The sequence below is a fragment of the Bidens hawaiensis genome, unplaced genomic scaffold (genome assembly GCF_021521415.1).
Source record: "Bidens hawaiensis isolate Kalapana, Puna unplaced genomic scaffold, B.hawaiensis_p1.1 tig00021507_1, whole genome shotgun sequence".
Classification (NCBI taxonomy): domain Eukaryota; kingdom Viridiplantae; phylum Streptophyta; class Magnoliopsida; order Asterales; family Asteraceae; genus Bidens; species Bidens hawaiensis.
Genome location: NW_027493342.1, coordinates 166,107 through 238,195, shown reverse-complemented (window position 1 = coordinate 238,195; position 72,089 = coordinate 166,107). Strand labels below are relative to the sequence as shown.

General features: G+C 38.1%; 1 pseudogene across 1 annotated transcript; it reads right to left on the bottom strand.

The window, feature by feature from the left end:
• Nucleotides 1-23,644: 23,644 nt before the first annotated feature.
• Nucleotides 23,645-39,130, bottom strand: LOC143563677 (uncharacterized; annotated as a pseudogene). Its single transcript, XR_013140709.1, has 12 exons — nt 38,690-39,130; nt 34,751-35,840; nt 34,627-34,686; nt 27,478-27,727; nt 27,004-27,421; nt 26,337-26,913; nt 26,170-26,267; nt 25,856-25,981; nt 25,666-25,770; nt 25,338-25,427; nt 24,913-25,199; nt 23,645-24,524 (listed from the first exon to the last, which is right to left on the bottom strand). The product of XR_013140709.1 is annotated as an uncharacterized LOC143563677 (transcript).
• Between the last annotated feature and the right edge of the window lie 32,959 nt (nt 39,131-72,089).

The window sequence follows — 72,089 nt, the reverse complement described above, 5'->3', positions numbered from 1 at the left end:
TTGTTCTTATTTCAACGTGCAAGCATATCTTATATTCAACAAGCAAACATGCAATATAAAGAGATGAATGGGAATGCGCAAGATGCGAAGAAGGGAAAAACAAAATTTCATTCCAAAGCATTGAAATTTACAAGTTTACAAGATGATGAGATACAAACTACAAATAAAAATAAAAAACATGAAGGGCTTCTCAACTCTCCACGTCGACGTCAGCCTCTTCATAGTCCTCATCATCGCCCTCAGCATCTGGCGCAGCCCGCTCCTCGTCATCTCCAAACTGACCATAGTCAAGTTGTTCGTCCTGAATGGAGTCTTCTATCACAATAGTGTCAGGAGCGGATCCTTTGGCCACGCCAGAGCCGCTAGCAGGGGCAGCATTCCCCGCGCCATCATCGCCGTCACCAGCCCCTTCGCACTCGTCAAGTAATTTCTTTAGCGCGCCGAGATCGGGCTGGTCAGCAAGCGCGGATATCTGCAAATCATATGGAAAAATATGAGTGTAAAAAAAAAAAGACTTGGAAAATAAGTCAAGGTAATATCATTAAGGTTAAAATACCTGCCCAAGGATGGGAATGGGAGTATTCAAATACTTCTCCCCCATCGCGGCCATATCCTCGAAGACAACGTCGAGCTGGTAAGGGTAGTCGGATGGGTTCTTCTTTAGTGCGCTATATTCACAACCATCCTTGAACCCTTCAGCTCGACCCACCAAGCGCGAGGCAGCGTTGCAATCCATCACAAGGGCCTGAAACTCGTCTGAGTATTTCATCGCATAAGCGCAACGAGTCATACCCTGTGAGACTAGCCATTGGCGATCCTGCGCGAGAGAAGAAACAGTCGTCTCGAGGGCAGGAATCTGAGAGTTTAACAACTCAACAGTTTCCTTAGTCTGTTTCAGCTCCTCTTTGTCGGACGCTGCTGCCGCCAAGGCTTCTTCCTTTTCCGCCCGCGCAGCATCAAGTGCTTCCTGGCTAGACGCTGCCGTCGCCAAGGCTTCATCTTTCTCGGCCTGCGCGGCCGCCAACTCTTTCTTCAGGCGCGCAACCTCACTCTCCAGTGATGATTTGTCAGTTATAGACTGGACAAGAGCTTGGTCACGCGCCTCCGCGTCCAGCTCCAAGTCGCGCACTCTACGCGCGTACTTGGCCGCGTCCGCCTCGGCCGCCTGTAGCTTCTCCCGCGCAGCCTGTAGCTCATGCCTGCGCTTCACGAAGGCGGTGTTGGCACTTGCTCTGTTCTCACTGAGCTCTGCTTGGAGCTTCTCAGCTCTCTCTCGAGCATCAGAAAGATGCCAAGCAGACACTTTAGCCTCTTGCTTGGCTTCCGCAAGAGCATCACGTACCTTTACGTAATCATAGCGAAGCTCTTGGGAGGCAGCAAAGAAAGCCGACCCAGCAAACAGATGATCGTTGAGCAAGTCATCGCGGCGCGGCCCTCCTGAAACCTCCTTTCAGCTGGAGGCACAGAATGAGCCCAGAAGTCCTCACACACACCCATGGACTGAAATGAGCTGTCCTCAGTAATGTTCCATCTTGGGCGGTAAATGTGATCGGCTTTCTGCAAACACAAAGTAATGATCTAAGTCATCAAAACACTAATATGGAAGCCCGCGCAGCGGAGCAAAAACGAACCTATACCTGCGGGGATGAAGCAGAAAAGTCAGCGCCAGCCCCACGAGAAGACTGCGCCGGAAAATCTCGTGGCGCTGCAGGGCTGGCGCGACCGCCGTCGGAGTCTTCAACTTGAACCTCCTCATCCTCCTCTGAAACAGGCCTTTTCTCCTGCGACCTAGAACCAAAATCAGTCTCGCGAGGAGGGCTGCGCGCAGGAGGAGGTGAGGGAGGTCTCGACGCCGCCAGATCGGCGCGTAAAACGGCCTCCTGCTCCTTAGTAATCCCGATGAGGGGAGATTCAGCGCTTGCAGGAGCAGGAGCAGAACCAATGGCGCTGACACCGGCGCCAGGAGCGCCGCCAGCAGCTTGTACGCCAGCAATGACTCCTATGAAAAAATCAGCAAAAAGAAATGGTTCATGACTTGATCTAAAAGAAAAAGTCAGAAAATAAAAGCGCAATACATACCTTGGCGCAACTCCGTTCGCGAGTCAAACATCGCCATGAAGTCCATTCTTCCCTTTTTTGGGGGTAAAACAGGGGACTTCGAAGCGACCTCCGGCGCAGGCTTGGCACCTTGTTGCGCCTGAGGTTGGTCCACCAAGGTCGCCGGCTCTACAAACATTTGAGAGAGCAAAGATTCATTAGTAATTCTATCAGAATCGCGCACATAGAACCATAAAGGATAAGCAAAGTATACCTGTCGAAGAGGAAACGGCAGGCGCAACGCCGCTTCCCTTTTCCGCCGCGCGAAGGGAGGAAGTAGTGGCACCATGCCTCGTGTGGACAGGAGGTCTGCCCACTTTTTGAGGCAGGGAAGACAAGGAAAACTTTGTGGTAAACAACTGGGTTTTCTCAAGTCCCTTCGCCTGAGTAGGAGGATCCTGAACAACAGGGGCATCATCTTTCTTCTGTTTCTTACTGGCCCATGCGCCAGTTTTCCCCTTAGCTTTACGCTTTAGTTGGGGCACCTCAGCCTCCTCCTCCTCCTCCTCTTCCGCGAGCTCCAGCTTGTAGTTTTCGAGCGCATCTACAATACGTGCAATGGAAATGTTAGCCAAATTTGGTATTATAAAGGCATAAGCATAAATACAAAGACTTACCAGGCGCATCGCTGTCAAAGAGAAATCCCAGATCAATAGGGATGAACATGTCATCGAAGCGATCGGGAAAGTCAACCTCCCCAGCGCCCAGCGCGACGGAGCCACCCTCCATATGCTCATCATAGGCGGCGTGGACATACTCCTTGCTGACTGCACAAAACAAGTCAAATGATATCAGCAAAACGAATTATATTCGCGCAGAAGTAATGCAATGAGATTAACTTACACAAGCCGTCAACTTGGATAACGGGCTCAGTCGCGCTGTCGGCCCACCTCCTGCTCATACCAACCCCCACCAGCGCCTCCTCGCAAATGTTCTTGGCGGGGGATGGTTCGGCAGTCAACTTTTTAACCCAGGCGCCAGTTGGGTTCTTGAAGACACCCACATCCGCAGGCGCAGAAGAGATCGTGCGCATGGTCATGCGAATGGGGATCACACCAGCCCTGATATAGAAAAATCTCTCAGACCAGTCATGAAGGCTCTTGAATGAAACAGTGCAGCACTTGACCTTCTGACTGCGAGGAATAAATGAGAACCAAGAATCTTGGATCTTGGGCTTATAAAAAAATTGAAAGCGCCGAGGGGTGGGCTCCTCGCGCTGAGATTTGCACATGAACTCAAAGTGAGTCATGCGCACGAGTCCAAACGGATGGACTTGGGATATATGAATCCCATAAAACCTAAGCAGCGCACCCACAAACCTTGTCATCGGGAGACGAAGGTTGCAGTGGGTGAAAAAATGGCAGTAAAGGGATATATAGCCGGTGGGCGGGTCCGCCGCCGTTTGCCCGGCCGCCGGCAGCATGCAGCCATACTCAGGGAGAAAACCCTGAGAGGCGATAAGGCTGTCAAAGTCGGATTGCCTCAGTTTGCAGGGGATCTCATCCCACTTCTTCACTGCCTTGGTCTTCCCTACCTCCTCCGATGAGGCCTCAGCAGCCCTCTTCCCCTTGCCGGTCTTCTTCAATGTAGACATTACTAACGATTTCACACGGCGATGGATAGGGGGATTGTGTTGTCTAAGCTATCAGACATATAACTGTAAAAACGGACAAAGGATGCTTCTGAAGAACAGAGATCTGGAAGCAGAATACAGGTAATCGGAATAGAATGAAAGAAAGGAAAGCTTCGAATAAACAACAAAGAAGATGAAAAATAAAAACTCTAAGGGCTTGCTTTTATAGGCCCAGGAGAGAGAAAATTTGGTAATGATCGGACTTCACGCGCCTCCACTCGCAGGTGTAAGCCAACGCGAGCGCGACACGTGTCCCTGACACTGTGTGAGGGGACACGAAAAGAAACGACACAGGTGCTGCCAGAGTTCACGCGCCACCACTCTCAGGTACGGGCCAACGCGAGCGCGACAAGTGTTCCTGACACTATGTGAGGGGACATGAAAGGCAACTGTAGCACCTCGAGCACACGAAAGGTCTGACACGTCTCCATCACTGACGCATGTCAGCAACAACCAACCACGTACAAGGACGATTCGTTTTCAACCAAAAGGATAGAATTTCGCGCAACGATGAGTAACAAGAAGAAAAGACAAACCCTATTAAAAGAGCAACCTATTAAGTCTAATATCTATCTTACCTCGCTCGCGCGAGACAAGACACACATTAGACTGGGGGGCTTGAAGAGGTATGTACCCGCCTCAACACCGAGCGAGGCGGGTCAACCCACAAGATATAGACAAGAGGCTTGAAATCAAGACATTATGAAGGCACAAAGCCAAAACCTATGCGCATGGCGCATATCACATATGCTCACGCATATCACATATGCTCATGCATCACATGCTCAGGCATCACATGCTCAGGCATCACATATGCTCACGCATCACCTATGCTCACGCATATCACATCTGCGCGTGGCGCATATCACATGCTTGTGCATATCACATCTGCGCATGAAACATCTGCGCGTGAGAATAAAGAGAAGACCTCGCGCATCCTCAGGATAGGCGCGTATCACACATGCACATAATCAACCTTGTCCTTATCCAAATCAGGATTAGGGCAACCTTGATTGTGCACGTCAGACAACCTTCCAGAAGGTATCTTTTTAAGGAATAAGAATATGCTGATGTTGACAGCTGCCAATGAAAGGTGGACAACTCAACAAAACCCATGTGCTACCACGTGATTATAACCAATGAAAAAGCACCAGGTGTCCCAGAGGACACGTGGCGCAAAGCAATTGGAGGAGGCCAACAAGGCCCTAATTGGGTCTGAGCCCAATCATTGGAAACCCTAGCACTATAAATACCACATCAACTCCACAAGGAAGGACACATCCAATTACACAGTATTCAGCTATATTAAGCAATACACTCCAATTTCCTTACTCTCATATTATTATCTTCTCCTGCAAATTCTTATTCTCACACCGGAGGGTTACCCCAAAGAGGACCCCTCTGTCCCTTTCTGAGGGGTAAGTTTACGGTGCTGTTCATTTTGTAGGTGGAAGAATCCAGATTCCAGAGAACCATCGGTGAAATAGCATAATCACACCCGAGGAAAGTAGATCGTCTACTAGTGAGTCGATCCACGTTTCTTCAAATAACATCCAACAAATCTGATCAAAACTTTTAATTAATCAAAACCCAATAAACAATTCCCGAAAACCGTTTAAACCCATAATCAATCACAAAACATCAATCCAAGCCTAGATAACTAAAATGGTTTAGCCAAAAATCATACTCAAGAAAATAAAACAAATTAGTTCAACTAGCTTCATAATAAAAAAATTTAATCCGAAATCAATTGTGTTGAAGTTCTTATCATGCAAAACCCAACGAAAGCAAAGAAGAATAATTAATAAAGAAAGATGCCCCTTTTGTTTATGCTTTCAATCACCCACTGACACACTTTTTAGAAGAAAAATAATACCAATCAGACGATGGGTACTGCTCCTGTTCACCGCCAATAGTCTCTTGTGTCAGAACAAACTCCACCAAACAAGTAAATTAATAGTGATGACTTCTGTTTCAATACTTCGATGGCGGCCCTGTGCGTCTCTCCCAGCAATCTGACAAGATGGCGGCTCCTATTTTTTTTATGCAAGTTTCCCCACCGACACCAAGAAACCCTCGTGGGCCTGCCCAAAATATGACAAAAGGGATCCATGAAAACCCACGTGACTTTCATTATTATTATTATTATTATGATATACATTTGTTTATGTTATATTTTATTATTTTTTTTTCTTTTTAAGTACTTTATATAATTATAATAATACTTAGTATTATATATCAAATGCTCGACTCGTCATTCGTCGGTCTCAAGTTTATTAAAAGTGTTCTATTTTAGCCTATCGTCTCTTGAAACCATTAAACTCACCCATGAACCAAATAATAGTAATATTCATTAAAAACTTGCCTCAAAAGTATCCAAAACGTAGGAAATATTTATATATTTATATATATATTTTAGACCACATCATGTTTGCATCTAAGATGTATGCATTTTAAAATAAAATTATGAATCATTAATACAAAATTAAACGATTTAGATTTTTTTGTTCTTTTAATAACTTTGTGTTCTATAATAAACCTCACAATATATGTAATAAACCTCACAATTATATATATAACTACAATAGCATCTATAATTTTAAAGTGTTACCCGATCCTCTCAACCGGTCCATTTTCTACCTTTTATTATTATTTATTTTGTTACCAAATCTTTTTTCTTTTCATACACAAGGAGAAAGGCTTTAAAGTCGGTTTTTCCAATGAATAAGTATTTGCTATTTTCCTCCAAACATCTCCTATTTGATTTCATCATGTTATATTATAGGGTTCATTATGGATTACTAAGTTAACTTGTGAACAAAAAAACAAGTAGATCGTTTAATTTTAAATTACCGGTTTATATATATTTTTTAAATTTCTTACATCATACATGCAAATATGTATGTTATATGTATTTATCATTATACTAATTTGTTTTATACCATTTTTTCCCGAGTTAGTGTGATGATTTTTTTTGCGTATATAACATATATATGTCTGTATCTAAGATGTATAAATTTTTAAAAATTCTGATAAATCTTAATATATATATATATATATATGTATGTATAATAAGCCTCACAATTATATATATAAATACAACATCTATAATTTTATTTTAATTTTAGTTTTATCATTTTTATTATTATAACTTTTATATACTTTTTAGTAAAATATACTTAAGAAACAGTATAATATGAAGTTAAATTCATGTTTATCTTAACATAAAACAGAACTATTTTAACATTGAAAAAACAACATAAACTATGATTTTGTAAAAACAGTTTAGCAGCTAAGTTAGTGCAATTAATCAGCATACTTTATTGTATTGATACGATGTTACTCGAGTTTCTTTTTTACTTGCATATGGGTGAACACACCGCGCATGGAGGTCCAAATGTGAAAGATCTTTCATTTCAACACCAAATGTGGAAAGCCAGACGAAAACACAGACGAAACACAGATCAAAGTCAATTTCATGTTCTTGCTTCAAAAGGTAAATTTGTCTTTCGACTCTTTGTTCGCATGGTAGTTCTTTTGTGTGCATTCCATTAAACGTCTCATAACTCAAAACTAAGCTTATGACTGATATTTTCTGTGAATAGTTAAGATGTCATAAATATGTGATACTCTCATCTCGGGATTTAAGTGTAATACTTTTTTCTGTAAGCAGAGTAAGATAGGTGGATCATGTACATACACTATTTTATCATTGAATATAAAGTGCTGATTTTATGCTAGATCTCTTTTGTAAGCTATGCATAGACCTGGAGAACCAATCTCTTCTGTTATGCTATGCATAGAACTAGAGATTGTGCATATCCTTTCAATCCTCTATTTCTATTTAGTAAACAAGATAACTTGATCTCTTTTGTTATGCTTGCGCATAGACCTAGAGTATCTTGTGCATCTTTAAAAATAGTCGAAAAGACTGTGTATATTATATATTTATGCTTAATTAATAAGATAACCTGATCTCTTATGTTATGCTTGCGCATAGACCTAGAGTATCTTGTATATCTTTAAAAAAGTCAACAAGATAACCTGATCTCTTTTGTTATGCTTGCGCATAGACCTAGATCATCTTGTATATCTTTAAAAAAGTCAACAAGATAACCTGATCTCTTTTGTTATGCTTGCGCATAGACCTAGAGCATCTTGTATATCTTTAAAAAAGTCAACAAGATAACCTGATCTCTTCTGTTATGCTTGCGCATAGACCTAGAGTATCTTGTGTATCTTTAAAAATAGTCGAAAAGACTATGTATATTATCTATTTATGTTTAATTAATAAGATAACCTGATCTCTTCTGTTATGTTTGCGCATAGACCTAGAGTATCTTGAGTATCTTTAAAAAAGTCAACAAGATAACCTGATCTCTTTTGTTATGCTTGCGCATAGACCTAGAGTATCTTGTATATCTTTAAAAAAGTCAAAACAAGATAACCTGATCTCTTCTATTATGCTTGCACATAGACCTAGAGTATCTTGTATATCTTTAAAAAAAGTCAAAAAGATAACCTGATCTCTTCTGTTATGCTTGCGCATAGACCTAGAGTATCTTGTGTATCTTTAAAATAGTCGAAAAGACTGTGTATATTATCTACTTTATGTTTAATTAACAAGATAACATGATCTCTTTTGTTATGCTTGCGCATAGACCTAGAGTATCTTGTATATCTTTAAAAAAGTCAACAATATAACTTGATCTCTTCTGTTATGCTTGCGCATAGACCTAGAGTATCTTGTGCGTGCGTTTGCGTCTTACCAGAATACCAAGGACACTTAACAAACTAATATATTCAAGTAGTCTGTATGATGAAACTAATTAATACATTTTATTTATGTTATTATCAAGAAACAATTAAAACTGTATAACAACAACAACATATAACTGATTATATTAGTTTCATCAATTGTATTCAGCAACCATAATAATAATAATAATAATAATAATAATAATAATAATAATAATACCTTTAAGAACAGGTCTGTAATAGCTGATTGAAGCTTTCCATTTACCGTCTTTGACACCGTTAATGCTCTCCACACACTGTGCTACTTCTGCTAGTAACTGACTGTTCACCGTATGCCCAGCTGCAGGCTGCCAGTGCAATATCCTATATATGTATGAAACATACATTAGCAATTAGATCGATCATTCATGTGCAACGATAGATAGATAGATAGATAGATAGATAGATACATGATATGTAATTACCATTTAATTGCCATCGATTGATTGATTCAATTTACGATCACGGAAAAACCCTAATATTTGGGGCTTTTTCAACAAAAGCTAGTTTTTAATTATTAAAACTTAAAAGACAAAATTACAAATTTTGTCCTTTAAAATAAGACGAATTACGGTTCGTGTCCTTTTCTAAGTTTCCTTGCAGGCGGTGTACTTTAAACTTTTTTTTCCTACAAGTTTTGTCCTTTACGCTAACTGGGTTAGAAAAAGTCAGTTAAGTATGACATGTGCCAGACATGTGATGGGCATAATTGTAATTTTAATAGGGTAATGTATTATATATATTTTCTTTTCTTTCTCTCTTCTTTTTCACTAAGCCACCACCATCACCATAAATTCCGGCCACCATAAATTCCGGCCACCTCGTTGCAGATTCCATTCAACCCGGTTTTCCGGCAGCCTTTCCGGCAGCCTGTTTTCCGGCCATTAATCTTTTCCGGCAAACGCTGCTGTTACTATATCATTATTAGAGTGTTGCTGCTATTGTTTTATACCATCTCAGCCACACCACAACCGCACCACCGTCGCCGCCGCCCAATTTCGGCGGCGCCGCCACCTGCTGTTGTCGTCCTTTCCGCAGCCGCCGCCGCTGATTCACACCTCCGCAGCTCCAGCCACTGTTGCTGCAGCTGCTGGAGCTTGTTTGTTGCTCCCGTTCGTTGCCGCCGTCGTGAGTTGCAACCAACACCAGAAGTATTTGAGCTCATTGATTGTGTCGTTCATCTAGCTCCGATTCGTTAGATCTCGGTGTTTTTCCCGGTTTTGATAATCGAGGTATAAATCTAATCTATAATCTATGGTTGTTTGATTTTTTCCGGTGGCCTTTCTCCAGATCTGGTTCGAGTTCTAACTGTGGCCGTCGGGGTTCGTTGAACAATCGGTTTCGATCTGGGTTTTGTTCAAGCCATTTAGGATTTCGGTCCCGTCGAAACCCGTCTACCCGAGCCTCTGCTACGGCCGTGCTTCCTTTAATATTTTGCAATTCAGTATTATTATCTGAATTATTTGTAGATCTCATGTTACTGTTATTTTTATAACAGAAGTCGTATTAATATTTAGACAGAATTACAAATTTTGTCCTTTAAAATAAGACGAATTACGGTTCGTGTCCTTTTCTTAGTTTCCTTGCAGGCGGTGTACTTTAAACTTTTTTTTTCCTACAAGTTTTGTCCTTTACACTAACTGGGTTAGAAAAAGTCAGTTAAGTATGACATGTGCCAGACATGTGATGGGCATAATTGTAATTTTAATAGGGGAATGTATTATATATATTTTCTTTTCTTTCTCTCTTCTTTCTCACTAAGCCACCACCATCACCATAAATTCCGGCCACCATAAATTCCGGCCACCTCGTTGCAGATTCCATTCAACCCGGTTTTCCGGTGGCCTTTCCGGCAGCCTGTTTTCCGGCCATTAATCTTTTCTGGCAAACGCTGCTGTTACTATATCATTATTAGAGTGTTGCTGCTATTGTTTTATACCATCTCAGCCACACCACAACCGCACCACCGTCGCCGCCGCCCAATTTTGGCGCCGCCGCCACCTGCTGTTGTCGTCCTTTCCGCAGCCGCCGCCGCTGATTCACACCTCCGCAGCTCCAGCCACTGTTGCTGCAGCTGCTGGAGCTTGTTTGTTGCTCCCGTTCGTTGCCGCCGTCGTGAGTTGCAACCAACACCAGAAGTATTTGAGCTCATTGATTGTGTCGTTCATCTAGCTCCGATTCGTTAGATCTCGGTGTTTTTCCCGGTTTTGATAATCGAGGTATAAATCTAATCTATAATCTATGGTTGTTTGATTTTTTCCGGTGGCCTTTCTCCAGATCTGGTTCGAGTTCTAACTGTGGCCGTCGGGGTTCGTTGAACAATCGGTTTCGATCTGGGTTTTGTTCAAGCCATTTAGGATTTCGGTCCCGTCGAAACCCGTCTACCCGAGCCTCTGCTACGGCCGTGCTTCCTTTAATATTTTGCAATTCAGTATTATTATCTGAATTATTTGTAGATCTCATGTTACTGTTATTTTTATAACAGAAGTCGTATTAATATTTATGTAAACTTGTAATACTTTAGCTATATTAGAATAATGTTATAATAATCAAGTGCATAGTTATAATTAGATGGTTCTTGTGAGATGGAGAGGAGGTGGTGGTGGTGGGTTGAATGGAATCTGCAACGAGGTGGCCGGAATTTATGGTGGCCGGAATTTATGGTGATGGTGGTGGCTTAGAGAGAAAGAAGAGAGAAAGAAAAGAAAATATATATAATACATTCCCCTATTAAAATTACAATTATGCCCATCACATGTCTGGCACATGTCATACTTAACTGACTTTTTCTAACCCAGTTAGCATAAAGGACAAAACTTGTAGGAAAAAAAAGTTTAAAGTACACCGCCTGCAAGGAAACTTAGAAAAGGACACGAACCGTAATTCGTCTTATTTTAAAGAACAAAATTTGTAATTCTGTCTAATATTTATGTAAAATTGTAATACTTTAGCTATATTAGAATAATGTTATAATAATCAAGTGCATAGTTATAATTAGATGGTTCTTGTGAGATGGAGAGGAGGTGGTGGTGGTGGGTTGAATGGAATCTGCAACGAGGTGGCCGGAATTTATGGTGATGGTGGTGGCTTAGAGAGAAAGAAGAGAGAAAGAAAAGAAAATATATATAATACATTCCCCTATTAAAATTACAATTATGCCCATCACATGTCTGGCACATGTCATACTTAACTGACTTTTTCTAACCCAGTTAGCGTAAAGGACAAAACTTGTAGGAAAAAAAAGTTTAAAGTACACCGCCTGCAAGGAAACTTAGAAAAGGACACGAACCGTAATTCGTCTTATTTTAAAGGACAAAATTTGTAATTCTGTCAAATTAAAATAAAGAGTTTTTTTAATTATTGCGCATAGACCTAGAGTATCTTGTGTATCTTTAAAAATTGTGGAAAAGACTGCATATTATCTATTTATGTTTAATTAATACCATAACCTGATCTCTTCTGTTATGCTTGCGCATAGACCTAGAGTATCTTGAGTATCTTTAAAAATAGTCGAAAAGACTGTGTATATTATCTATTTATGTTTAATTAATAAGATAACATTATCTCTTTTGTTATGCTTGCGCATAGACCTAGAGTATCTTGTATATCTTTAAAAAAGTCAACAAGATAACCTGATCTCTTCTGTTATGCTTGCGCATAGACCTAGAATATCTTGTGTATCTTTAAAAAAGTCAACAAGATTACCTGATCTCTTCTGTTATGCTTGCGCATAGACCTAGAGTATCTTGTATATCTTTAAAAAAGTCAACAAGATAACCTGATCTCATCTGTTATGCTTGCGCATGGACCTAAAGTATCTTCTGTTATGCAAGCATAGACCTAGAGTATCTTGTGTATCTTTAAAAATTGTCAAAAAGACTGTGTATATCCTCTATTTATGATTAATTAAAAAGATAATCTGATATCATCTGTTATGCTTGCGCATGGACCTAAAGTTTCTTGTGTATCTTTATAAATAGTCGAAAAGACTATGTATATTCTCTATTTATGTTTAATAAAGAAGATAACCTGATCTCTTCTGTTATGCTTGCACATAGACCTATAGTTCTCGTGTATTTGTAAATTGGCCAAAAAAGTTTTGTTTTGAAAAAAATTTGGAAATAAAGAGAAAAAAGTTTAGCATTCTTTTAAATCTTTTTATTATGTTGTTCTCTCACGATCAAGTACTTTATATTCGTGATTAACTAGTTCAGGTGAATCCTTACCTTATCTTGAAAGTGAGTTACTTAAAATTACCAAAAATATGATAAATGACATAGAAAATTGAGATGAATAGATCTATGTTTAAAGTTTTAGATATGATGACAACTATGATTTGGGCTAACAATAATCTCCTTTTCATTAAATGTGAAAATCAGACGAAAAATAACACATTAACTTAGTTCAATGTCACTTTTATGTTAATGCTCCTAAAGATAAGTTTTAACCTGCATTGCCATATTTCTGAAACATGTATGGGGTTTGAACACATCGGAGTGGTGGAGGATGGCCATGTTCTTCACAGTTTACGGATTGTTTGCCTGCAAGGTTGGTAGATTTCCTCTTTTGAAAGTTGCATTATTAGCTCTTTTGTTTTGTTGAAATTGAATGAAAGTTGTAGTAGTGTTACAACAAAAACTTGGATCTTCACGCAATCAATCTGTTTGTTTTTGACAGATTAGCCAATGGAATTTTGAAATCATGAAAACAGGAGCATACAACACAAAACTGGTAAAGACAACATGGTGTTAAAGAGTGAGATGAGCAACCCTCGAGAATAACACAACTTAATTTTAGTCGTTTGGTCCCAAACAGAGGGTTGATTTGGTTTTAACCTGCAGGTACTCTATAATTGCCTTTTTTTTTCAGTTAATTCGCGTCTGGGTGAGTTAATATTCTTTGCCTTGTTTATGTTCTTCAGAATCAGAGAAAGAAAGTGCTGCTGGGATGTGGTAACAAAATCGAATCCGGGATCTCTCACTTCTATCGCCATTTGCCAGGTATCTCTCCAACGAGTTATATAAGTCGAATCTGTTTTCTTTGTCGTTGCTATTAATTACGGTGAAAATTGTTTTAGTATCTTGTAAGTTAGGTTAATGATGGTGTCTCCTCAATTTTCTTGCAGTGATAACTGAAAATAACCAATAAGATATTGATGCAAATAATTACTTATTAATCATTGCCTGCAGGGGAACTCAAAAGTAGTAGTCTGCTTGAGTGAGTTTTATGTGTGATTGGACTCAAATAAAATAGAACCTCTTGAAACTGTTGATTACATTATTGTTCGGTTTTCCCATTCTTGCAGGTTCAGGCAACTCATTACTGAGTGGGTCAATATGGGATCAGGTTATCAGGCGATCCAGTCAAAATGTGTTTGGGTCAATGGACACGGGTCGTCACGAGATCCGGTCAAAAGGGACTGGGTCAAGCGGTCAACAACTGCCATTTTTAAGCGACATGATATGACAGGTTAGTAAATTAAGCAATTTGTAAGCTCATATTGTTTTTGTACTTATTAAGGAAGTTTCACACATTTCTTTAGAGAGATTACATTATTGTTCGGTTTTCCCATTTTTGCAGGTTCTGGGCAATTCATTACTTCTCTATACGAAACGCCTTCCGGGAGACACAGTGATCAAACAGAACCACTCGGTTCATTATCTATGATTCAACCAATCTGGTAACAAAGTTAAATATTCTGTTAGCATGATTTTGTTCCATGTGAGATTACCAACAACTTACGCACTTGATACCCTGAATCCGATTTGATTGGTTTCAAACAAGGAGTTCTCAAACCGGTTACAAACTGACGGTTTTGTACGTTTTTGAAAACCGGTTTTCGGATCGGATCGGTTTTGGTTTATTCGGATCCCAAGCGAGTTCCGATGTGCACCTCTACCACAAATAATAATTATAAATTGAGGATAAAAGTGATTTACATAATTAGGATCTTTATGAATTTTAACAAATAGTTGCTTTATAATATTTCAAAATAAATTAGTTAGTATTTAGTTTAATTTTTAAGCAAAGAACTATTTTGGATATATGACTTGCATGGTTTTGTAATGTACTAAATTTAATTAGTATTTTCACCCAATCATTTTGATGTGTTATCCGACCCGCTCAATCAGCTCATTTGCTACCTTTATTATGCTTTATTCTATTCATCTTTTATATCTATACAAAAGGAGGAAGGCTTTTAAGTAGATTTTCTTTATCATTCTTGCAGGCTCAGGGCAATTTGTTACTGCTCTAAAATACCTTCCCAACATGTACTCTACGTGAAATACCTCCCTGTGACACAATGAAGCCGCCGATTAAACAGTAGCACTCGGTTCATCATCTCCAATTGTCTAATCAGGTAACAATCTTGAATTCCATGTGAGATTACCGACAATTACACACTAGATACATCGAATCCTGTATTCCTGTTCTGTTTGGTTTTAACTGAGAAGTTTGTAAATCAGTTACAAACTGATGGTTTTGTTTGTTTTCAAACCGATTTCTTAGAAACCGGTCCGGTTTTTGGACAGGATCGGTTTTGGTTTATTTGGATCCCATAGCTGTTTCGACGTGCCTTTTAGTCCAATAAATTATAAACTGAGGATCATATGAATATAGATAATCAGGATTTCCATGAATTTTTTTAAACAAAAAAATTGTTTATAATATTTCAAAGTAAATTAATCAATCAGTATTTAGTTTGTTTTTGAATCATGTAAAGAATTATTTTAGATATATGACGTACACGGTTTTTAATATACTAAATTTAAGCAGCATTTTGATATGTGCTTATTTTAACAGAAAACAAATTTGAAAAAGAACACCATGATTGTGGTTCATTTTGACTTGCATTATTACTAACTTAATGCGAGAAAAAATAAAGTGAATTGTTTTATTTTTAATGGCAGTTCATAGTTTTTTAAAATTGATTTTTCAACAAGTTTTTCGCAAAACAATTCATTTGGGTGGGATGAGGTGGGTCGTTTCTTCAAAAGCAACTCATTTTAACCCCGGGGTCGTGTGTGTGTTGTGTTGGGTTGGGGGGGGTGCGTAGTTTATTTCTAAAACTACTTGTAACTTGATTCCATTTGGCCTACCCGTATAAATTGATACCTTTTCAAAATGGCCCAGATTGGCCTGAATTCATTTTGCTTTGAACCTGTTTTGATCCAAACTAACTTTGCTTGAAGCCCGTTATGACTTGACCCGTTTGCAAAACCTAGGTGAACACACCCCTGAAATAAGGAAAAAAAGAAGAATTACATATTAACTTAGATTAGCGAAAGTGGATATAACCATTGATAATACCCAACTTAACCGGTTTAGTGGACCCAACCTATGTGTGTAACACATTCCATAGATTAATGAGCAGGCATGCATAGATTCCATAGATTACTGTTTTTACTTTATCTATTATTGACTGTTCCTGTTTTGGTTTCAGGGACCCCCGTTTACCTTGCTTTCGTGAGTATATTGCAACCAATTTGCTGCATTTTTGTGTTTCGGATTGGTACAAGTTTTCGACAACCTGAAAGGTATAAGTTTTTTACTTTTCTATGGGTGTAATTTTGAGTTTTATTGTATTCGCATCCGGATTACTGAAGGGTGTTATTGACTACACAAGGTTTTCCGTGGCAATAAGTCTTAAAACTACTGTTAAAAGAGGAACCGGGTCAAAGTGGTCAACAACTGCAAATCTAAGCAACATGATACGACAGGTTAGTTTGATAAGCAATTTGTTAGCTCTTTTGTTTTTATACTTATAATCACATGATGATATTAGGTTTAATTTTATAGGCTTATTTTATTAACCTACTGTATTGATGTGTTGCTTAAGCAGTTGACAGTTAACTTTGTTCGTATCAAATCTCAACTATGTTCACATGCTTGCAGGTTGCAATTCGAGAAGTGCATGAAGAAGTGGTTTGGTTCGATTCAGATAGAGAAGAGAACCTGATGGTGATCGGGTGTGTGTTTTGTTTCATTCACACCTCAATAACGCGCCGCCAAGGTGTGTGTACTCGTTAGTTGTGATGTTCGTCATAACCTAAGGTATAGCATCTAAACACCCTATGGTTGTGTTTTGGGTTTCTTGAACTTTTGCAATTGGATCATTGGTGGGATTTTGATTGCATCAAAGTTCTTGTTTTACAAAATCCCAACCGTGTATCAAAGCCGCTTTTGCAAGGTTCTAGAACCGTGATCCGGTTACAAGTTAACTCGGATAAGAGATTTGATTTTTATTGAAAAAGCAATTCTTGGATAAAAAAGATTCAAAATTTATTAATCTTAATTGATTAATAATTTGAAAGTTTGAAACTTTAATATGGATTGTGTTGTTCAATGCGTTTGAAGCCATATTGTCCCCTTGTGTGTGTGTTTTGGTTGGTTGTTTTAGTTGCTTGTATTTTGGTTTGTGCCTATTTTAGAGGCTTGCATGTATTTTTCAGTTTTTGTATGTAAAAAGTAGAATAGGTTTTATTTGATGTATTTGAGAAATCAAGATCAAAGGAAGGACCGAAGATTCAAGAAAGCTAAGACGGGTCAACAAACAGGAACTAGACAGTTGTGGAGACCAATGAGAGTTTTGAAGATTTCAAATTGAGGATTTATTTATTTTTGTGAGAATTTGATTCTCAAAACTTTGACCTTGACATTCTCTAGGCGTTTTGACGGTTGTGCCGTCTATCACGACATCAAAACCCTAAATGGCTAAAAACGCATTATTTTTATTTATTTATTTTTATAATTGTGTAGTCGTTTAAAAAATAATCACAATAAAATACATAAAATTTGAAATTAAGATTTTAAACTTATAAAGACAAGATTTGAAATAGAAGAGTTAATATATAGGGGTATGTGATAAACATGAAATTAAATTTTATCGATTTAACAAAACCTACTTAATACGAGCTTTTATTTTCAGTCGAGCGAAACATGATATGATCACAGTTGCATAAACCTTTGTCTCTCTTTTCTTATTAAAATTTTTATCCGCACAAAGGAATTGCAATTATTTATCATCTAAATGGCTACTTCTAGGACCCAAATACTTAATATCTAAAACTAAAGAGAGAGTATTAACCAATTTTAAACACAAAGCAATTCAATTTAGTCATTTGCTTTTATTAATAATCTCCTGTACTATCCGTTTAGCCTTTTGAGTTAGTATTGCCACATTTTTTACACTTGCTTTCAATACCGACTTTTCCATTCCCAAGCATGATCAACCATGCCTTCCGTGTGTTTGTTTGTATCAATATTGATCATATCAATCTCAACTTTTAAGTTTAAATTATTATTATTATTATCAATATTGATCATAGTTTGCTACACACTATTATTATTATTATTATTAGTTTTTGTTACTATTATTATTATTATTATTATTATTGATTTGGTGTTCTATTGCCTGTGTTTGTGTGACTAGTTGCAACAATAGAGCGTAGGAACCATGACTATTACTTGAGACCATGTCCTGAAACGAGGGGTGTAGGAAAGAGTAAAGATAGGGAGCGTATATTGCGTTTGGCTTCTTGGAATGTAGGAACATTAAATGGTAAGTTGCTAGAATTGGTAGATGTGCTTAAAAGACGTAGGGTTCAGATAGCATGCCTCCAGGAGACTAAGTGGAAAGGACATAGAGGGGCTGAGTGTAATGGGTATAAGTTGTGGTACTCGGGGTCTGATGGAGCTAGGAATGGAGTGGGGTTTCTAGTGGCTAAGGAAATACACACTAGTGTGGTGGAGGTGATAAGACATAATGACAGGATTATGGTGTTGAAATTAGTACTAGGAGAGGAAGTAGTGGCAGTAGTCTCCGCCTACGCGCCTCATGTAGGCCTAGGGGATCAGGAAAAGAGAGAATTTTGGGACTGCCTAGACGCAGTGGTAGGGGGCATACCTAGGGGGGAGAGGATTTGCATAGTAGGTGATTTTAATGGACACATTGGTAAGGCTAACGATGGTTTTCAAGCCGTACATGGGGGTTTCAGTTTTGGTGATAGGAATGAGATCGGAACAGATCTTCTAGAGTTTGCGGTGGCACATGACCTAGGTATTATAAATTCTTATTTTAGGAAACAAGATTCTCATTTAATCACTTTTAGCAGTGGCGGACGCGACACGCAAATTGACTACCTTTTGATGAGGCAAGGAGACCGACGTTGGTGGAAGGACTGCAAAGTCATACCTGGGGAGGCAGTTGTGACTCAACATCGACTACTAGTGACAGATATAGCCTTCAGAAATAAGCTGACTGTTCGAGAGAAGAAAGGTACACCGAGAATTCGATGGGGAAATTTGAAGGACGAAAATCTCCTACTGTTTAAGGATAAACTCATACTGCATACCCGGGCTCGACTAAATGGGGACTCAACTCATATATGGGAAGCTATGGAGACAAAGATCATCCAAGTAGCAAAGGAGACTCTCGGGGTCACAACAGGAAAGACAAGTGGGCATAAGGAGTCTTGGTGGTGGAATGACGCAGTGCAAGACAAGATAAGGGACAAACAAGGATGTTTTAGGGAGCTAATGAGGTGCACGAATGAGGAGGAGCGAGTGGAATTGAGGGACAACTACAAAACGGCCAAGATAGAGGCGAAGAAGGCAGCGGCGGAAGCAAAGAAGGCGGCCTTTAAACGGATGTATGAAAGTCTATAAACAAAAGAGGGGGAACAAGCTATGTTTAAGATTGCCAAAGCCAGGGAGCGTAGAAGGCAAGATCTAGGACTGGTGAAGTTCATAAAGGATACAGATGGGCATGTACTGGTCAAGGAGCAGGACATCAAGCTAAGATGGCAAACCTACTTCCACAATCTTTTTAACAATGGGAGAGCTTACCAAGAAGAACATGACAACACAAACTTTCAACGACAACAATCGAATAACTGCTACTGCCGACGGATCACACGAGAAGAGGTGAAGGATGCACTGAGGAGGATGGGAAGGTCTAAGGCGGTTGGCCCAGACAACATACCCATCGAGGTGTGGAAGTGTCTGGGGGAGGAAGGAGTCATGTGGTTAACTACTCTGTTCAATAGTATTCTCAAATCAGGTAAGATGCCAGACCAGTGGAGGAGCAGCGTTGTAGTTCCTATCTATAAGAACAAAGGAGACGCCCAATGTTGTGGTAACTACCGAGGAATTAAACTACTAAGTCATACTATGAAGCTATGGGAAAGAGTGATTGAGGTTAGACTTAGACGAGAAACTCAGGTTACGGTCAACCAATATGGCTTCATGCCGGGGCGTTCCACCACAGAGGCAATACACCTTATAAGAAGATTAATGGAAAAGTATAGGGAGAAGAAGCGTGATCTACATATGGTGTTTATTGACCTAGAAAAGGCCTACGACAGTGTGCCACGACAGGTGCTCTGGGAGTGCTTGGAGGGTAGAAGAGTGCCCAGGAAATACATAGAGATAATTATGGATATGTATACCAGGAGTGAAACAAGTGTCCGTGCGCCAGTGGGGGATACTGATTTCTTTCCTGTAGAGGTAGGTCTTCACCAGGGGTCAGCGTTGAGCCCATTTCTCTTTGTAGTAGTCTTGGATGAGCTGTCAAAGTCGATTCAGGGGACTCTCCCGTGGTGCATGATGTTCGCAGACGATATTGTGTTACTTGCTGAGAAAAAACAAGATCTAAACATGAGGCTTGAGGAGTGGCGAACAACCTTAGAGACAAAAGGTTTAAAGATTAGCCGATCTAAGACGGAGTACCTCCACTGTGATTTTGGTGGGATAAACGACAATGAAGACGCACAGATCACAATTGAAGGGCAGGTGGTCCCGCAGGTAACGAAGTTCAAGTATTTAGGATCTTTTGTACAGAGCGATGAGGAATTAGACAGTGATGTGACCCACCGAGTTCAGGTAGGATGGTGTAGATGGAAAGCAGCCACAGGTATATTGTGCGACAAGAGTTTCCCGACTAAACTAAAGGGAAAATTCTATAGGGTGGCAGTTAGACCTGCAATGCTATATGGAACAGATTGTTGGGCCATCAAGAAGGCACAAGTGCGGAAGATGGAGGTAGCAGAAATGAGAATGCTACGTTGGATGTGTGGGCACGCAAGGCTAGACCGAATAAGAAATGTTGTGTTTCGCGAGAGATTAGGGGTGGCGAACATAGCAGACAAGATAAGAGAGTGGAGATTGAGATGGTTTGGACATGTAAAGAGAAGACTGACGACGAATACTGTTAGATCCGTAGACAACATTACTATAGAGGGGAGGAGGGGTAGAGGACGACCGAAATTGACTTGGGATGAGAGGATTAGGCATGATTTGATAGACCTAAACCTCTCCGAGGACATGGTTGAGGATAGGAATTCGTGGAGAAGTAGAATTAAAGTTAAGGATTTTTAGAGAGAATTGAATACCTTAGGGCTTAGACTTAACTTATTTAGGTCACATACCATAATGGTATTTCCCTTACATATATTATTATTATTATTATAATTATTATTAGCTTTTATATAGCTGTTAAACTGTGATCTTATTATTAATATTATTATTAATATTATTATAATTAGTAGTAGTTTTTATATAGCTGTTAAACTTTGATTTCCTTTATTTTGCTTCATACACATGTACTTAGAGCCGAGGGTCTCTCTGGAAGCCACCTCTTTATTCCTTTGGATAGAGGTACGGTGTGCCTACATCCCACCCTCCCCAGACCCTACTTATAGCTTTGCTGTCGGTGGGATTTTACTGGGTATGATTGATTGATTGATTGATTGATTTTGTTGATAATTAGTTTTTTCACTTTTAACCTTAACTAAGTGCAGAGCATTTACAAAAATAGCATCTGTGGTTGCTCCCTACATTAGAATTTATATTATATATAGTTGTTTGCAATAAATCTTTTTCAGTACCTGTGTATGCAGAAACTCAATCAAAAAATACCTTGATAAAATACCCATATCAAGCATAAAGACTCCATCAAGTTTGTCTCATGCTAACGAAAGTGATAATAAAGTCGAGAAGAAGTTGAATTATCGGAAGACGAAATTGTTGGTGACATGGTCGGTGGTTGTTGAAAGGCGTTTGTCAATTGAAAGGTCAAAACAAAAATAGGGCATCAAAGGAATTAGCGTTCAAAGAATTATATTGTCAACAACCCAACCCCCCCCCCCCCCCCCCCAAACACATTAAAATTTCTTAGTTTCATCACTGGAGAAGTACAGCGTAAATCTTAAATCTGTAATATATATAAAGGTAACTTTTAAAAGCTCTCTGGTTGCTCCGTAAATTTTCTCAAGTTATCATATTGCTTTATTTGTAAATGGAGGCTTCTCATGCACTTGACCCGAATTTATGGGTATGGGTCTCACCAAACCCAGATAGCTCTTACATCTCATTAAATTAAATATTAATCTCATAAAATATTTGATGTGAAAATCCTATAAAATAGGGATATATTAAAAATTAATATATGATTTTTTTTAAAAAAAAGGATATTATTTATAATTAATAACATTTTTATACTAAAAAATCACCAAACCCAGATAACTTTTAAACCGAGTTAAAACATCTCATTTATTCGTGAAACTCTTTTATCATCAAACCCTGAGTATATTATTAAGTTCCTTACAATAAATAAATTAGAATTCAAAAAAATATATAAATATTATAAATGAATAATGTAAAATAATCCCCATATTACAGGGGGGTAAATTATATTAAAAGTTAATATAAGGTTGTAAAAGTTGTTAGGCGGTCCTAGGCGGTCGACTGGGAAGCCGCGAGTACTCGGGATTAGTCGGGGATTACTCGGAAAATACCTAAGGAGTACTCGGCCGAGGCAGGGGGTACTCGATCTAGGCGGGGAGTAATCGGGGAGTACTTGGCCGCCTAGTTGGGAGTTTTACAACATTGGTTAATATTACCAAATATTTGATATGAAAATCATATAAAATAGCGACATACTAAAAATTTATATCTAATTTTTTGTTAAAAAATATTATTTATAATTGAGAAACAATTTTATAGTAAAAGAAAATAAGCAGGTCATGGGTCACAAAATTTAGATAGCTTTTAAACGGGTTATAACATATCATTTATTTGTTAAGCCCTTTAATCATCAAGCCCAAAGTATATTAATAACTTTTTTAAAAAATTAAAATCCAAAAAATAAATATTAAAAAACGATAATGTAAAACAACCCTGTAATACAAGGGGGGGGGGGGGATAAAACCTAGTATATAAATAAACGAAACCTTTAAAAGCTCTGTGGTTGCTCCTTACATTTTCTCAAGCCACCAGACTGTTTTATTTGTAAATGAAGTATTCTCATGCATTTGACCGAATTCATGGGTATGGGTCTTACCAAACCCAGATAGCCCTTAAACGGGTTATAACATCTCATTAAATTAAAAATTAATCTCACCAAATATTTGATATGAAAATCTTATAAAATTTTATAGTGTGTATATATATATTAAAAAAATTATAGTAAAAAATAAGTTGGTCATGAGTATCACCAAACCCAGATAACTTTAAACTAGGTTATAATATCACATTTATTTGTGAAATCTTTTCATCATCAAATTATTAGTATACTATTAAGTTTCTTGCAATAAATATAATTAAAATTCAAAAAAATAAATAAATATTATAGACGAATAATGTAAAATAACCTCGTATTAGAGCATAAAAGCTATTACATTATATTTTACATATTTATCTAATAAGCTCATTCAACAATGCGTATGTTAAAAGCTAGGTGTGCCTCCTCAAGGACTCCTTACCACATTGACATTAAGATGTTCACAAAATTAGGACCTTTGTAAACCTTTCATAGCTCCCCTCACCCAGGCAAGAAAGAACTTTAATAGCAAGTTTATCATCTCTGATCACTCACTCATCTTGCTAATTCTTGTTGGGAACTTGTTCCACTTAGGTCTAAAAAAGTGAAAAAGGTAAAATAGTTATGAACATGCTACAACGCATATACAACATAAATGAGAAGTTTAGACATAGAGGCGTTTTTATGGTCGCAGGAACAAAAAACTATGATCTTTCCGATTATGTCTGGTGACTCGGAAAAATTGTTAGAATTCTCCTGTAATTCCAGTAAAGCCTGAAGTGAGGTTAGTACCTCACTCACAGTAGGCCTATTATCTGGGTCATCGTGTACACAATGGTCTGCAACTCGAGCAAACATTTGCTAGAAATTGTTCCCTCGATAGAAGAATCAACCATCTCATCTAATTTTCTTTCCTTTACACAATTTTGAGCCCACATTACCAAGCTGGGTTCCTCATAGCGCTCGTCTATTGCAGGCCTTCCAGATAACAATTCAAATAATACAACCCCAAATGAGTACACATCTGATTTCAATGTTAGTCTGGCAGTTTTGAGATACTCTGGATCAACATACCCAATTTTTCCCGTAACAATGGAGGTTGTAGCACGAAAATCTAATGAATCAGTTGAGCCTTTTATCGAAATCCTGAAGCCCGAAATCACAGCTTCCCAGTTCTCATTTAAGAAAATGTCTGCACTGCTTACGTCACGATGTATGACTCCATGTAGGGTGTGTAGATAGTTCAAACCACGTGTAGTACCTATGGCTATCTTGAGCCGTGTCACCCAGCTTAAAGGGGTATGAGATTCGTGTAGGTGATGGTAGAGGATTTCATTCGACATATATTCGTAAACGACAATCTTCTCCTTTTTATCATAACAATAGCCAATGAGAGACATTAAGTGACGGTGGTGAAACTTACAAAGTGTATCGATCTCGGCCCTGAACTGAAGCTCCTCTTCATTGGACACAGAATTCCATCTTTTGATGGCTCCTACCGGACCGGCTTCTTTGCCAGAAATTTGACCTTTGTACACTATTCCAAATCTACCCTTTCCTAAGACCAGTCCATCATCAAACTTTTTTGTGGCAGACTGAATTTCTGCAAGTGAAAAAATCCTACATGGATGCGTTGAAGATGACTCTTCGCCCTCTGCAGTTGCAGAGTTTATTATCCTGCGTTTCAGTTACAAAAAATTACTTGTCATCTTGACTGACAACAAACAGGTGACAACTATTTAAGGAGATTCAACATAAGCCAGTTTTTAGTTATGTTTAACAAAAATCTTCAATATTTATAGTTAATAAAGCCTGTCACATCTTAAACTGGCAACAAGCAGGTGATGAATTTGTCCAAATATTTGAAGTTGTATTCTTTTATTCTTCTTCATTTCCAATCATTTTAAATCATATAGTATTATAAGTGCATATTAATGTTACGCTGTAAGCATTGTTTAATCTGTTATGAAGATAAAAAGGAAAATACGTTCCATATGCTGGAAGTGGAGACCTATATATCATAGAACAAATCATGAAATCAGGGTAAAGGGATACAGGATGATACCATCCATCCGATTCGTTTCCAGATTTATCTTCTTCTCCGGATCTGTAACCAGGTTTATGATGTTGTTTTGCAAGTCTTTCTGAGGCAGGTCCAACAGTTAACAAATCTGTGTGTGCAATCTTCCTCATACTAGCGCCCAATGTCATATAATCAACATCCCCGATGACAGTTAATCTCCTTTCTTTTTTAGCATATTCAATTAATTTAATTCCTTGAAACCGACTTAATGCCTTCTTCATCTTGCGCCTTTTAATTCGACTGCTTAAATTCACTGCCAACACAATTTTCTGAAAACTACAATGTTATTACAAAATAATTATATAGATAGATGTCTGGTGGAGAATGCGTATTTCCCACATAGGGACTGTTTTATGCTACTCACTATATAGTATTTTCTTTTTTTTAACAAGAAAATGAGGAATTACCTTTATGTTCTGGTCGTGTGAGGGTGAATCAGACTCCTTAATCTCATCATAACTAATTGCTTTAGACGTGCCCTCACCCTCTTTTTGTTCCTGAACAAATTAACAAGAATAACAATAACAAAATGAGATACTAAAAACAATCAAATAAGTTACTAGTAATAGAGTAAAAGAATTTTTAATCACAGTGAGCATAATTGAGGAAGTTGCAAATGAGAAACTATATCAACAAAGCTATGAACGGGCTAAAATATTTTGCATTATGTCTTCTGAAGTAGTTATGGATCGCTAAATTTGAAGTCCCTTCGGCTTGAAAACAAACCGTACTTACATGTGAGTGAGGAACAAATTCCTCAATTGTTAAGTCATCAAAAGTAGGTCCGGAATCATCATCTGTCTCATCTCCAGAGTTAATTTCCTTCTTATAAAAAGTTTCCTGAGTTGAGGGAGAAAATTTATTTCTACTCAACTAAATACTAATAAGCGTTTGCATTCATCCACTAAACTTAATATGCACCAACCTTTTCTACAGCTAATTCCAGTCTAGTGCTAGGTTTCATTTCCGCCTCAAGCAAGCTTGATTTGAATGGCACAGGTTTATCACCAATAGATGATTTGACCATCTCAGCGATATTGTAAATGTCATCCTGTTTTTATTTCTATTTTATTTATTTTTTTGTCACAGCAACAACAAGAAGAATATTAGAAAAGGCGCAAGCACCTCCAGCCTGGAAAACAAATTCACACAGAATAGTTGTTGGTTTATCATAAAATCCAAATCCATAATTGTTACAAATTGAAATTTCCCCACTAGTTTGTGACAGAGCAAACTTACTAGTTCTGGACCATGGATTATACATCTAATAGTTCTCAACTCTGTGAATATTGGATTCACTTGTCTTGGTTGACCTGTCTTTCTCCATCCTCTTACCTCTGTAACATAAAGAGAGAAGATTTAAATGCAAACACAAAGACTTAGCTTAACAAGATCACAGGACGTACCTGTGTAGTCAATGGCATCACCAACTAGAATCCTAAACCAATCAGGAGTCAATCTACCAACCTCCATTAACTCAAAGAAATCACGCCGACAAAGATAGTATGCTCCTGTGCTTAGTTGAAACCCGGACAAATCTCCTCCCACAATTTCTTCCCATTGTGTGGTATTTTCCAAGGTTTCGTTACCGGAGTACACCAGGCTCACACCGCATTCATGTACATACAATCCACTCATAACAACAATGGAGACATTAACTACGTCTCCAACGTTCAGTGTGTATCCAATTGGCCAATAGCTTACCCAAGCACATACTTCTCCAAATTCAGGTTTTCCAAACACTTTTGGGTTGTACATAAAATCTACAGCACCTTCGGTTGTACTTATTTTACAAAACCATATCATATCTTCACCTGATATTGAATACCTGAACGTTACATTAATTCCATTGAGCCTTTTATTTATGGGACACAAAGGCACAGCAAAAGACAAAGAAGATGATTTTGATGTATACGCAGGTGTCGTGATGGGTTCCATCAGATCTGGCAGAGATGTGCTCATCATATCGAATTCATATAACATCTGTTTCACACAAATGAAAGAGATCAACACTATACAAGATTAGTTTGCAGACAGTATATTAATGGCGTATTTCGGAGAGAAGCAATCAACCTGGATAAGCCTACTTCTGCCTACTGTGAGCTCATCATCACCAGCAAGGAACATCTCATAGTTTTGATATTCTTGTAGCCAAGTCATGTGTCCCAATTCAGTTTCATCTAGTTTAGCTATTTCTTGCAATTTGATAAAGCCTTCAATTTCATACAAATTATTAGAGCCTTCATAACCAAACTCTTGCAAGGAGAATCGGTGTGACTGGAAAGTTATTCTCTCTAGTAACTCACATACAATTCTGCAAGTGTACTAGGGAGACATAGAAGACATTTGAGTCTGTTACAAAAACTCAAGTCAAGAACACAGAGATTTTTAAGATGATCATAGCAAGGTAAGGACTCAAATCGATTATTGCCTAAATTCAGATATTCCAAATATTGTTGAACACTGAAATTCAAAGGAAAATAATCAGTACATTCAAGGTGGCAGTCATTGAGGAATAACCGTTGCAAAGAAAATGGAAAAGATAACGTAGGTTGTTTTCTGTGTTCATAGCTGTAGGGGGTTCAAATACTTCCAAGTTGCTATAACTCATATCTAGAGCCACCAAGTTTCTCATGCATAATTCAGCCGGTACGATTCTCAAATGGAATCCATGCCAACAAAGCCATCTTAAATCTCCAGAAACCTGCTTATAGGATCCGTTTAATTCCGCATAATTTAGCTGGAGCAATTTTAGGTTAACCATCTTTTCAAGCGCGTCTGTTTTAAGGTATGTTGACTGCAAATTTAACATGAAGAGATTTAGTAAGGTCTGATGAACATGGGCATGCCACGTGTCCTCATGGACATCTTACTAATTTCTTAAAGCAATACAATTTTATGTATATATCTTTCACCTAGCTTGTCCATATAGACTTCCATGTCATCAACTTTTCATAAATCTAATTTCCACATATTAGCCATTTAATTTTAATCTAATAATTGACCATAACAACTTTCCTTTCACAAGTTTTGGTAACCACTTTTAATTTTAATCAACCAATAAATATTTAAACCTTAACATTAAAAACCGATTATATAAACATTAACATTGCACCCTAATAATCATTTTAATCTCTCTCTCTCTCTCTCTCTGTGTTATGAATTACCCGCCTCTGCCGATCATCTATTCCATATTTCGGTAAGGTAGTTTTTATACTCTAATAGCTGATTCTCATATTTTCATATAATCCATTTAGGTCATACATCAAAATCCAAAATTCAATGGAAATGTTGAAGTTTATCTACTTGCTCTATCTTCCATATAATTATTCTGTTAATTATTCCAGTTACATCTATTGGCAATTCTTACTAAACCAAAATACACTTTTATATTTTTTTAATTTATCCAAAATAATATATTATGTAACATTAATTTAATTTTAAAGATTTCGGCTTATGGCAGCACTGCTTTATCTGCCTTACAATTAGTGGTTTATTTAGGTTGTGATTACAATGCTATCGGATTTATTCTGTTAATTATTCCGATTATATCCATTGGTAATTGTTACTAAACCAAAATATACGTTTTTATTTTTTCATTTCAGCTTATGGCCGATAGCTAATTTCAAGGAAAGAGTATTTGCTACAAAAATGGCTTTGTTTTTGTACAATAATGGATGCTAAGTTATGATTATTTATTTATGTATATTACACAATTCATGTAATTTAAATCATTTTTATATAATCAATCTTCTATTGTTGTTGGTCAAATTCGATTTAATATATTTTCAGAATGCAACTTTATTGGTCAAATTTGATTAATAAATGTGGGTAAAAATTTAATGTATAAAATACAACTTTCCATTTTTTATATTTGACCATTTTGTAATTATGACAAAATGTCAAAATTAATGTATAAAATAAACCCTTCAATTTAAAGTCAAATATCAAAATCCTTTCCATAATTTTTTAGAAGTTTTCTAATTAAGCAATTTAATTTTAGCCTTTTTGGTTATCATTTTATTATTTAGTAAAATTAGTAGAACACAACTTTATTGGTTTGATATTTTTTTATATTCATAAAATTGAACTATAACCTTCGATTTAATGTATCTAACTCAAAAGTCATTGAATGTAACTAAAACATAAGTTAAATTAAAAATCCCAATATAATAAAATTCACCTTTATTTATTTCCATTTTTATATAATTTTATACTTCAATTTAAAATGAATATAGTCATTCTAATTAATATTGTATTTGAAATTCAATTTAATTTACGCAATCATTATTATTTACATTTAATCTCAGAGAACATTATTTCACCGATGTCAACGATATTTAAAAGATTTTATAGTTTCCAATATCATCATATTTTATACTTTAATAAAATACCCATTTATTTATTTCAGGTTTATATAATACCCATAATTTATGCTTAATATTTATAACATATTTATAACCATTTTGAAAACGAAATTTGACCAATCTTGCAACAAAGTTTAAAATTTATTAGTACTCTCCAATATCAACATTGTTTCTATTTTTAATATTTGACCATGTTCTAATTATGTCTAAATGCCAAAAATAATGTATACGTTTTAATGTTTGTGAATGCTTATTTTTAATTTTGTTTTTACATAAGGGTATTTTCCAGGTTTATTACAAAATTCTATTTTAAAATACAAATTAATGATTTCAACTATATATTTAAATTTAAAATTTAGATAGTCATTGTAATTTTGTTTAAAGTGTTACTTAATTTACAATGGTTTGTTGCTTAATTTATGCTTAATACTCATAACATATTTAAACACCATTAAATATGGAATTTGACCAATTACAATAGGTACCGATGTATATTATTTTAATATAAACTTTCCATACAACGAATAAATTAAAATCAATAAAGTTGCTGATGTAAATAAAAAATAGTATAGAAACCGCCGTATATAATATATACTAGATTTTGTTCCCCGTATTACGGGGGTTACTTTACATTATTCGTTTTTAATATTTATATATGTATATTTGGATTTTAATTTTAGTTTTTTAATATTTATTTTTTGGATTTTAATTTTTTTTATTGTAAGAAAGATAATAATATACTTAGGGTTTCATAAACAATGATATGTTATAACCCGTTTAAAAGTTATCTAGATTTGGTGACCCATGACCCTTTTATGTTTTTTACTATAAAATTGTTTATTAATTATAAATAATATATTTTTCTTTTTAAATTGGATATTAAATTTTAGTATATCCCTATTGTATAGGATTTTCATATAAAATAATTGGTAAGATTAATTTTTAATTTAATGAGATGTTATAACCCATTTAAGAGCTATCTGGTTTTGGTAAGACCATACCCATGAATTTGGGTTAAATCAATGAGAGACCTCTATTTAAAAATCAAGCAATCTGGTAGCTTCCATAAAATGGGGAGCGACCACATCGCGACACGTAGGATTTTAGGGGTTTCGATATATATATATATATATATATATATATATATATATATATATATATATATATATATATATGGGAAAAGTGAATATGAGGCTGTTAAGCATTTAAGCTTAGATGCGAAACCCTCAAAACTACGTAATTTTGATGGAAAAAAACCACTATCTGTATATCCAACTTCAATAGAAAAAAAAAAGGAAAACGATAACAAGTTAACTTCAATTGTTTATTGACCTGATGCTACTTTATGAAAGAACTTTTTTGTTGGGTTAAAGCAGTTTAAATTGTTTACTTCCCCACATATGATGAATATAGTTTAGTTCGACACCTTAAAATAATGCAAGAATTAATGGCTACCGGTGAATTCATGAAATTGATCCCGCGCTGAATAGAAGTTTTGACCGAAATTGGGATCAACTACAAAATTGGAATTTTGATTTCATGGGATCTAGTTATTAAAAACTTAGAATAAGTAGGTGCGAGTTTTGTTGGCAATAAAAATGGAATTTAAGTTAAGTTTTAATTGGCTTTTCTATCAAAAACTGCGTAGTTTTGGGGGGTTTCGCATCTAAGGTTAGATGCTTAACAAGCCTATATTCATTTTTCCACACACACACATATATATATATATATATATATATATATATATATGTGGATTTTAATTTTATTTATTGTAAGAAAGTTAATAATTAATATAATTGAGGTTTGATGATAAAATGGTTTCACAAATAAATGATATGTTATAATCTGGTTTAAAAGTTATTTGGGTTTGGTGATACCCATTACCCGTTTATTTTCTTTATTATAAAATTGTTTCTTAATTATAAATAATATATATTTTTAAATAAAATAGGATATTAATTTTTAGTGTATCCCTATTTTATAGGATTTTCATATCAAATATTTGATGAGGTTAATTTTTAATATAATGAGATGTTATAACCCGTTTAAGAGCTATCTGGGTTTGTTTGTTGAGACCTTTACCCGTGAATTCGGGTCAAATGCGTGAGAAGACTTCATTTACAAATAAAAACAATCTGATGGCTTGAGAGAATGGTTGTTTTACATTTTTTGTTTTTTAATATTTATTTTTTGAATTTTAATTTTCTTTATTGTAAGAAAGTTAATAATATACGTAGGTTTGATAATGAAAGAGTTTCATAAATAAATGATATGTTATAACCCGTTTAAAAGCTATCTGGATTTGGTGACCCATGACCCGGTTATGTTTTTTACTATAAAATTGTTTATTAATTATAAATAATATATTTTTCTTTTTAAATTGGATATTAAATTTTAATATATCCCTATATTATATAATTTTCATATCAAATAATTGGTAGGATTAACTTTTAATTTAATGAGATGTTATAACCCGTTTAAGAGCTATCTGGTTTTGGTAAGACCCATACCCATGAATTTGGGTTAAATAAATGAGAAACCCCATTTAAAAATCAAGCAATCTGGTAGCTTCCATAGGATTTTAGCGTTTTTGTTTATATATATATATATTGATCATAAAAATGGAATGTTTTTTTATTCTTCAAATAATTTATAATGGAATTTTAGTTTGGATATTTATAAATAAATATAAATTGATCAAATTAAAAACAATGGAAACTTTCTTCAAATATGACAAATGCTAATATCAATAAATTTAAAATTTTATTTGACCAATTTATAACTGCTTAATTTAAGCTTAAATTCATAAAAAATATAAACCCGATTACATACGGAATTTGACCAATTAAAAACAAATTTTTAAAGCTTTCCATACTCTGCAATCTTAATAAACATTTCATTTTATTATCTAATGGCGATTAGACATTTTTATTAGGTTAATGTAATAATTTTTAAGAGTGTAATTAAAATTGTAACAATTTTGTATATGAAATTTATTTACTTTTAACATTTAAATAGAATTATTGTAAAAGCTACTTATATAATTCAACAACATAATAAAAAAACATCCATTATGAAAAAAGTTAATTTTTTCTTTAATTTGACCAATTTATAATTACGTCTAAATAATTATGTACAAATTTCAGTATACATGCCCAAAATAAAACCCTAAATCCTTTTCGATCACCAATTGTAGATCAACTTTTTTGAAATTCCAAATAAATTCCATATTATAAGATATTATATACCATTTCATTAGAAGGTTAAGTTATAATTAATACTAGGTTAATAACTCGTGTATTACACGGGCTGAAAGATGCTATAATGTTAATAAAAAAATATTTACATATTTGATACAAGTTATAAGTAAAATCAAGCAAATATAACAATTATAATTATTTAAAAAAATCCATAATGCCAAATAATTTAGTAAGGTATAACAATTTCTCTTAAATTAAATTATATTTTACACTAATTACAATAGTGATGAAGGATTTAAACATAAATTGTTCATAAAGGAAATAATTCAATAGAAAAAGTTTCCACCGGGTTTGAAAATACCGGTTGTTTCAACAAACTATTTTGAATCATATATGAACCTGAACCGCTCGTTCAATAATGAATTTAACTTTTAAGTTAGATAATACTATCATTTAAAATAACTCGTTTCGACTCAATCATTCTAATCATAACTCTTTTTTACCCGCCCGTTTTAACCTGAACTAATTTGATACTCTTTTAAAAAAAATTGTTTAGACCCAAACTTATTTTACTCTAAAAACACATTGACCTAAACTTGTTTTGAACCAAACACGAACCCGATCTGCCTGTTTAAATTAATATAAAACTAATAATACATGGATAATGAATTTTATTTTTAAGTTAAAAAATACTATGATTTGAAACAACATGATTCGACCCGAGTTTATTCGAATCATAACCCTTTTTGACACGCATGTTTTGACTTAATCAATTTGATATTCTTTTAGAAAAACCTGTTTCGAACCGAGAACTTTCCATTCATAACCTATTTCAAGCCGAATAAATTTTACTAAAAAACTATTAATCTGAACTAAATATGAGCCTAATCCGCCTTTTTAAATTAACATAAAAACTAAGATGACATGAACAATAAATTTATCTTTGTTTCTATATATAAACTTTTATGTAACATTGTAGCTTTTGCATTTGGCTTTAAGAGTCATGTAAAACAAGAGGTTGAATCTTACACACACACATAAATTAACCATGACCATCTTTTTGTGGAAATTAGTCAAGCTTGCTCGCTCACATATAGAGAAGCGACCTAAGTCACAACACCATTCGTTATGTCGTTTACCGACTATGAGCGGATTTGTTTTGTCCATTATGGGTTAAATCACAATTGCTAAAAAAACAAACTTTGTGATAACCATAAAAATAGTATAAGGGCAAATTATTTGTGAAATATTATGAATTGTTTGATAACAAACCGTATCCTTAAACCTAAAATATATCAAATTGCTATAACTTCTTTTCAACTATGCTCCAATTTTTATACCCAAATGTAGTCAACTTGTACCAGACACTTTTGACTCGTAAATGTGTAATATCTTTGTTTAAAAAAATTAACCAATTAATCAAGCTGTTGAAACCAGTCATTCTTTCCGAGGTTATAACTTAATTGAGTTAATTAAAAATTGTTAATAATATAATTTTAAGAAAGTAATAATTAGTTTAATTGAGGTAATTAATAAATATTAAACAGTAATAAACGTATTAATTGTTCATTTAACATAAAAAATAATTAAATTGAATGAATGGTAATTAATAAATTAGTTAATTAGGTGGAATATGTATAAATAAAAATTGATTAGTTGGCATCCTATGTAGATGACATATTTGAAAGTCATGTGGAACATGTATTGCTTTAATATATTAGTTAGATTAGATGTGATTTTTGTACTCATGTTATAAGTTATAAACATGTTTTAATTTTTTATTTATCTCTGTGAGTCTTTGTATGTATTTCTATTTGAATTAAATAAAAATTTAATGTCTTATAATTTATATAAAAGTATTTTTTTATATAAATATGACATTTGCATTTTACTAAGTTTACAATATATATATATATATATATATATATATATATATATATGTATATAACGTTTTAAATATGTTCCACCCGTGTAAAACACGGGCACTATTCTAGTGCCCAATAAAGAACATATTTGTTCACTATTTAAGGATATTATGATTTTCATAAGTGGTACATGGGCAAGTCATATGACCACTTATTAAACATGTTATAAGAAATTCAACAATTTAGATGAACAATTTTCTTCACCTGTTTCTCTTCCGACAACATCTTCGTGTCTAGTGCTAAACCTTCTACCTTTTCTGATCCCTGAGAGAAAGGCTGATGAACATAAGTTATAGGAAAGACATAAGTTATACATGGCGCATCTTACCTTTCCTTTGCTCAATATCTTATAGGAGTCATTACTACGCCAGATTCTACTACGTTTTGCAGGGAATTTCGTTGATTATTTACGGACTATGTTTTTACCCATCTCTTGAAGTAATCTATGCATCATGAGCTTTTTGTTGGGTGAGACCGAAAGTAGACATCTGTTAATCAGGGTTTGTATTCCAGATATTGCTGAGTAATCAGGCTCCAATATTTGTACTATGTAATCCATGTCTTTGCCAATAAAGAAACAAGCAATATGTAAAAACAACTCTTTATGAGTGTTATATGGCAAGGCCATGTAGCTCCTTTTGAGTACATTATGAATTCCATCATGGATATCCTTTTCCAATAAATTCAATTGACTTCTCCAATAGTTGATGGTAGTGTTGTTAGACATAGACGAGCCCAACACTTCAAGAGCCAATGGATTTCCTTCACAATATTGTATTGCTTGTAGTACAAGGTCCTCAAATCCTTCTACGAGAATTTTGGATCTAAACACATGACGACATAAAAGCTCTAGCGATTCCTCATCATTCAGTAATTTCATTTCATACTGTTGACACCTCCAACATGACAAGTCAAGCCTTTCCCTGGTGGTAATAATAATCTTGGTTTGTGAATTAATCTCCCCAGTTCCTAGTAAAGTATTTAACTGACTATGTTCGACAACATCATCCAGAACAATGAGTGCCCTTTTCATTTGCAAGACCTCCTCGATCATGCATGTACCTTGAGAAACACCATATATTTTTCTCTTTTTCCCTCCTAATATATCTTTAAGAAGTTGCTCTTGTAGTTTAAGTAGATCATTGGTCCCTTTAGATCTACTACCAATGTTTTCAATAAAACTCGCATATTCAAAAAACTTCATTTTTGAATCATATATATATCTGGCAAGTGTTGTCTTGCCACTTCCACCCATACCGTAAATTTCTAAAAACTCAAGATTTGACCGATTTAACCAGGAATTGATCTCCTCATAACAAGTGGTCATCCCTGTTATATTCACAGGAAGATGAACATCTTTGGGACCTAACTTACTATATATTGTGTCAACGACTTTCTTCATAATGCTTGTTTCATGTCTGCAAGAACACAACAAAAAAAAAAAAAAAAAACCCATGAGACGACAGTTAGAGATTCTTTGATATTTTTGATAAAAATCATTGTTTACAGGTTTATTGGATTATAATAATCCCTATTGAATGGTATTGACGGATAATAATCCTATTCATTTTATCGCCACCGGTTGTCCCAAATTTAAAAAAGTTGGCCCCAATGGTCCTTGGTTAAAAAGAACTTAACAGCGTTATACTTTTTTTTCGAATTTCAAACTAATATTTTAGGGCTTATGATCGGAAGGAGGATACGAGTCGACTGATGTAAACTTAACTCGAAGCGGTACTCCAAAAGGAAGAAATAAACTTTGCTCGATCAGAAGGAGGATACGAGTCGATAGACTTGTGTTCTCATTCCGATCAAAAACCCTAAAACATTAGTTTGAAATTCGAAAAAAAGTATAACGTCGTTAACTCCTTGTTAACGGGGGCATTGGGGGGAACTTTTTTAAATTTGGGACCACCGGTGGCAAAAAAAAAATTAATATGATTATCGGCCAATATCATTCAATAGAGATTATCATAATAGAGATTATCATAATCCAATATTCCTTGTTTAAAATTAAGTTTCAAAAATGAATGAATAAAAGATTAAACAGAATTAATATGAAAATCACATCCATTATAGACTCATAGTGTCACTGGAGGAGATACTTAAATTGATCTTTCTCTAATTTACATAAATGAGGATTCAAAGTACAGGGAAACACTTGACCAGTTCGCCACGAATGCGCATAATCCGACCCGGTAGGCACTTAACTTAGCGCTTGACGCGTAACTGGCTTCGCACGGGTAACCAATGCCGGCTACACGTGACATCACTTACACATGTTTAAAGTCGGTTACGTGAATTTCAGTGCAGATTGTGATCAAGTGCCGGTTAAACGCACAACGTTTGTTATGCATGCTTAATGCAAATTTCATGCATATCGGAACTAGTTGCGCCATACAATGTCGCGTTACACGAATACCATCACCTGGTCGCGCATATATTGCCGCTGGTTACGTTTCCTATGAAGCGTTATGTGCGTATCGGCATCGGGTTACAAGTCTGACACCGCTTTAAGAGCATACCGGCACCAATTACGCATACGTCCGATTGCTTCGATACTATTAACCCTAAAATTCTTAAAACGACCCTTAACACAATTACGAAAATGGCCCACCTGACCAAACCAATTCCTTGACCAGCCCTCCAAGCTAAAAAAATACCCAAAATGTCCGATTTCTAAAATGGTAGGATCCACCGTAATAGAATTGGTACCTGACAGATCTTTCTGGCACCCTTTCAATTTTGAACCAAACACATCTTGACACGCATACACTTAAATGGTCGGCCCGACCGTTTAGTTTTGGTGCTGACCGTTTGTTAAATAGTCGGTCCGACGGTTTAATTAATGGTCGGCCAAGGATCTATCATCGGGCCTTCATATCTATTTTGCCTGGCCTTTATATCTACTCCGTCGACAAACAAATCTATTCTGGTTGCCTTCATATCTACTTCATCGACCAACATATCTATCCTGACAGCCTTCACATCTACTATGTCGGGCCTTCGTATCTATTCCGTCGGGTATTTAATTGGGGCATTCATATCTTTATGTTTAAATTTATTAAATAATTAATAATAAAAATAAAGAAGCCAAATATTCGAAACATTATTTTATGCTTAGTGGAAATTTTAACAGCTTATGGTAATAAACCATAATCTTGGTGGATCGTAAAATTAAAGAGAGTACATATTTGGGTGGTTTGTGATGAAATGCAAAACCTTAACATGGGTAACATTCATGCCAATTGTTTGACGGTATTCATTTTCCACCATTATTACTATCGGCCCTTAAAATTTTCACTAAACATAAAATAATGTTTCAGCTATTTGGATTCTTTGTTTTTTTTTATTATTTATTATTTAATAAATTTAAACATAAAGATTTGAGCTCCAAATAAATAGATATGAAAGCCCGACATAATACATACGAAGGTGTAACAGAATAAATGTGAAGGCAGCTAGAATAGATATGTTAGTCGACTGAGTAGATATGAAGGCTGTCAGAATAGATTTGTTGGTCGACAAAGTAGATATAAAGGCCCAACGGATCTACAAAGTAGATATAAAGGCCCAAAGGAATAGATCCGTAGGCCGGCCGTTTATTAAATCGTCGGATCAACAATTTTATAAGTGATTGGTGCCAAAACTGAACGGCCGGTTTTTTTAAAACGGGGTTGGCCCGATCGATTAAGTGCATACATGTCAAGATGTGGTTTGTTCAAAAACGGAATAGTGTTAGAAAGATAAGTTAGATGTAAGTTCTATTATGGTGGATCCTACCATATAGAAAAAGGCGTTTTGGGTATTTTTATAGTTTGGGGGCTAGTCAACAAATTGGTCAAATTGGTTTGGTCAATTGGGCAATTTTAGTAATTTTCCCATTTTAAGATTGTGGGTCAAAATTGCAGTGCCAAAGAAGCTTCACCTTCTTTAGGGGCAGGTGGGGGGATGGGGTGGGGGGGTTGTTTCTGGCCCGCTCCTTTGTAACTGTGTAAATTTATTCATTTTCGTCTGAAACTTTGAGTCTAGACCCCTCCATTTATGAAAATTTTTGTATTTTTGTTCACCCCATCGTTTTCGTTCAAGCTTCGCCGCTGATTTAGAGAGTATTCAGTATTTTAGTATTAAGCCTATGACTCGATTTATCTCTAAACATTTATTGAATGAAATCAATCAATCATTTACTATCTTATAATAATCATCAAATGAACTAAAATTCAATTCAATAATAATCCGAATTAGATGAACAAACAGAAAACCATACCCAGAAAGAGTGAAGCCTGACAAATTAGCAACCTCCATAAGAGCTTTCTTCAACATGTACACATTCTCATATGTCCATCTAGAAAAGGGTTTGACTTCGATAGCAAAACTTCCTTTTTGATTCCTAACATCTGTGGGGTCAACGTGATAGAACAAAATGATTGCACTCCCTCCTTTGCTTGAGGATGAGTAGAAGCTCATCAAGGCACCATGTAGAAGTTGCATAATTCTCTACTATTGAAGCCTTAGATGATTTGATTGCTCTCTCAAATCCAGGTTTCAGTTCTTCACCTCTGTTGAGTTCTTCATCATCTCTGAAAGTATGAATTCCTGCTCGCTTTAGTCTATGGTAGAGATGATCAGTAAATGAGTGACGAGTGTCTTCACCTCTAAAGCTTAGAAAGACATCATAGATGCAAGCTTCACCAGAAAAACAAGCCATGGGTCTTTCAATGATTAATATTATCAAAAGGTTTCATAAAAAGTAAAACAATCAACCTAGTGGGCTGCTGACGGAAATTTACATATTAAATAAGCCACGATACGAACCAATACCAATGATTGATCCGATTCTTTGTCTCTGTGGATTTAGAAATACCTATTCATCTCCTATTTACAAGAAAATGAGGCTAGGCAACCAAGGTAAAATGTTACATTACGTCCTAAAGATGTTGCACTAATGCTAACATTTTTAAGGCATAATGCAATCTTTTTTTGAAAATGTTACATTTAACTTTAAAATGCAACTTTTTAGTATCCTAACCTTTTTAAATTCTAATGTAACTTTTTTTTACCATCAAATACAACTTTTTTAGAAGTCAAATACAACTTTTATTATATTTTAGTTGCAAAAATGCAACGGTTTCTATACTCAAATTACAACTTTGTTTTAGACTTAAATGCAACATTTATTATACTTAAACTAGTATTGTACCAGACACGTTGCGCCGGGTCAGTTAGTAAAACCTCAATGTTGAAACCGGGTGCTGCTAAAACCCGAGTGCTACGTCGGTGAGTCGACGGGAATTAAGTCGATATCGTTTACGTTCGTTATGGTATAGATACCATTGGTAAAACCTTAGTATTAAACCCAAAAAATATATTCGTCAAATTAAAATATAAAAAATAAATTATTTAAAATGATGTTTGTTTGGTCGGTAAATCCGGGTGGTGGTAAAACCCAAGCGTTGTCAGTCCCGTGTATTGAGACGGTAACTGGACATGAATTCGGCAGGTTTTGGCTATGTTTGTTATGGTACTGGAGCTACAAAAGGGAAAATATAAAAATTGATCGGACCAAAGGGTGGTGTCGGTCGGTAAACCTGGGTGTTGAATAAAACCCGAGTGATGTCAGTCCCGGGCGATGAGGCAGCAAGTCTTCGCGAATTCGGTCGGTTTTCCGTTACGTTTGTTACTTTGTCGGAATTAAAACAAACAAAAAAAATTGTCATTCGGTCGGTATCGAAACGAAAAAAAAACAAATTGCTATGGACAAGTAAGGTCTCGTCTTTCGGTCGGCTTCCGTTATGCTGCTACGATACCGAAACAAAAAAAAACAAATTACTATGGACAAGTAAGGTGCCGCCAAGTGGCGCAATGGCGACTTAGCGGCACCAAAGTTTACATTTATATATATTAGAGAAGGGTAAGGTTAAAATGAAAACTCAATTGAGTTGTGAAAACCCGCGAAAACTCTATGTAACATCGTTTTTTTTGTTACATGTAATATATGTTGTAACATTTAATACAAAACATCGAAACATAAAAAAAATGTGTTGCTATTTTTTAACATTTTTTTACTAATTTTTTAGATGTTTTCAGGAGAGAGAAAAAGTTATATTTATATTTACATTTTTTATTTACTTTAATTGTGGACCATAAGATTTAAACATTAATTAAAAACATGTGATTAAGAAAGGATTTTTAGAGTGTTCACAACTCAAATAGGTTTTAATTTTATACTTAGCCTATTAGAGAATGCAACCTTTAATAATTTAGTTACAAAATTACAACTTTGTTTTAGACTTAATGCCGCCATTGTCAATTTTTAATAGAAAAAAAATGCAACTTTTTTTCCGTTCAAGTGCAACTTTGAAATATAAATCTAATTGCTATTATTTAATATATGATTCATAGAGGGTAAATAAAAAAACACAAATTTTCATTGATATTCAAACATTCTATTTTAGCATGCATCTTCAAATTCAAATTATAATATGGTCAATACAAAGTGTCAATTACAATAATAAAGAGAATTAAAATGTTCGATTCGTCTTGATTTCCACATGTTAGTTGTTTCGTCACCTTCTGCATCATAGCTTCCAAGTTTTGTCGTTGGATGTCAATATCTTTACGCATAGCTTCGAGCTCGAATTTTTTTCTTTCATGATCCTCTTCAATCTCGTTACGCATTTCCAACAACTTGTGGTTTTCAACTTCAATGTTTTCTTTGAATGATTCCATTAGCCCCTCTGGAAGCAGGTATGACATGCAAGCACCATCCACCTTTTTAAGCAATGTATTTGTAACGCCTCTACCATAAAGTCGGTGATATCCATGGTTCTCTTTGTTCATTACAGAAAAACAGGATCTACTGCAGAGCTTCCATCAAATTTAGGCTTGTCTTTCTTCATTTGTCCCTACAATATTTTCCAAAAAAAAATAAAATATATTGTCAAAATAGGTTTTGAATTACCAAATTCATATTTCCTGTTTAACATTATATAATAACAAACTGCAAACATATTCATGAAAAGAAATCTAATTGTAGTATCAAATGTCTATTAATCACAAATCTAAAAAGTCTTAAATATCACAAATTACAGACAATATTCACATAAAAGGAAACGCCGGCTAAAAATAAAATTATACAAAAAGTAGATTTCAAACTATAAATCTAATCAAGAATCCAAGTATGTGAATTGCCAACATATATAAAGATATAATCTACAATAATCTAAGTATCAATGTCAACATATTTCTAATAAAAAAAATCATATTGAGGTGTAGTAGTGTACCTTCAAGGTTCAAATAGCAAAACCGGTCGTATTAAAAGGGGTTATATGAAAATTTGAGTTAAAACGGTTTAAAACTTATCACAACAAGGTTCACTACTAGGTAATTCAGTTCAAATTTAAGGATACGGATAATTATTTTTTTTTTTGTGAAAGTTAAAGTGTGCATCAGCCAAGTTAAATATAGTTCAGTTTTGGAAATTGAGGTTGCATGTTGTTTTACGAGTGAAAGTGTTTCATGAGATTCACAGATTTGTCAAAGGGGCGATTTAGGATGCTAAAGGATATATTTTTTTTTTCTCACTTTGATTCGTTATCGGTTAAAAGTGAATTGGTGCAGATTTGGTATAATATGCTTTCGTACTAATCTTTTGCTATTATTTAGTTAATGGATTAAGAACTAGACTGTATGTTTTCAACTAGTTACGGGTCAATGTCATTTTAGGAACTAGGAAAGTTTTGATTACATTTGTGTGAAGAGTTGACTTCTAATAGTCAAACTGCATATTTCTTATTAGATGAGCTGATGCAAAAATTGTTTAGAGTCAAATTAACATATTTGGTGTAGGAGGTTAACAATTGCAGCGGGTGACAGTATCAACTTTCGAGACGTTACATGCAAAACACCAAGCGTATTTTGGTCACATCATTAGATAACTACACAGTTTTAAAAGTTGCTAAAGTTTCCAAAGAAAATCTGAAATACACAAACTAAACTGAAGATATCATAAATTTTAGGTTGTTTGCTGTTACAGGTCAGTTTGCGGGTCAAAAGGGCTGCGCTTTTTATTTGGGTAAATTGTGCTACAGATTCAGATCAAATTTCTGATAGTAGGTCCTTTCGGGTCAGGTTTGTTAAACACAACGAGAGACTTAAGTTGTGAACGGGTCAGTCTTGTATTTAGAGGCAGTTTAGGAATCAAGTAAGTTTTGGTTCAAGTGTGCAAATGAGTCAAAATTTGCAAATTGGTTAACATCGTTTTTACCGATCAAAAGTGTGCATAGTTTGTTATGGGTTTCAAGTTCAAAATCTTGGTTCCTGTTATATGTGAGCATCGGATCGAAAGTGATCATTTTGGCTTCCAATGGCAATTTTGGTATTCTAAAAAATATGAGAAAACAGGTTGATTTTAATTTTAAAAAAAATAACATCAACTCAAAACGGGTTAAGGGCATTTTGACCTGTTTTGAATCGGTATTAAAATTTGACTTAATAAACAAGATTTCTGAAACTTTTGAAAATACCGAAACCGCTCTCTTAAGCCATAACGATTACTTTGATCCAATAGTCATGTAGTCGAAACCAAGACTTTGAACTTGAAACCAGTAGCAAACTATGAACACTTTTTCCGGTAAATATGTATATAATGTAGTGATTACAAGACAAAAAAATTATTTATAGGTTAATACATGCATACGCAATCGGGGATTTTGTAAATTGCCAAAACAACGGTCAAAGTTTCAACATGTTAACTAAAATTTGGAATTTTAACCTGATAACTAAACCGATGGTTTTGACCCATTTGCCAAAATGACAGTTTTTTCAAAAAAAATGTCGAAATGGTGGTCAAAGATTTGAGCGTTACTAAAATAAGAATTTTTGGTCCGTTAAGTAAAACCGATTAGAACTCTTGTTGTTGCTATTATTTAGTTAACATTTTAAGAATTGGATCATACGTTTTCAACTAGCTACGAATCAAGGAATTTTGGAAACTAGGTATGTTTTGATTACATTTGTGTAGTGTTTCAATTTTCATATTTGATCACAACATTTTGTTGGAAAATTTAAGCTTCTGTTAAACTTTTGTGTAAACTAAAAATGCATGTCGTAATAGGGCGGACGAAGAACCAGTTGACTAGAAGAAGTGCTTTGAAGATTCTTGCAAGCCTAAGTGTGTTAGAGCTTGGCTCGAGTATCAGGTTAACCGTTGAGTCATAAATTTAATGTTTTAATCTGTTGGTTGTGTTTCTTTTATATTTCAAGTTATCCATTGAGGCTTTATTTATATAATTTATTGACAATGTAATACAATGGTGACATAAAGTTTAATGCAACTCGTATTACCACTTGCACTTTAAGTTAGTTAACACATGTAGTTGTAGCTCGTTCAGTTCCTAGAAAACTGGCCGGTTCGAACCGGTTCACCAGTCCGACCGGGGAACTGGACCAGTTGAACCGGTTTACTAAGAAAAAAAATATTATTGTTTTGAATTTTTTTTTCAGCCTTAACGTCATTTTTGGGGCAAAAGTTGTATGGCCGGTCCAACCGGTTCGACCAGTTGAACCTGTGAACTGGTTACCCGTCCGGTTCGCTGTTCAATCCGGTTATGAAAACATTGCATTCGTGTGAAGAATTGACTTTTAATAGTCAAAACTGCCTGTTTAAAGTGAAACACTTGAAGGGTCACGGTGTCAACAATTTGTTTCGAGACATTACAAGCAAATTTTGATTGTCAAGGGTATTTTGGTCATAACATTATATCATTACACAGATGTGAAAGTTGCTAAAGTTTCCAAGAGTAATATGAAATAAACAAACTAAGCATGTCAAAAATTTTAGTTTGTTTGCTTTTACATGTCAGTTTACAAGTCATAGTATGGGTCAAAAACGGGTTAAAAGGGCGGGTTTTTTTTTTTCGGACCAACTTTATTACTGTTCGAATTAAATTTCTGTTAACGGGTCATTTCGGGTCAGATTTGTATTTAGAGACAGTTTTGGAATCATGTAAGTTTCATTGTCTTTATTTTCAGTCCAAATTGAGATTATTAGCATACTACAACTAGATATGCACACGAACAAGCGCCGAAAACTAATGGAATTTCATTAGTTTTTTTGTACATTTCATTGAACTAATAGTATATCGAAGTGCTTAGAAAAAAGAAACTCAATTATAGACTATAGGTTAGTGGGGGATTGGGGCTTTCATCAAAACTTTATTAATCCTATGCGTAACACATGAAACATGGATATTTACATAAGGTTAAAAGTAGAAAGAACTTACAATTTTGCTTGCCGTGTCATCATATGAGTCGGCATATACACGTCCTTCTGTCCTTTGACGTGTACATTCAAACATCCGGGCTAAAGTATGTAATTCTTGGTTTGGATCATTATTTTCTATAATCATAATAAATAAACATCAATAAAAAACATTAGCATATTAATTAAACAATAAAATGATATAAATAACGAAAGAGAAAAACAGTAATTGTACCATCTCCTCACAAATCCTAGCAAAACTTTATTATGACTCCAAATGCTTTTTGGTCTTCAAGAATCAACTTCTTGTCATTCTCTCCATATCCTTCAACGGGAGTCTCAACAGGTCCCTCAAGTGTCATGGTCATAGGTCTGTGGGGACCAACTTCTAGGGATCTTAGAAGAGTAATGTCGGTTATCTTGATATATTTTTTGAATCTCCATTTAAAATCATCAAAATTACTTTCAAAAGTCATTAGTTTGGGAGGTTTGGTGGTTGTTCCTGCTTCATTCTCAAGTAACAAACAACTTAGACTCGTTTGCCATTGTGTAAATCATGGTCTAGTCCAAAACAGTCTCAAAGTTGATTAAAAACTCTAAGTCCAAACGAATTGAGTCGCACAGAAAATTCGATTAGATTCAATCAAAAACTAATCGTAGAGGTATGCAATGCGATTGGTTTCATTCAGAAACTAATCGCACAGGTATGCAGTGCGATTGGTTTCCCGAAGTCATCTTTAAAACCACATTCCCCTCGCCTTTGACTTCGACCATGGTGAAGTTTCCCGTAAAAACCTTTTCTCCATTTGTAACCTCTTTGAAAGTGCTAAAGACACTTTTGTCAAAGCACACATGGTGGGTAGCTCCCATATCAACCCACCAATCCTTGTTATTTTGCCCAACCAAGTTAACTTCGGTGACCATAATCGAGAGGTCCATGACCACAGCAACAAGGTTATCAACCTAACGAACCATGCTCACTTGTCGAACATTTTCTTTCTTTGGAAGCTTACATTCACTAACCATGTGGCCTTGCTTTCCATAATTGTAACAAGTTCCTTGGAACTTCTTCTTCCTAGCTCCCCCCTTAGGACCAAGGTTGGAGCCTTTCCCATGATTCTTCTTTCCACCGTTTTTATTACCCTTTGAAGATGGGCCATGTTCAACAACATTGGCCTTTGCCATTCCAGGACCATCAATCCTTTTTAGTGCAATTTTTTTATCTTCTTCAACACCAAGATGTACGACAAGATCTTCAGTGGTCATCTCCTTTCGCTTAAGCTTGAGATAGTTCTTGGAATCAACCCAACTTTGTGGTAGCTTTTCAATCATAGCCGCAACTTGGAATGTCTCGCTGAGCAGTATTCCTTCCGCGTGAAAATCATGAAGAATAACTTGCAATTCTTGGACTTGGCTCATGACGGTTTTAAGTCTATTAATTTAAAGTCCAAGAACTTAGCCACCAAAAACATTTTACATTGAATCCACCATACCATTCAAAACATAATTCCAACACAAGAAATCCAAATGATTCCAAGCCTGAACCGCGCTCACTGGATGAGCATCCATTTCCCCTTCATTAACTTGGGGAACGGTTTCAGTCAAGAACCTCGTTAGGTTCAACGTGGTCAGATAAAAGAACATCTTTTGCTGCCACTGTTTGAAATTCACACCGGTGAATTTTTCTGGTTTCTCAGCATGAGACGTAGCTGCATTAGGCAACGGTGTAACCAAACCGGTTGTGACAGTAATAGCAGAAGTTACGATCGCAGAAACGGCAGTGCTTACGGGCTGGGATTCCATACTGAAATGAAAACACAGGAACAATTAATAATCTGTTTAAGATTGTTGGTAATCCTGTATTAGAACCTAAAACATTAAAATTGAAACAATAAACAATAACGGTGAACCGGGCTTGTGTTTAACACAATTCAGTTACAGATTCACGGTCTGTTCCTAGGGTACGTCGGTTTGAAAACAGCTGCAGCATGCTGCTGGACTTGACGACTTGCCTGAAATGAAATGAAATAAAAATAATGGTCATTAGTAAAGCAGATGAAACCGAAAATAATAATAATGCAAAATAATTACCTCACGCGGGCCCGGGTTTTTGGAGCTGCATTCGTGTCCGCGAGACGTGTGGGTACGCACGAGTTTGAAGAATTTTTAGTCCAGAATCCTAATTCTGCACCCCCCTACACACGGGTAGGACTTGTAGTAAAACACATCATAAAGTTTCAAATGAGTAGTAAAGGCTAACTCTTATAAACTACTCCTCATTTTGTTCCCAACCTGATGTGGGACAAGTTTTACCACTTCTGTTTTTAAGACATTCATTCACACACATATACCCAAAACTTCCAACACTATCCTCATTCACCATTACCATTTTCAAATTATACTCATAACTATTCAAGAACACACTCAATCATGGGAGATTAAACTTGAAAGTAGCAAGAATCAAGGCTAGGAAACTAGGAAAATTATCAAAACACCCACACACAAGATCTCTTCTCATCATCTTCTTAATTTCTTCAAAATCCAAGGTCAAATTTGTAGTTGTTTTTGGTTAACCAAGTTTGATTAAGTACTGTTTCACACAAATGAGTTAGAATCAACCTTAGAACACAAAGATTAGTGAATGCATGTGTGTGTGAATGAGTCGCGTGTGTGTGTGAGAGGAGTGTTAAACACTCACATACATGCATATACTCATGTTAATAAACTTGCTTGGATTGTTGAAATTGAGTGTGACACTTCAAATTTGATGATAGTCTTGCTTGATTTGGAGATTTAGGAAGTACATGGATTACTTTGATGTTGAAAAGTAAGTGGGTTTTGATGTTAAAATGGACTTTTATTTAACTAATGTTCAATTGTTTGATTAAAGTAGTCATAATATGAAATATGAATAATTGATAATAGTTGATTTCATATATTAGTTAAATGGAATTAGATAAAGATTGATGATGATGACTTAAACTATTTGATGGTCAAGAATATTGATAAATGATTGTTCATAGATTGAACTTGCAATTTGGGATTTATTTGAGTACTTTGGATAAATTGATGCTTGTTAAAATGGCTAATATAACTTGAAATTGATATTGATGATATGTCTCATACTAGAATTTCATAACATGCTAGTTCTAAGACAATATTCAAAGTTAGATTATTGTAGATTGTTGAATATTCTAATAAAGGAAACTTTTGTTAAGTGCATAGTTGATTTTGATTTTTGGCATGGATGCTTAGCATACATGAACTTGAGGATTGTTGAATATTGATTATGATTATGATAGAAGGCACAATGCTAGTATCTGTTAAATTTTTGTAGAAATATATAATGCATACTTACTATAGATAGAAACTTTAATTGTTAAACACTTGGTACATCTATAGTTGATTGAATGAAATACATGATGAAATAGTTCAACAAATAGGAATAAAAGTTTGTTTTGTAGGTGCTACATGCTTAGTGTTAAATGACCGAATCACATTGTTATAAATAGTAAATCACAATTTGAGCACATTAGCTAGTAAATTGATTAAACTTGTATATTTGTGTTATATGATCAAACCTGGAAATAACAATGAATTATAAGTTAGATTTGGTGCATAAATGTTTGGTGTGATTCCTTTGGTTTTAGTTTGCTTGTCGGTAACTTTAACGGTCGAAAAATTGACTTTTAAACGCAAACCGACACGACATTCAGGGACTGTTTAGAACAACCCCTAAAGTCATAAAATACTTGTACAAAACACAGGTTAATGTACAAAAGGAGGACAAGATAGTAAAACTTGATCCTAGACGGTTCGTGTCGCGAAAACCAACACGAAAACGTTAAAATTTGCCATTATAAGAAAATAATAACTAAAATGAAAAATAGTATTTTTATAAAAGAACATATAAAAAATTAAATATTTGTATATAAAAAGTGTTTTCAAAAATTTAGAATATAAAATTTCACATAAAAAGTTAACCGGTTCACAGTTAAACGCGAAACCAGCAAAACCAACAAAAACGACACCTTAATCATAACATGAATAAAACTTATAATGTTAAAGTATTCTAGCAATTGAAACTCTATTTTTAAAAAACAAATAATAATAAAATAATATAATTATTATTATATGCTAAATAGGATAATCATTAATTGATGTTACTTGTTTATCTTTTAACTGCTAGACAAATAGAGATATAAGATATGAGCATTGTGATTGAATGCTTGTGTGATTACCTAGATTTAGGCATAAACGAAATAAAAAATCGCCAACAAGTCATTTTGAAACCAAACTATTAAAAGAAATATTATAAACTAGAAAGTTGTGTGTAATACTTTAAGTTGTAAAAACAACCTAAAAGATATATTTAATATAAGTGTACTATATAATTATAGGACATGAGTCTTTTTAGAGAATCACTAAACGGGCTACAAATTGTGAGTTTCTCTTAAATCCCCTCTTTTTAAAATAATTTACAAATGTTTTTTTGGGGGAAAGGCATATTTAAATTAAACGAATTTTATTTCACAAACCGTGTTAAAGTGGGATGAGTCAATTTGACTAAATAACTGTTTACCGAATTAATAAGGGCGTAGAAATATTGGTAGATTTATCGGGGTGACGCCCCCCACTTCCAGTCTCGTTGGTTTAAAAGTGGGAATATTTTGAGTTTGGTAGGTTTCGAGTTATCATTTTGATAGTCATACACGTGTTATATTCTTTGCTCATTTACAACTAATACGACTTGTTTAAGAAATAAAATGTTATGTTTTCATAAAAATTAATGCCATCGTCGTTGAACGGTGAGAATTTGAGGTGTAATAATACATGGTTTTTATATAAATTTATTTTTAAACGTGAACTCACTAACATTTGTGTTGACAAACGTTTTTAATATGCTTTTCAGGTAAGTGATGCTTCGTGAGGGCGAGAGAATAGCGGTGCGATGTTTGAATATGTAAAGTAAAACTGGGATATGTAATAAAAGTCGTGTCTATGACACGTGTAACTTTGATCTTTGAATAACTTTTGGTTTGAAAATAATTACTTTGTTATGATTGGCTAAATGGCATCTGCCACAACCCGAACGACTTAGTCAAAGTCTTCCGCTGTTTAAATTATGGTTTTTGGGGTGTGACAAGATGAGGGGAAGGGGGCCTTACAAGAAGCGGTCTCCAAGGATTGTGATTTGTTTATTTCGGTTGGTGAGGCTTTAAAGGTCCCGAGAAAATGGTTATGCGGGTTGTGCATGTGATTAAATGCTTGCAGTTAAGCATGTTAAGATGTTGATGGGGTAGCCCGGTTCAAGGGGACGCAGGAAATGTGTAAGAGTTTATTGTGGGGATTGCTAAACCGCATGCTAGGAGGGATGTTGTTCCTTCGGGTGGGGTAGTGGTGGATAGGTTCTCCTTAACTGTGTATTCTCTTGATGTGCCTAAAAGTGGTATATAAAAATATTGCAATTAATTAACCTAGCACAACGAGTAAAAAAAACCTAGAATATCCTAAACCAAACCACTAGCAACAGACAAGTGTGCCTATCGGGTGTAGAATAGCTATGAGAAGACCGGGAATATCGAACCCTAGAGACACTTATTGAATTAACGAACTTAGATTTTAAAAACTAATTAAATTAATAATTAAGTAAAAGATTCTTTTTGGATTTTTATTTATTTTTTTTATAAAACTAATTATTACTTAGACTAATTAAATTAATAAATTAAACTTAAAATTCTAAAACTTAGACGAAAACACTAATGAGAATGGCGTTACCTAGGCAAGGAATCTGAATTGTGATGACTCGGGCTTTTATCGGTTACGGGAAAATGCTAATGGAATCGGGAATCTAAAAATATGAACCCACCCTAGGAAACTTAATGGATCCCTAATCACTCTCAAGGTGTCACCTAAGAGGAAATCCTAAAGATCATGTAAGAGCACCGGCTTATTGGCTCACCTGTCAGCTCACCAATTATAATTAATTACCCTAGAAAATAGCTAACCCATCAGTTTCATTATCTCTATGCACCTAAGTACACGGGGTGGTCTAGAAGAGATCAAAAGGACATGGGTAAGCAGTGAAACTAAGGAAAACTAGGCAAACTTCCTGTCAGACAGTTTAACTTAAAACCCTAATAACAAAGACAAACCCGACAACTTATCACCCGTCAGATATCTAAGCAAGTAAGAATATAAACTTCTAATAATATGCTAAAAAATCAGTTTCTATGGTGTATGAGCTCAATAAACCATAAACAAGTTGCAAACACACAGTAAACAACCCTAACATGCACCTACAATCGAAAGACATTCAATCAAGCGACATGTGAAACATTCATTCAAGTAAAAATCAAAAGTAAATACGCATAAATAACATCCAATAAATCTGATCGAAACTTTTAATTAATTAAAACCCACTAAACAATTCCCGAAAACCGTTTAAACCTTTAATCAATCACAAAACATCAATCCAAGCCTAGATAACTAAAAAGGTTTAGCCAAGAATCATGCTCAAATCAAGAAAATTATAAATTGGTTCAACTAAGTTTATAACAAAAGTGATAAATCAAACAAAGAATTATGATGTTTAGATGAGTAGAGATGAAACCAAACACTTTATAATCTGAAGAAACACTAAGTGACCCGGGGCAGATTATGGATAATCTGGGGGTTAAGTAATGTTTCCCACGAGGATGAGGTCCAGCAGAGAAGGTTGTTCTTCAGGTGACCTGCAAAACAGACACCGTAAGCTCGTCACTGAGAAGGGGGGGTTCCTCCTTGTGACCACCCTCCGGCGTGAGAATCATACTAGATTGCTCTGAATATAAGTGTATATTAAGAGATTGCTAGATAAGAATGAGATATCAGATGATGTCCTTACCATTCCAAGGTGTTGGAGTATTTATAGCCGAAGGTAGGTTTCCTAGAAGGTACAGCCGGCTGAATAGTATTCATGTTCTACCAACAGTGGACTATGCACAGGCCATGCTGGTTGGTGGATAGATTACGGCCGACAGTAACAAGGTCGGCTGTATACTGTTCCTTTACTGCCGGCTATGCACTGTTCCACCAACTGTAGGCTGCGCACGTCCCACAGTAAGGGTTGGTGAGTAGGCAGCGGCTAATAGTGACAAACAGTACTAGAGGGTGCTCCTCCTCGTACTGTTGTCGGTGAGCTGTCACCCTGTGATTGGTTCATGGGCTGTTCTGGTCAGATCGTCTGTTCTGCCCATACCTTAGTAGGTATAGTACAAAAGATCTTCCAGAAGCATACGGACTGGCTCATTTAGGCGGGAGTATTCCCGCCTTGCTCATTCCTTCATGTGACTACTGAAGTAGCTAGTGCCTTGTGCGTGTAGCCTTGCTGTCAATGCGGGTAGCCTTCCCTGATGCTTGTATCCGCAACTGCGGGAACAAGCGGGGTACTTCACCATTGGGAGGCTTTCCCTGCGGGTACAGCTGGCGTACTGCGCGTAAGGTTTTCTCTGAGCATGGTGGGTCCTGCGGGAGCAGTTGGTCGTTGCGCAGACGTCCCTGTTCAAGGTGAGTTCCAACTGGGCTCTGCTGGGACCTACCTCTTCAAGTCCCCCCAGTCCAATGTTCTTCTCATGAATTATTAATAAGTGATGTGAACTTTTGGACTAGCAAGGGGTTTTGAAAAGGGGTTTTTAGTTTTAAGGTTTTCCGTGGGGATTCTTCTCGCGGTTTTCCTGATGTCACGCAGAAATTCCCGACTTTTCTGCTTGATCTTAGGGTATGAAGTGGGTAGGTTTGTAACCTTCTCGCAAGTCAGGAGCGTTGAGTCCCACTTGTGTGGATTCTCCATGGGGTTTTGGTAGTTTTCAACATAGTGATCAATTATGCTAAAACCACAAATTCCATCTTGGAGTTTCAAACAATATAGTTCTCGACGTTCCCGTCATGCGGGGATGTTATTCCCGTTTCCGCAAGCATGGCCCAGAAGATCCTTCTTGGTTTGAATTCCCTGCAGAGTGCTAAGTATGTGAAGGGTTTTGCCTTGACACTGTACCCGCACTCGTCTTACGGTTACTTTATTTCCAAGGTATTCCTGGTGTCAATTCCCTGCGGGTGCTAAGTATGTGAAGGGTTTTGCCTTGACACTGTACCCGCACCCGTCTTATGGTTACTTGGTTGCCAAGGTAAGGGGTATTTTCCCGCATACTTTTGAATCTTTTTTGAATTTTTTGAAATTCGAAGAGTTTGTGAAAGGATAAGAACAGTCCAAACCTCTGAAACGTCGTGCGACGGTTTCTTCTGACTGTGTCAGGACGTGCAGGAAGTTATGGTGACGTGACAGTACATGGTCATTCCAGACGCCTTTTCAGGCGCGTGGGCGCGATTTTTCGGGCGCGTGGCCGCGAAATTAATGGTACGCGTCCTTTCAACAGCTGTTGCCAGCTTGCTTTTTGCCACGTGTCATAGTTTCATTGCACCTTCGATTTCTCTCTCTTCCGCATTAATTTCATCGCATTAATTGCGATTAGTATATAAAGGGGGAGAGGGTTCTTTGTAATCCACACTTTCACTTTTCTCTTCATCTTCAAAGCGATTTCCGGCGAATACTCAACTTTTCAGTCGAGCATTCTCTCGAAATCGTTTTCTTCTTTCATCTGCAAGATGTCTTCTCACGATCTCGAAGCTACAGCCCAGGAGGCTGGGGTGTTCACCGATGACAAGAGTACTGCTGGCGAGTGCCAGTGTGCTCTGCCTGTCGATCTGTACCAGTACATCGTCAGGAAGTTCATGCTCGAGTCTCTCGAGCCTGAGTTTCCTGAATCCCATCAGACGGTGTATGATGCCCCCAGAGGCAAGATCGGGGTATATGCTGCATTCTTTGTTTATGGGAACCTTAGGTTCCCATTGACAAAGTTTGTGTACCGTGTCCTGGAGAGGCACGGTGTGCACCTGACCGAGGTGCACCCGATGGCGATCGCGAAGATTCGCCACTTCGAGTGGGTGTGCCGGATTCTGGGCATTGAGCCCTTCGTCGACCGCCTGATGACCTTCTACTCTTGGAGGTGCATCCAGGGGTGGTATACGCTGATAACCCGAATCAAGGGTTTGAAGATTTGCGCAACCGAGCGCAGTCTTCGTTCGTGGAAGAGGGAGTTCTTCTACCTCTCTGCTCGCGCCATCCCCCTTGCCATGAAATTTAAGAATGGGCAAGCTCTCCCAAGCCTTCACGCCTCCAACTACCAGGAGGCGGAATGGTTCTCGAAGATATCCCGGGTCCAATCTCCGGTTTACCGGTTTGCGGAGTCCGGGATGGTGATGCTCGGGATGAGCCGGGTGTGGAAGGATGCGGATGCGCGAAAGATCCCGATCGTCCTCGAATACGGTTCGAACTCTGTTCCTTACGGTTTGCTCTGTTTCTTTTTGTTGATTTAGAATCTCTTCTAACTTTTTTCCTGTTTATTTCAGAGGGGAACGACTTGCAGTCGCTCCTGCATCCGCGGGAGGCTGACAGTCCCGCTCGGATGGGTACTCGCGCTCTAGACGAGAACGAGTTGCCCATCCTAGAACAAACGTCGGATCGGTTCGTGGAGGTCTACCCGCTAGGCCACGAGATCCTGAGCGCCAGGCGGCCAGGTAAGGCGCTATTCAACCCTCGACCCCTCAATGTTAAAACCTCTGCTGGAATTCCTCTAATCTTATGTTCTGATGAGGAATCCGCAGATGGTCCTCCGTTGGTGCGGAAGAAGAAGGCCGCCGGCGGGAAGGGGAAGGAGAAGGTGGCCTCCACTGCCGATCCGGTGCCTCGGTCTGACTCAGAGGCCGAGAGCGAGGAGGTGGCGGGGAACCCCGGTGGTGAGAAGACCACTGCTCCGGAGGCTGTGACGACTGTCACCTCCGGAGAGCCCCGGATGACGACGGTGAGCGGCGCAAAGAGGCCGGCTCCATCGGGTTCATCCCCGCCTATCCGCACTTTCAGGCTCAAGAAAACCCGTAAGTACAAACTTTATTTTTAACTTCATAGTTTTCCATCTTTAATACTTTATCTTCCTTGTGCAGGCGTGGATGTTGACGCATTCCAGGGTGGAGCGCAGAGGAGTACCCCTCCGCCCATGACGGTAGGCTTGGTCAGCCTACCTGAGGCGACGACCCAGGCGGCTGCGCCTGCGCCTGCTTCTGCTGGTTCAGTTGCTCAATCCATTGAGCCAACTGTTCCAGCTGTGATGACATCACCGCCGGCTGTCAGTGCCATCTTTACTGCATCTTTCACTGAGTCGGCGGTTACTTTTGCTGCGGACTCCGCAGCGGCGACCACGGCGGCCGCGGCGGCCTTCACCATGCCTCCTCCGTCGTCGGCAACGACGGCCGATCCTTCAGGTATGCATGGGGCTTCTCGCCAACCTCTGCCTCCTTCCCATCTACCTGACCTCTTGGACGGATTTCCCTTGGGTTCAGGTGATGGGTTTGGCGGCTATCGGCCTGTTATTGACCCTACAGGTGCGTAGGGTTCTTTTGGCCTATTTGTTTTTTTTTTTTTTATATCATCTTTTCCAAACTGCTTTTTGTTTTTTGCAGTGTCGGATTCCAATGAAGTGTATGTTCCTCGATGGAACATCCGCCGAGGAACAACCCTTCGCACACCTGTGGAGTGCGTGGAGTGGGCTCGTCACGCAGCTCCCAGTGGTGCGTTGGGGGAAGCCATGGCTAGCTACCAGGAGGGTAGGCTAACCAATGAGCTTCGGGTTCTCCTGGCCCGGATGCAGCCGCGCGTCGAGCTGCTTTGTCGTGAAAACGACAAGTTAAAAGCAGCTCGCATTCAAGAAGTAGCTCAGGCGCGGGCTGTCCGGGAGGAGAATAGGAGGCTCTCCGCCGCGGCTGCGGAGAAGGAGAAGGCGTTCAAGGCCCTTGAAGTTGAGGTTCAGGCCCGTCTCGAGGCCCGTTCCAAGGCTGCCCAAGCTGTTAACGAACAGCTTCGGCTTGCTTAGGAAACTGCTAGGAACGCAACTGAAAGGGCCACTAAGGCTGAAGCTGTTTCTGAGCCTCTACGCCTCGAGAATGAGGAACTTAAAGCTAAATTAGAGGCGCTCAAACAGGCTCATGATGCCTTGGCGATGGAGGACGCGAAGAAGCTCCAAGAGATCCTGGACCAGAGGGGCGTGCTTGACCACACTGAGCGGAAGCTAAAGAGCGTCGAAGAGGCTGCTGCAAAGGAAGTGTTGCTTGCCAACCTGAATAAAAGTGAAGCCGAACGCGCCTGTACCCAAGCTCAAGCCGCCCTCCAAGAAGCTCTGGTTGCCAAGGAATGGCTTCTTCGAGAAGCGTTGTCTCAGGTAAGCTTTTCATGTTTTTACGCTTTTCTTTGTAAATAGAAAAGGTTTTGATACTTGTATTTTTTTTCTTTTTGTAGGTTGTGCATCGGGTCTTCACGAAGACATCTTATGACGATGCTATGAGCACAGCCCTCAACGCTTCTCACGAGGATGGGGAAAAGGCTTGCTTCCTGCTTGGTCTAGGGTTTGTTGAGAAAGGCATCCCGCCTTCCAACTTCCCTTTGTATAATGTGGATACTGAAGCTGTTTATGACCAAGCAGTGAATCAGTATGCCGCCTTCCCGCATCCGGTGGTGGAGAAGGTAAACGAAGTCGTTGCTGCTGATGATGGGCTAGCTATTCTTAAAGCTTTCCTTGAACCGCCACGCTCTACTGATGGTGCGGGTCCAAGTGGAAGTGGTCCTGAAGCATGATCCTGAAGATCCCTCTCCACCATTAGCGTAGATTTTTGTTTTTGTATAGCTTCTTTTGTATGCGGGTATGCACCCAGCAATCTTTGTAATATTTGAATTTTGTGGAATAAAGATTGTGTTAATCCCTTGCCTTGTTTATTTTACGCATGTTTTGATTTAACTTAGCAATTTCTTTAGTACTTAGATAAGTTAACTTTTTAACGTGGCCAATTATAAGTTTGTTTCGCTTCCTCTTTCATGATTGTGCGGGTATGACCGTCACTTACACTTAGTAGGATGACTTAACTTTACTTATATCTGTCCTGCGTGGAAGTTTTCCTCATCTTTTCCTTTGAAATTTTCTAAGTGTTCAGAATAAGTTAACCTTTGGACGTGGTAGATAATAGGTTGAAGTTTTGCCTCCTTGTTCGTGATTGTGCAGGTAAGACCGTCACTTGCACTTACAAGGATAGCTAAACTTTACTTACATCTGACCTGCTTGGAGGTTTTCCTTAAAACTTGAAATTTTTACCGTTGTGTTTATGCGGGTTTTGCCGCCTTCCACACGTAACGACTTACTTCTTCCCCTATTTATGCGGTGAATACCGGCACATCAGTGTGGGAAGTTCATAAGTATAAAGGTAAGGCTATCAACACATTGTGAAAGGAGAATCATTTCCATTAGAAGTGGCTCTAGGCCTTTTCTTTACAAGTTTGGAATTGATCTACATATAACATTTGCGTAATTGAGCTCCATTCCATGTTCTTGGGATGGGAGTGCCATCGAGCCTTTCGAGCCGGTATGCGCCCTTTCCCAGAACTTCTTTGATAATGTATGGCCCTTCCCAGACCGGGGCCAGCTTTCCTGGGCGTTCTTGGTTCGAAGCCTCGTTGTTACGCAGTATGTAGTCTCCTACATTGAAGTTGCAGAGTTTTACCCGCGTGTTGTAGTACTTTTGCATTTGTCGCTTGTAGTTCTCTTTACGCACTGCGGCTAAGTCTCTGCGTTCCTCGGTTAGCATAAGGTCTAACCGTCTTTCCGCATCATTGTCTTCTGGCTGAATCAAGACCCTTGGTGAGGGTAAACCAATTTCGACCGGGACCATGGCTTCAGTGCCATAAGTGAGACTGAACGGGGTTTCTCCCGTACTGGCCTTCTTCAGCGTTCTGTTTGCCCAAAGGACGTGGGGAAGCTCGTCCACCCAGCCGGATCTGTGTTCCAAGAGTCTTTTCTTTATGCCTTCGACGATGCTCTTATTTGCTCTTTCCACCTCACCATTACCTTGCGGGTGTGCCACTGAGGTAAAGGTGTGGGTGATTTGAAGTTCTTTCAGCCACTGTTGTAGCTTCTTGTCAGCAAAGTTGGTGCCGTTATCGCTCACCAAATTCTGTGGAAGTCCAAAGCGACAAATAATAAATTCCCAAATAAATTTTTTGATATGTTTCGCGGTTGTTTGGGCTAAGGGTTTTGCTTCTATCCACTTGGTGAAGTAGTCGATGGCTACCACTAGGAACTGAACATTTCCTGTTGCTGTAGGAAATGGGCCTGTCACATCGATGGCCCACTTCTGAAATGGCCATGAAGAGGTGACTGGGACAAGTTCATTCTTCGGGCGATGTGTGTTGGGTGCGTAGAGCTGGCAAGACCTGCATTTTCTGATGTATGCCAGCGCATCCGTATGCATCCCCGGCCAAAAGTATCCCGCGTTGTTTAGCTTAGCTACAACAGCGCGTGGACCTGCGTGTACTCCACAGATGCCTTCGTGTACTTCCCTTAGGAGGTAGTCAGCATCTTGGTTGTCCACGCATCTTAAAAGTGGGCCAAGAAAGTTACGTCTGTAAAGGATGTCATCAATGAGTTGATAATTCAGTGCTTTACAGCGTAGTTTTCTTGCCTGTGTTTTTGACTCTGGTAGTGTACCTGCCGCAAGGTATTTTATTATTGGTGTCATCCACGTTTCTGTGCCGGTTTGGATGACACAAATTTCCTTGTGCGGGACCGAAGGTGCCTCAAGGAGTTCAATGCGGATGTCCTTTCCCAAGTGGGTGAAGGCTAATGATGCAAGCTTGCTTAAAGCATCCGCAGATTTGTTTTCACTACGCTTGACGTGTATGACTTTGCAGTCGTTGAAATTGCGCATAAGAGTTTTCGCTTGTGCGAGGTACAGGGCCATTGTGTCGTTCACGGCCGTGTACGTCCCGTTTATTTGGTTGGCTACTAACATGGAATCCACGTGGGCTTCCAAGTGTTTCACTCCCATCTTACGCGCAATTCTCAGCCCAGCCAAGAATGCCTCATACTCGGCTTCGTTATTCGTACTTGGAAAATCCAGTCGAATAGCGTAAGTGTATTCTTGGCCTGTTGGGTTGGTTAGTTTCAGCCCTGCGCCTGAACCCTCGTTACTGGTTGCTCCATCAGTGTAGAGTCGCCAGACATCATTGATGTCTTGTGCTGGAGAGGGTTGAGCCTCTTCCTGGCACTCTTTTTCCCGCGATGCAGGCACTTCCGCAATAAAGTCGGCCAAAACCTGGCCTTTTATGGCTGGTCTTGGCTTATACTTTATCGCGTACTCCCCCAACTCAATTGCCCATTTGGCTAGGCGTCCCGATAACTCGGGTTTGCCTAGAACGTTTGCAAGTTTGAAGTTGGAGAGAACGGTGATTGGGTGACCCTGGAAATATCGTCTTAACCTGCGTGAAGCGTGTATAAGTGCTAAGACTAATTTTTCGAGGGTAGAGTACCGGGTTTCTACGTCTGTTAGGATACGGCTGACATAATAGATTGGCATCTGGATGCCTTTTCGCTCTACTAGCAGGACTGCCCCGGTTGCTCTATCTGTTGCGGAAAGGTATAGGATTAGCCCCTCCCCCGCTTCTGGTGCCGTGAGCGTTGGGAGTTCGATCAAGCGTGACCGAATCTCCTGAAAAGCTGCTTCCGCTTCTGGTGTCCAGCGGAAGTGCGTTTTCTTTAAACAGTTTCTCAACGTTGACACGAAAGGAAACGACTTGTCCGCGTGGTTTGCCAAAAATCGATTAAGTGCGACTAGTCGTCCATTCAGTGTCTGAGCCTGTTTGATGGTAGTAGGTGATTCCATTTTGATAATGGCTTCGACCTTTTCAGGGTTCGCTCTGAAGCCATCTTTAGTGACGATGACCTCCAAGAACTTCCCTTCTTCCATTCCAAAGGCACACTTGCTCGGGTTGAGCTTCATGTTTATCTTCCTGAGCGTGTTGAAAGTTTCTTCGATGTCTTTCAACATCGCTTCTGCGTCAGGGCTTTTGATGACCAAGTCATCCATATAGACTTCCAAGTTCCTCCCAATTTGGGCATGAAACTGGTTGTCCATCAGGCGTTGGTATGTGGACCCGGCATTCTTAAGTCCGAATGGCCTCATTTGGTAACAAAATGTGCCATCGGGCGTCCGAAAAGTGGTTTTGTCCTGATCATCAACGGCCATGTGGATTTGATGGTACCCCTTATACGCGTCCAGGAAGCATTTAAGGCGAAACGGTGCTAACGAATCCACCTTAAGATCAATTTCGGGTAACGGATAACAATCTTTGGGGCATGCTTTGTTCAAGTCCTTGAAATCTATGCACATGCGCCATTGTTTGTTATTCTTCGGTACCATAACGGGATTTGCAACCCATGTTTGATATCTACTAACGCGTACGATGCCTGCGTCAAGGAGTTCCTTGACTTGGGTTCTACACGCGTTAGTTTGTTCTGGCCCCATTACTCTGCGCTTTTGTACGATTGGCGTAACAGCCGGATCGCATTTGAGCTTATGCTCTGCCTTACTTCGGGGTACACCAGTCATGTCAGCTGGTGTCCACGCGAAGATGTCAGCGTTTTTCTGTAATAAGCGCTTGAGTAAGGTGCGTGTGGGATCAACAACTGTTGGGCCAATGGAAACGGCCTGGTCAGGGTATTTGCCGTTGAAGGCCCATCTTTCTGGCTCGGTGATGGTTGGTTTAGCCATCTTTGGTTTGGATTTAGATGAGACAGATGCGATGCATACCTGGGGAATGCCGGTGATCATCGCTACACCCTCAGCTGTTGGCCATCCCATCATGCCGTGGACTGAGGATACCACGGCGTTGAATCTTGCCATCCCGTCTCTTCCGAAGAGAATGTCGTATGTGTGGTGTGGCTTCCTCATTACGACAAAATCCACGTCTTCTGTGCGTGAGTGATTCCCGTCCGTAAGAGTGACGGGGAAAGATAGGATACCCAGGGGGGTGTTTGTGCTGCCATCGAACCCTTCCATCGAGGCGCAGATCGTTTCCAGGCGTTCCTTGTCTTCGTCATCTAGCTTGTCGAAGAACTGCCTGTACATCACCGTTGACGAGGCGCCGTTGTCAGCAAGAGTGCGAGAAGTGATGTAGTGCCCCAGCTGGCTTTTGATGACGATAGGGCCTTCTTTGCTGGGTCCTCCTGGCACTCGCGGGAAGCGCACCTCAGCTTCCTTCCACGCGCATGGTTCTGTCGTCCGCCTTTTTCTTCCTCTGATCTTACCATGAACCATGTTGATGCTGATGTCAACGGGCTTTCGTCCGTTGCCTCGGTACCGGTTATCATTCCTTCCTCCCTTCTTGATTGATGCCACCAGGTGTGCAAGTCTTCCATCCTTGACGAATACTTCAACAATATCCTTCAAGGATGTACACTCTTCCGTACTATGACCTTTTGTCCCGTGGAAGTCACAGGATTTGCACTGATCCGCATTGGGTCGCTGCCGGATCATTGGAGCTTTTGGCCATGGTAGCTTTTCAGTGGCAAATATCTCCGTGACGCTTTTGGTGAGTGGCGTCCACCGGTGTTTTTGGCTTGAAGGGTGTGTGTTATTTCTTCCGCCAACAAGAGGGTGAGAGCTGGATGAGGTGTCAAAGTTTACCCTTGACTGCCAAATACCTAGCTTCCTCTTTTTGTTCTGCCGGGCGATCCGAACATTGTTTTCTCTAGTCCTTTGCGTGTAGAGGTGTGTACTCTGGGGAAGATCCCTTCCCAGTTGCTTCTCCGTCTCGGCAAAGCGCTTGGCCGCCGTCATGATGGCATCCCATGTGGATGGCATGCCGTCCTTACCCGTCAATGTGCGGATAAGCTCTGGGTATTCGGCGCCCTGGATGAAAGCGGCGGAAACAAGATCTTCACTTATGTTGCCCAGACTTAGCTTTTTGGAGTTGAAGCTAGTGATGAAGTCTAGTAAAGATTCATCCTCCTCTCTAACGCAGTTGAGGATCGTCCACTGTTCTTCAGTATATTTCATTTGCTGGCTGAAGTGCTGGCTGAACTTGTTCTGAAAGTCCGCCCAATCATATATGTGGTGGACCGGTAAACGATCGAACCATGCCCTGGCCGCTCCAACCAGAGTCATCTGGAACATATAACACCACGTGGGTTCCGTCCAGTTACTGACGGTTGCCCCGGCAATGAATCTGTTCAAGTGGTCGTCTGGGTCGGATAGACCATCATAAGTGCCGATGTTGGACATTTGTTTGGCACTTCTCGGGGCGATTGCTTCCGCAATGTCCCTTGCGAACTTAGACTTTCCTGCATTTGCAGCAGTTGGTCTAAAGGTTTTGGAGAAGTCACGCGGGTTTCTCTCCGCATTTGTTGGTTTAAAGGCTTCCCCAAAATTCCTTGTCGGTTGGAAGTCCGTTTCCTTACGCTTCCCTTTTGCCTTATGGCGAGGGTTTGCGTCGGTATCGGATTCCTCCCGCTCATCGTCTGAGTACTCGCACTCACTTTTCATATTGAGATGTTGGCGAGTACTGCCGAATTCGTCAGCCTGTTGAACTGAACGCAAGCGTTCATCCAACTCAGCTTGGAACTCTTTCTGACGTGCTTCGGCCCACGCCTTAACTTGATCTAGTGTTTGGCGAGGGACCCTCGTTCGTTTCTCCAACTGGGCTAAGTGAACCCCAGTGGAATATTTACTGCACTTGCCCCGACTTGGGTAACCGGGGTAGTGTTCGTAAGATTTGTATAACCGCCGGTGTTCCCCCCAGTTGCTGGGGTTGTGGTTACCGGGGTTTCTTGGTCTCTTACTGGCCTTAGGACCGGAGTAACGTTAACCATTTCTTCAGAAATTTTGAAAAAACTAAGAATTAGTTCTAGCTTTTATGCACGGATGGCGCCAATGAAGTAACACTAAGTGACCCGGGGCAGATTATGGATAATCTGGGGGTTAAGTAATGTTTCCCACGAGGATGAGGTCCAGCAGAGAAGGTTGTTCTTCAGGTGACCTGCAAAACAGACACCGTAAGCTCGTCACTGAGAAGGGGGGGTTCCTCCTTGTGACCACCCTCCGGCGTGAGAATCAGACTAGATTGCTCTGAATATAAGTGTATATTAAGAGATTGCTAGAGAAGAATGAGATATCAGATGATGTCCTTACCATTCCAAGGTGTTGGAGTATTTATAGCCGAAGGTAGGTTTCCTAGAAGGTACAGCCGGCTGAATAGTATTCCTGTTCTACCAACAGTGGACTATGCACAGGCCATGCTGGTTGGTGGATAGATTACGGCCGACAGTAACAAGGTCGGCTGTATACTGTTCCTTTACTGCCGGCTATGCACTGTTCCACCAACTGTAGGCTGCGCACGTCCCACAGTAAGGGTTGGTGAGTAGGCAGCGGCTAATAGTGACAAACAGTACTAGAGGGTGCTCCTCCTCGTACTGTTGTCGGTGAGCTGTCACCCTGTGATTGGTTCATGGGCTGTTCTGGTCAGATCGTCTGTTCTGCCCATACCTTAGTAGGTATAGTACAAAAGATCTTCCAGAAGCATACGGACTGGCTCATTTAGGCGGGAGTATTCCCGCCTTGCTCATTCCTTCATGTGACTACTGAAGTAGCTAGTGCCTTGTGCGTGTAGCCTTGCTGTCAATGCGGGTAGCCTTCCCTGATGGCTTGTATCCGCAACTGTGGGAACAAGCGGGGTACTTCACCATTGGGAGGCTTTCCCTGCGGGTACAGCTGGCGTACTGCGCGTAAGGTTTTCTCTGAGCATGGTGGGTCCTGCGGGAGCAGTTGGTCGTTGCGCAGACGTCCCTGTTCAAGGTGAGTCTTGCGGGTCCAACTGGGCTCTGCTGGGACCTACCTCTTCATAATCTTTATTTATTTTTTTGCAATGATCAAAACTCCAAACCAATTCTTCTCCTGTTTGACTTGCTGATGTTATGCGTGTGCCTCTTACCAGCCGTGAATAACAAAAATTTTCCTCTCACAATCAACCTTGCTCTCTCCTTTGTGATTTCCTCCAAAAGAAAAAAAAAAAAGAATAATAAATTTTTATGATGGCTCTCCTTTTTGTCTTATATTGTTTCCAATCACCAGGCAATATGACAAGTTGGCGGCTGCCTTTCTCACTTCACGGTTCTTCCTCCTCTTTGACCTAACTCCCTCGCCAAGAAAAGCTAGTGGGCCCTGCCTAATGACAAAAAGACAAAAACTAAATCATTATTGTTAATATGATTAAATTATTATTATTATTATTATTATTATTATTTAATATACCATACGTAACTTTTGTTTTCTTATTTTTCTTTATTTTTTAATTATTTTTTTCCTTTTTCTTTCTTTCTTTATTCTCATATTATTATTACTATTTTTAGTACTACTATTATTAGATAAATTTTGTTAAACTTTTCAATCGTTGGTCTCGTAGTAAAATTACCATATTTTTGCTTGTTGTCTCTTGAAACCATTAAACCCATATGTGAACCAAATATTAATACTATTCAATAAAACTTGGCTCAAAAACACTTAAAAGTATAAGAAATTTTCATATAATAATATGTATAATTGAGACCACATCAAATATCCCCACACTTAAATCTTTTTCGTCCCTGAAAAAGCTATTTGCAATGGAATCATAATCGGAAAACTGATTTTCAAAACATTTAGGTTACTCAAATTAATAATAGATAAACGCAAAAACCGCGATTGCTGATATTGTTGTCCACTTAAACCCAGCCACCAATCTATCAAGCCCCCCATCATATTCAGTGATTAAGTTTAAGTGATATCAACAAACCTATGGGTCTCACACCTAAAAAGTTACAGATCCACTTACCCCCATCTCAAGCATAATCAAGACAATATAAACCGGGTTGAAGCAGACTGGTTCAACCTATCACCGTATGTAACATCCGGCCCCTCGCACCACCAATATTGTCCGCTTTGCCCACGAAGAGCTCACGGATTTGTTTTTGGTTACCCAGGTGGAGACTTCCTAGGAGGTCACCCATCCTGCTACTACTCCCACCTGAGCACGCTTAACTGTGGAGCTCTCCTCTCGTCAACTACCATTAAGCCCAAAAAGCGTTGGTGATTTAAGAGGCAGGGCATTTACTTATGAACCAAGGATCTCTCATGTCCACAGTCAATGTGGGATTTTCCTAGGGTGTTACACCGTAAGCTAAAAACCCCTTAATGGTAAGAAGAAAATGCACTTAGGTGGATTTTAGATGGATGAAAGGTCCAGTGAGGTCGTACGAGCAATTCCTAAACCTAAAACTATATTTGCGGATTTCTGCCCAACATTGTTTCACCCGAGCTGCAACCCAGTATATGACGGTCTCAGGCCTCCACCCTTAGTATTTCCTAAAAAATATTTATTGACTAAGAACCTTAAGCTCCAATAGTGTATCCTCAGAGTCACCATCCCCTTGGTAACACGTAAGCTCTCGGCCCCGTCTAGTATGTGCTTTTTGGCCTCTTTTTCTAATACTTTGAATTTTTTTTTATTTTTTTTTTGTGAATGCTTCTTTGGCATTTGCATAACTTTCAAATTCACTTTTATTTTCAAAATATCTGCACATGTTTGACGTTCGTGCATCAAAATTTTGTGCTCTTAGTCATCTTTTACCTAAATACATAACTACTTTTCTAAGCTCGTAAAAAAAAATAGGACATGGTCGGCGCCACCACTCATTATTTACTTTCATAAAACAAAGTAGCGTGCTAATTTTTAAGTGCATGTAATTCTCACCACCTAAGGTTTTAAGATTAAGGTAATACTCGCTATGCCTCATCGAATTTTCAGCTTCACTATCCCCCCTCAAGATAAGAACCCACAAGGTTTATGACTATTAGGTATATTAATAATAATTAGGGGAAACCTTTCAAGGCTAATTGAGCCTACTGACACATCCCAAATTAAATACTCTTTCTATTTTTTTATATCTCATATATATTAGTAGTTTTAAAAACCAATCCCCAATTTTTCTATCATTTTCCATTTTGTTGCAAAACATTTAATTCAAGGGACATTTTTTATTTTTTTTTTATTTTTTTTTGTTTTTTATATAAATATTTACTTTTTTTGTATATTTATTTTTTTTAAACTACCTAAAAAAACGTCAGTTTCCCATCCTCACACTTAAATTTCATATTGTGCTCAATGTGAGACAGGAAAAAGATAAAAATAAAGCAGAAATAAAATAAAACAAAAAATAGAGAAAATGGAACAGACTCCCCTGGTAATATGGCAGTGATCTTCGTATGTCATGTTCCGATAAAGCGACCGTATAACATTTTATTCGCGGCCGCAGCTTTTGGGTCCCCTCCACAATCAAATAAGCTCAGAACACCCTCGCCCAAATGGAGATTGAGTACGAACAACAGCATCCAAACGTGCAAACAAAACTCAAAGCACCAAAAGCAGACATCAAACAGACTCTAAAACTTAAAAACTGAATCAAAATACAAAAATAAAAGAAAACAAATACAAACATATACAAACTCTACACTCGGGTATTACCCGAGTTCCTATCCCTATCAATCAATCAACCTAGGGATGTCGAAGAGAACACGACCTCCTCAATCAAGTCAATCTGCCCACCAATATAATGCTTCAACCTATGGCCATTCACCTTCCATGCTCTTCCCTCTTTATCAACTAACTCAATCGCATTGTGCGGGAATGCCGTCTTCACCTTATAGGGACCTACCCATCTCGATCTACGCTTACCTGGAAATAACTTCAGACGGGAATTATAAATCAACACCTGATCCCCACACTTGAACTCTTTTACCTTTTTCAACTTCTTATCACGCACCGCTTTTGTATGCTCTTTGTAACTCCAAGATCTCACGTACGCCTCATCTCTCAGCTCCTCTACCTCATGAATTTGGAGATACCAGTTTTTTGCAGCTTGGGTCAGGTCAAGATTAACGGATCTCAACGCCCAATACGCTCTATGCTCTAACTCAACCGATAGATGACACGCTTTCCCATAAACCATCCTAAAGGGTGTGGTCCCAATAGGCATTTTAAATGATGTGCGGAAAGCCCAAAGCGCATCATCTAACTTATCGGACCAGTCCTTTCGGTTCTTGCCGACAGTTTACTCCAAAATACGCTTAATGCCTCGGTTTGCGTTCTCCACTTGCTCGCTCGTCTGTGGGTGATAGGCGGTGGACAAACGATGGGTGACCCCATACCGTGCCAACGTCTTCTCCATCTGGGCATTGCAGAAATGCGTGCCCCTATCACTGATCAAGGCCTTGAGAGTACCAAACCGACAGAACAACCTCTTCAAGAATCCCACTACAACTTGGGCGTCATTAGTGGGTAAGGCTAGAGCCTCAACCCACTTGGAAACATAATCAATAGCTACGAGAATATATTGGTTCCCTCGAGAAGAAGGGAACGGACCCATGAAATCAATGCCCCAAACATCGAAAACCTCACAAACCTGAATAGGGTTTTGGGGCATCTCATTACGGGATGAAATGTTACCAGTGCGCTGACATGCATCACACTGTCTGACAAACACGTGCGAGTCTTTGAAAATCGATGGCCAATAAAAGCCGGAATCTAGAACTTTCCTAGCAGTGGAAGACGGACCATGGTGGCCACCAGTTAAACCCTCATGACAATGCCTAAGAATCTCTCGGCCCTCTTCCCTACTCACACACCTCCTCAACACTCAATCGGCGCCTACACGAAATAAATACGGTGCATCCCATATATAGTGGCTGGCATCTGGGAAAAACTTCCTCCTCTGCTGATAACTCATGCCCTTGACCACAACTCCTTCGGCCAGATAATTCGCGATGTCGGAGAACCATGGCAGACCCTCCTATTCAGCACTTACGTACAAGATTGGCCCTCTCTCAGATCTCACTCTCACCATCAATAACGACTCGTGGGGAAACCTATCCTCGATGGTGTCCTCTCTAATATCCTCTCTCTTCGGATCCTCCAAACGTGATAAATGATCCGCCGCAACATTCTCCACTCCCTTTTTATCTCTAATCTCGATATCGAACTCAGAAAGCAAGAGAATCCATCGTATCAGACGAGGTTTGGCATCTTTCTTGGCGAACAGGTATCGCAATGCTTCATGGTCAGTATAAATGATGGTTTTGGACTGCACAAGATAAGAACGGAATTTATCGAACGCGAAGACCACTGCTAGAAGCTCCTTCTCAGTAGTCGTGTAATTCTCCTAAGCATCAATGAGGGTCTTACTCGCATAATAGATAGGGTGGAAGTGCTTGTCCTTCTGCTGACCTAGAACAGCACCGACTGCAAAATCACTAGCGTCGCACATGAGCTCGAAGGGTAAGCTCCAGTCGGGTGCTACTAAGATAGGGGCGTTAACCAGCTTCCCCTTAAGAAACTCAAACGCCTTCAGACAATCAACATCAAAGTCGAATGTGATGTCCTTCTCTAGAAGGCGAGTCATGGGCCGGGTGATCTTAGAAAAATCTCTGATGAACCTAAGATAAAAACCCGCATGACCGAGAAAACTACGAACGGATTTCAGACTAGTCGGTGGAGGAAGTCTACTGATGGTGTGATCTTAGCTCTATCTACCTCAATACTGTCTCGTGAAATCTTGTGCCCGAGCACAATTCCTTCAGTCACCATGAAGTGGTGACGAGTGACTCGTAGGGAAGCCGTTAAGTGAGTTAAAAGATATAAATGCATTGGCTTAACCAACTTAATTTCATGGAATTAGTTGACTATGGTAAATCATATGTTTGCAATTAGGAGGAGGTAGAGGATGAAATTATGAGAACGTGGGCGAAAACGGCAAAGAAAACGGAGTTGAAACAACAAAGATGTGAAGAAAACAAGAAAATCAGCAAAAGTTCCACCGTGGCCCACTCAAATGCAAAAGGATGAAGTCCGTGACAAAGCCATTCAATCGTTGACCATTCAAATGGGTCAACTTATAACCGATGTTGAGAATTTGAAGAAAAACAGCTCGAGCTTAAAGAAGGGGAACAACGTGCATATCAATGCGGTAAGTCTTTTACCTAATTTTGGAATTTCTACTGTTCAAGTTGATCCAACACCATAGTTTGTTGAGGGGGTGGTGGAAGATATTAGTGATGAGATTAAAAATGTGGGTAATTATGAAACAATTTTCCAAAATAACTCTGAATTACAACCGAATGAAAAATCTTTTTGTGAAAATTGTTCTTGTGATAAATGTTTAAATGACAAATTAACCAAAATAAGGGATGAGTGGGTTGATAATAATATTACACCGAGTAAACTTCAAGACCCAGGAGTGCCCCTTTTATCAATCCAAATTATGATCAGTATGAGTTTGGTCCGTTACAAAAAGTAAACACCACCGTGGTTTTAACGGATCAAACCCATACACTTCCCCGAGGCATGATATATAATGTGATGGTGCATGTGGAGGATTTCTATTACCCAGTTGACTTTTTAGTACTTGATTATGCTAAAAATGTAACTAATGCGCAACCCACAGTCATATTGGGTAGACCCTTCTTCTCTATTTCACTTGCAGTAATTGATTATGCTAAGGGGACACTGGAAATTAAATGTGGGAATCGTGATTTGTACTGACCCTCTTGTTGACAAGGAAAGCCTGAAGGCGGATTTTGTTAACAAGTGTGTATCCTTGAGCAAGGATCACATGAAAATGGAGTGTTTTGTGATTGAAAGGTCAGTTGAGAAGAAAGAAGTTGAGCATCAATAGAGTGAGAAGGTGGCAGAAAAAGGTGGCCGACTAAGGAAGACGAAAGTGAGACATCCACCTAACCTAAATGATCCAGGGTGGAGGATGAAGATGTTCGGGCCCGACCCTGGTTTGCCGGAAGACTGGCAACAATTGCTTGAAAAAGAGCGTGCTTATAACGAGAAGGTTGCACGGGAGTGGGCCAGTCACCCACCTTGAATGTCATAAATGTTTCAAAAAGGTGGTAATTGTACATTTTGTATATTTTTATTTTTATTTTGCTTTATAATTGCTAGGTTGTTTATTATTAATGTAGTTTAAGTTACCATCTTAGCAAAAACCAAGTGTGGGGAAATTCTTATAGATTTCTCTTCGACACTATGTTGGGGACAACACGGGTTTTTCATTAAAATAAGTGGTGCTTTTAATTAGTAGTCTCTGTGTTTTTATTTTCTCAAAACCATACATTGGGGACAATGTATCTCAATGTGGGGATGGGGAAATTTTTGGTTTTACAAAAAAAAATTATAAAAAAAATAAAAAAAATTTAAGAAAAAAAATAATTTTTTGAAAGAAAACCAGAAAGTGGTAAGATGGCGGGGTAAAGTTTTGGTTCCTTTTCATGGTCACAATTCCCTTAAATTCAAGTTTGCTTAGTTGTTTTAGAAACAAGGTTGCTTAGTATTCTAGTCAAGGTTAGCATGCTTTCGGTAAAATAACCTACATAACATGTCCGGATACACTTGTATATTGAGAAAGTGAATATTGGAGAGAGATTTGATATTCTCCGTTAGAACTTGTGCTATCAATGCATTTCGAGACCTTAGCTTGGCATGAGTGCAAAAGTGATAGAGGCAATTAGGTTAAAGCCTCGTCTGGATGAGCGTGAGTGTGGGTTTTGGGGGTTGGGCCTCATACTTTACACATATGAGTGGGCAATGAGAGGGGCGGGGGGATGGTTCCCGTAGAAAACAGTATTGGACCTATTCTTTTTGATTCGATCAACCCTGATGTTAATTTGCGAGACGATCCGGCTTAGTAGGTATTTCTTTGTATTTGTAATTGTTATAGTACTAATTAATAGAAAGTATTAAGTATTATGCTTATTCGAAAAAGAAAAAGAAAGAAAAAAAGGAGAAAAAGAGAAAAAAAAAAAAGAAAACAAAAGGGAGAAAAAGTTGAGAGTCAATGTTCGAAGTATGGTGTAGTGAGTGTTGAGATGCAAGTTAGTAATGTATATAGTTGTGTATTTCATTGTTTACTTAGTTCATATGTAATAAGCCGGATCGGATAGCCTGAGCTACTTTCAACATTCCCCTTCCATACCCTTACACCTTGCCCCATTATAACCCGTTTTAAGTCCTCTTGATTTGCATTTGTGTCAAAGCATTTATATAGGTGGAGATTTGACGACAATACAAGCGTATGCGAGGAGAATTGGTTATGATTGAATACATGTGAATGATCACCAAGAAGAGAGTCAATGTGTGGAGGTGTGTTATGTGTGGGTAAAAACCGAAATCATGTTAGGTTTGATTAGAATTCTATGGTTTAAATATAATATCAAGAATACTAGTGCAAACCTATAGTAACGAGGGAATAGGGTATGAGTTGGGACTTTGACTGAACCGGGTGTGTTGGTATGTTTGGTGGTTGAGTTTTGAAAGCAATTGAGGTTTGAAGTGTTTCTTGGGGACAAGTAACGGATAAGTGTGGGAATGTGACGAGTGACTCGTAGGGAAGCCGTTAAGCGAGTTAAAAGATATAAATGCATTGGCTTACCCAACTTAATTTCATGGAATTCGTTGACTATGGTTAATAATATGTTTGCAGGTAGGAGGAGGTAGAGGATGAAATTACGAGAACATGGGCGAAAACGACGAAGAAAACGGAGTTGAAACGTTAAAGATATGAAGAAAACAAGAAAATCAGCAAAAGCTCCACCGTGGCCCACGGTCAACCCAGCCCCAATTGGACAGTTTTCACCGTACCTTGGTCATTCTATGCACCGTGGATGGACTGTGGCCCACGGTCTGGACCGTGGACCACGGTCCGTGTCGTAACTGCGGATTTTATTCCTCTTTTTAGAGGGTTTTGGGGTGTCTTTTTAACTACCTTTCACTTGGGGACGACTAGAGGACGATTTTTGAAGAAAAAAACAATATTTTGTGGTTTGTAATCATTTGTTTATGTTTTGGATTGCTATAAACAAGACACTTGATGCAAGAATGATCTCTCAAGCCATGAGTGGCTAGTTTCTACGGTATTCCTCTTGGGATGTAAGGTTAGTTACAAACACTTATGTTATTTGTTCTTGAACTTGGATTGATTATTTGATTGTTTATGTTAGTATAATCATGATGTTTGTGTGATTGTTTGTAACTTGTCTATATCGTTTAAACCTAGTTTTGAACCACGCGTTCTTGGTGTCGTTGACAATCGAGATTTAGTGGGAAGAACTAGGAATAATAGTACTGATTGATTGTTAAGTAACAACCTCGCATTCTAGGAATCCGAGTACTTAGTTCTTGATTAATCACAAACAATTGCATGTACACAAAACCGAGATATTACGGTTTATCCATTGACTGTTAACAAGAGTGTTGAGTAATAACCCGAACCCCGAGAGGAATGCTTGCTTATTTATTCCCTTACAACTTTCGTTTAGTTTAATTTAGTTTTTAAAATCAAATCAAAACCAACTTGGAAATTACTTTTTCGTTATTTACATTTATCTTAGTTAATCGTCGAGC